At 50.7% G+C, this 51,214-nt stretch overlaps 3 protein-coding genes across 4 annotated transcripts; 2 read left to right on the forward strand and 1 right to left on the reverse strand.

Moving 5' to 3' along the window:
- The first annotated feature begins 8,851 nt into the window (after positions 1-8,851).
- On the forward strand, positions 8,852-19,035 carry SEC11A (SEC11 homolog A, signal peptidase complex subunit). Its single transcript, XM_078599759.1, has 6 exons — positions 8,852-9,018; positions 11,267-11,376; positions 14,568-14,717; positions 15,935-16,054; positions 16,777-16,834; positions 17,674-19,035. Exons 1-6 carry the CDS (start codon positions 8,902-8,904, stop codon positions 17,722-17,724), a joined length of 606 nt encoding a protein of 201 aa, XP_078455885.1. The 5' UTR covers positions 8,852-8,901; the 3' UTR covers positions 17,725-19,035.
- A 985-nt stretch (positions 19,036-20,020) lies between these two features.
- On the forward strand, positions 20,021-30,879 carry LOC144722138 (SH2 domain-containing adapter protein D-like). The gene is made up of 8 exons (XM_078600312.1): positions 20,021-20,884; positions 21,740-21,971; positions 23,272-23,464; positions 23,776-24,252; positions 25,165-25,251; positions 26,987-27,167; positions 29,913-30,032; positions 30,219-30,879. The coding sequence occupies exons 1-8, from the start codon at positions 20,772-20,774 to the stop codon at positions 30,472-30,474; spliced, it is 1,659 nt and encodes a 552-aa protein (XP_078456438.1). The 5' UTR covers positions 20,021-20,771; the 3' UTR covers positions 30,475-30,879.
- FSD1 (fibronectin type III and SPRY domain containing 1) lies at positions 30,870-48,866 on the reverse strand. Of its 2 annotated transcripts, none has more exons than XM_078599758.1 (13): positions 48,763-48,866; positions 46,522-46,617; positions 45,584-45,715; positions 44,582-44,683; positions 43,971-43,993; positions 42,441-42,562; positions 40,687-40,905; positions 40,252-40,350; positions 39,297-39,498; positions 36,135-36,193; positions 35,274-35,525; positions 34,848-34,936; positions 30,870-33,248 (listed from the first exon to the last, which is right to left on the reverse strand). In XM_078599758.1, the coding sequence occupies exons 1-13, from the start codon at positions 48,775-48,777 to the stop codon at positions 33,132-33,134; spliced, it is 1,527 nt and encodes a 508-aa protein (XP_078455884.1). In that variant the 5' UTR covers positions 48,778-48,866; the 3' UTR covers positions 30,870-33,131. The 2 variants fall into 2 exon arrangements, with proteins under 2 accessions (XP_078455884.1, XP_078455883.1); XM_078599757.1 differs by having other exon boundaries at positions 36,135-36,229.
- Between the last annotated feature and the right edge of the window lie 2,348 nt (positions 48,867-51,214).

Consider the following 51,214-nt stretch of genomic DNA (forward strand, 5'->3'; position numbering starts at 1 on the left):
CAAAAAAGCTCACCGCCATAACGCACACCGCCCCGTTCCCCTTATTCACATTCATCACCACCATTCACCCATGCGCTGCTCCATCACATCGCCTTCCCCCGATCGAACACGTACATTCCTCGCCCATACGACTTAGCAGGCCGGCTAAAATGTGCATGGCCATCTTTCACTATCCCTTCCCTATACCCGCCGGTCCCCTCGCTACCCCACCCCGGGTAGGGGCCACTTCCACTTCACACCTGCGGCCTTGTATCCCAGCCTAACCCGGTCTACTTCCATCACCCTTTCTAGCAACCTCCTCGCCCAGTAGCACACCTCCAACGGTGATATAGGGGACCCATCCAACTCTTTTCTGCGAGCTCCCCACAAGGCCTCCTTTGTCGCGCCTATTATGGCCCACGTTCGATCTCTGTCATCTCCCCGCACCTCCCTTAAGACTCCCCACATAATGTCCCGACTTATCACCTGCGATGGGTAAAACCAGGACAACAGCGGACTGCTCAGTCTCCACACCTCCTGTGCGAAGGGACACTTCACCATGACGTGCACCGCGTCCTCATCTGTGTTGCAGCCCCTCGGGCATTTGGGCGAACGTGCCATTCGGCGAGAAAACATGAAGCCCCTCGTCTCCAATCTATCCCACACCGCCAACCAGGACAGATCTCTCTGTTCTTTTGTGAGCGCCATTGATGAAGTGTTCCTCCACACTTGACGGTATATAGTCCTCTTCGCGCCCATCACCCCCTCGCAGGCCTCCCCTTCGTTTACTTTGGCCAATACCTCCTTGGAGTTCCACGGTCCCCCTCTCTGACTCAAATTGTACTCTTTTATGTAGTCACCCACCGCCGCATTCAGCCATCCTTGTGGCCAGGCCAAGGGCGTGCCCGCCGGTAATTGGGTCATCCCAAGCCCCCTCAGGAGCCACATCAGGCGATACCTTAAATAACAAGTGGCCTTCCCCCAGGGCTCTTCGGAAAAGAATAACCTCAAAGTGTTGCACACAAAAATTGAGGACAGCACACGTGCAATATTTGGGGCACCCTTCCCCCCGTTCTCGACGCGTTTACACATCACCACCCTCTTCACTCTATCCATCCCGCCTCCCCAAATGAATTGAAACAACAGCGATTCCAGGATTCTTGCCTCCCTCCTACCTGGCGGGTACACATATGCGAGGTAGTTGAGTGTTGGTAAAACCACCACCCTCACTACCAGAATCCTCCCTTCCATCGTGAGCCATCTCCCGGCCCACTTGCCTAACTGTCCCTTTACCTGCTTTATCCTCCCGTCCCAGTTTCGTTCCGCCGACCTCTCTCGGCAAAAGGACACTCCCAAGACCTTGACTTCCTCCGTCTTTATCCCCAACTCAGGCGGCCGGCCCTCAAATAGTCTCGGGTCCCCGAAGGCCATCAATTCGCTCTTCCTCGCGTTCACCTTCAAGCCGGAGGCCAGGCCGAAGCGGTTCGTCTCCTTCATGGCCCCCCACACTGATGCCACGTCCCTACAGAGCACGACTACGTCATCCATATATAGCGCCACCTTCCCCTGTTCCTTATTCCCGGGGATGGTCACTCCCTTAATCTCCTCATTGTTTCTCATTGCCTGTGCAAGGGGTTCCATACACATTACAAATAGAACCGTGGACATCGGGCACCCCTGTCTCACCCCTGACTCTACTGGAATTGTCCCCGAGAGCTCCCCATTTATCAGTAGTCTGGTCTTGAGCCCTTGGTAAAGACGCCTCACCCAATCGACCAAGGGTCCCCTCACTCCTATTTTTTCCAACACTGCGAACATATACTCGTGCGAGAGGCGGTCGAAAGCTTTCTCAAGATCCAGGCTAAGAAGCCCTAGGGGGCATCCCCTCTCTCCTTCTACCTCTATTGCCTCCCTTAATAAAATCAGGGAGTCCGAAATCCTTCTTCCTGGCACTGCACACGTCTGGTCGGGTTCGACTACTCCCTCCACCACCTTCCCCAGGCGCGTCGCAGCTATTTTTGCCATAATCTTGTAGTCCGAGTTCAGGAGCGTAACTGGACGCCAGTTTCCCAACTCTCTCCGGTCCCCCTTCTTATACATCAGTGTGATGAGCCCCTCACACATTTCTTCTGGCACCATTCCGCCCTCCAGCATTTCCCTATACATCTGCAGCATGTCCCCTTTCATTAAATCCCAGAATGTAATATAGAATTCTGCTGGAATTCCATCCAGTCCTGGCGTCCTATTCTTATTCTGCCTCCTCACTGCCTCCTCCACTTCCTCCATCTGGATCCTCCCTCCCAGTACCTCTGGGTTCTTAACCTCATGTCTTAGCTCCCCTAGTAGTGCCTCCCTTATTCCCTTATCCGTTCCCTTCCTCCCATACAACTCCCCATAGTACTCCTCCGCTATCTCTATCATACCCTCTGTCGTTGCCTGCCTGCCTCTGACCGGACTCACCAATTCCCTAAGTGTGTTGTCTCCTGCCTTGCATTTCTTAAAGAAGAAACTCGTACATTTCTCTCCCTGTTCCGTTGCCCTGACCCTTGCCCTGTATGCCATTTGTTTGACTCTTTTCTCCAATACCGAGGATAACCTTCCCTTCAATCTCCGTATATCCTCACCCACCGGGAATCCCAGCTCAAGTAACCTGTGCTTCTTCTCGATTCTAGCGTTCCACAGCTGCAGTTCCCTGTTTACACTCCTCCTTCTACTATGTGTCTGGAAGAGGGCCTTTATCCGGCCCTTCACCATGCTCCACCACTCCACCCTTGTGGCAAAGCATTCCTGCAGGGTCGTCCAGTCTTCGTACTTCCTTACAAAGTCTTCCACGACCCTTCTGTCTTCCAACAGGCTTACATTCATTTTCCAGGTTCCCTTCCCCATCTTCAGGCCACCTGGAATACCGAGCTTTGCCTTCACCAAATTGTGATCTGACAAGGGGAAGGGTTCCAGGTCTGCTCCATCCACCTTCACATTGGCAGACACAAAGATGAAATCTATTCGTGATTGTGTTCTACCGCCCTTATCCGACCACGTGTATCCCGGTCTCACCGGGTGTACCTTTCTGAAGGTGTCAGTCATTTTAAAATCCTCTATCAGCTCCTTCAACTTCGTAGAGGAAGGGTCGAGCCTCCTCCTCCCAGCCACCGATAATAGGTCTGCCAGGCACAACGAGCAGTTAAAATCACCCCCCATTATGACTTGCCGTCTCGTCACGAGTAGGGTCGCTACATTATTCCATAGGTCCACTCTTTCTGTGCACGTCGTGGGGGCGTACACATTTATTAGTCTCAGGTCTGCCTCTCCATAAGACACGTCCACATAATGGAGGCGGCCCGGGATCACCTCTTGGGACCCGACTATCTGTATACCCCTCCTGCCTAGGAGGGTAACCACCCCCGTGCATCGATTTTCATTACTCCCGGACCAAAAGTAGTAGCCATCCCAGCTCTCCAACAGCTCCTCCCGGCCCAGGGTGTATGGTAGGTGGCATTCCTGGAGGAAGACCACCTCCCACTTGGTAGCCTGTAGCAGTTGTATTATTGCTCCTCTTCTCCCCTTTCCCTTCAAGCTCCTCACATTTACGGACGCCACGGATAGTTCCATGTTGGGATGTGTCTCAGTCCGAAGCGGCCTTCTCCGCTCGCCCTCCATAACCGTCTTCATTCGCCAGTTCCCGCAATTTCATTTTGCCCCTTGTTCTCAAGGGTTTTCCCCTGCGCCGGCTCTCCACCCTTTCCTCCATCCCCTCCCTCGAGGCCTCTGTGTCCGGCGAGGAGTCCGAGGATTCCGTGCTGCCTGAAGGGGCACCTCTTTTTGGGGCTCTCCGTATCCTCTTTTTCCTTCCGATTGGTCCCTCCCATGTCTCACTACCGCCTTCCTCCTGCTGTCGTTCCCCTTTTTCTTCATCCTCCTCCACCGCCTCCGCCCAGTCTTCCACGGTCGTCTCGGAGATGCTGCCCATGCCGTCGCTCCCCTCCCCCGCCAGCCCCTCTTCCTGCTCGCTCGATGTCGATTCTGCTCTTTTTGCATGCCTCTCCCCTTTTCCCCCTCCGTCCGTTGCTGGTGGCTCCTGCTCAGCCACCTCCCCACGTCCTTCCCTTACCAGTTCCTTATCCGGGTCCAGTTTGGTCCCACCCCCTTCCTCATCCCTCGTTCCTCCTACCCTATACGCCCTAACCTTGTTGGCGTACGACTCCGGACAATTTTTGTACAGATGTTCTCGGCTACCACAGAGGTTACATTGTGCCGGAACACTGCATTCTTCTACCTCGTGGTCCAGTGCCTTGCATCTATAGCAGACTTTTGTCTTGCACACTGCGGCCAGGTGACCGCTGCCCCCACACCTCCTACACAGTTTAGGTTGTCCGGCATACACAACATATCCCCGGTTGCCACCTATGTTCAGGGCACTCGGGATGTGTCTCAAGGTCCCTCCCTCTGTTTTCAGCCGCACCCTCCATTGTCTTGCCCCTGTCCATATCCCCACCGAGTCCCTCACCTTTTTACAGCCCGACAGTACCGAGCAGTGCTGTCTTAGCCAGACCTCCACGTCGTGGTCATGTAGGGCTTCATTGTATAGGAAAATAGTCACCACCTTCGTGTCCAGCTCTGATAACAGTTGTAGCTTCATTGATATCAATGGCTTCTCCTCCGCCTTTTCCTCGAAGCGGGTCATAAATCTTTGTAGCAGGGGGCTTGAGTTGAAGCTTACATCAAACGCCCTCCCTCCCGGCAGAGTTATCAAACAGTACAAGTCTGTCGGCTCTATTTGTAGCAAGCCCATCATTATTGACCGTACAAAGGTTGCTCGGTCGATGGTCACTTCTTCCGCTACCTCGTCCTTCATCATTACTCTGATGCAATTATGTCGTTTGACATGAGGTGGTGTCAGACTCACCCCTGCCCCGCCTCGCCATTTCCCGTCTCGTTCCCGGGGCCTCCCAGCTCCCACCGGTCCAGCATCCACTGTCGCGTTCTCCCTCCGGGCCTCCCCCTGCCCCAGGGTTGCTGGCGTCTCCCTGGCTTCGTTCCCCACCCTCCGCTCGGGGGCACCCGCCTGTCTGCTTCCGGACGCCATACCTTTTTCTCCTCGGCTTCCCTCACCCACTCCATCAGCTCCCACCCTCCCATCCAGTTCCTCCATCCTCTCCTTCTGCCGTGCCTCCGCCGCGTTCCCCTCCATCCGTCTCCGTGCCTCCTCCACGCATCCCCCTGCTGCCAGCGGGTCGGTCTGGTTGCCCCAGTCCCCTCCAGCGGCACAGGTGGTGTCGGTGGCCCTCTGCTTTCGCCACGTCTTCTTCTTGTCTCGTGCAGTCACCGTCTGGCCGACTCTGTCGTCCCTGGCTCCCTCAGCAGTGCAGGTGGCATTCATTTCTCTTGGCGCTCTCCCTGCTTCCTCTTCATCTGCTGCGAGCATAAGCTGGGCGGCTCGGTCATCCCGGTCTCCTTCAGCAACTCGGGTGGCCCTCGTGGTCCTTGACTCTCGCCGTTTCCCCTCTTCATCTGTTGCGATTTCCGTCTCCATTCTCCAGCAGTCCCCGCTTCTTGGCAGCGTGGTCATCCCTGGCCACACGGTCAGGGCCCTCGCAGGCCTCGGGGCTGGTGGCTAGGTCTCACTTGAGATCCGGACGGGCTGGAAGGATCACCTCGATGCTCCTGGTGTCTCCCCTGGCAAGCCAGGGCAGTTTCCCCCTCATCGGGCAATTCGCCAGAATGGTGAGGCTCTGCTGTGTCTCCCGTTCTTATATAGAGCAGCAGCAGGGTGACGTCATCATTAACTCATTAATTCGTCAGGTGCAAAGGAGTAACTGACAAATTAGCCCGTGTTTTGCAAAAGCAAAACATTACAGTAAGATTTGGTACAGTACACAAAATTCAACAACTAGTAACGTGCACTAAAGACGAATTACCTAAATTATCAACAGAAGGTGTATATCGGATTAATTGTGTATCTGGCAAATGCTATATTGGACAGACAGGGCGTAACGTTAGTGTAAGACTAAAAGAACACCAGAGAAATATTAAACTATCGCAAACACAACTGTCGGCAGTGGCAGAACATGCATGCCAACAGGGACACTCAATTGATTTTGAGAATGTTGAAGTATTGTGTAAAACTAGTTACTACTGGCAAAGACTAATTAGAGAATCCATTGAAATTGAGAGAAACAGAAATAACTTTAATCGCTCAGACAGCTACAGGCTTAGTGCGGCCTGGAAGCGTATTATTAAATAAGATACATTACAATTCCTTATAAGGAAAACAAACACTAACTGATTACTAATGTAGCATAATCACAATAAAACACATGCCAAATGATTACTAATCTACAACTCGCATCGTAACAATAGCCTGATTACTAATCTAGTATATAATTACAATAACCCCCCCTCAAATCTTTGCACCTGATGAATTAATGAGTTAATGATGACGTCACCCTGCTGCTGCTCTATATAAGAACGGGAGACAGCAGAGCCTCACCATTCTGGCGAATTGCCCGATGATGCTGGATGCAATTACCAGCGAAACGTCGTACTCAAATTGTAAATGTTGTGGTTTCACGCTTCAACACACCGGTGGGCTAAAGCAGTGAACTATTTGTCTTTTGTCAACGTGACACTTTTTTACTGATTGGCCGTGTCGGGTGGTGGAGGGTTATGACACATTTATAAATAACGCGATCTAAACCCAAAAACGTTGATTATGAATAATATTGGTCGCGAAAGCCTACGTGTTAAACAAAGGGGCAATGTTAAACATGTAACTCAACACGACTCACATCTCATAACCTTTATCAACTGGTTATATTAATTCCAGAGTGGAAGGCAACCAAACGTTTGTGAGGGTGCTTCTAAAATCAAATCTTTATAACCATGTATGGCCCAGTTGTCGATCTAGTTATTTATTTTTCAATGTGGACATGGCTAATCGCACTTATCAGGATAATTGTGGAGTTTAAGTTTTGGATTTCATGACAGGATATTTTTCCCAAGTTTTCCCTCTTCTTTTTTAAAATCAGAAAACGAATACTTACCACCCGACATTTAATTACATGTATGCGAAAGGGATATGTACGTGGACTATTGCGATATCAATACTTGGACTTGGGTAAATGTTGAGGAAAATGAGTGTCGTATTTTCTAAGCAGTGCTACGAATTCATGATGGATAATTAAATACATTCCCAGCACTGCCACCTCCACTGTATAAGACTGTAATGATTACACGTCATTTTGGGACGCGCCGCACAGCATTCGCTCACTCTTGAAGCTACACCATCATCTGCATCGTCACTCAGGCTGAGCGGAGTGGTCCTGTGGTGCCACGGCCGCGGAGCAACTCCGTAAGTGCCGCGACTCCCCCCTGGCTCCTACACTGAGCACACACACGCAACGCACACAAGGGCCCCTAGATGGAAAGTCCCATGGTTTCTCGGTGCCGCCAAGACCCACTCCCTGCCGTCCTGCCTCCTCGAGCCACTCGCAGCATCCGTGTGATGCCAGCGACTCCAGTGAGTGCTGCTATGAGGCAGGGATAGGTCAAGTTTTCTCTCGTCCTTCTCCCTCCGACTCTCACCATGTCCGTGCGATGCCGTGAGTACAGCTTCGAGGTACGTGGTAGGACGTTTGAGTGACTGGGCACTTAGGCAGCAGTAGGCTAGGCTCTTCTCGCAAAATATTCCCCCAGGTAATGTGTATTTGCGCCGCAAATAAAAGTTAGCACAGAGCATCGGAGTGGTGTCGGTGATTTGTGTGTGGAATGACTGCGTGTGGAGCGACGCGTTGCGAGAGGAGTGAACGCGGAGCCGCAGCGTGTGCGCGCGTCTTACGATATAATCGCCCATAGGTGCGCATGCTTTCGCGCTTCCGCGTTAGCATTAGCTGTGGTGTGTGCGCGTGTTACAAGGAGGGAGCGGAAGGGATAGACGTTGCGCCCCACCTGCCCAGCGAGGGCGGTGGGATGGACGTCGGCCTCCACAGTCCCGGGACGACGCCAGGTGACCCTATCCTGAGCACGCCACCACGCCGAGCACAGTCCAAAACCGTGATGCTTGAGTTTCCCTAACCCTGACCCCTACCCCATATCCTCACTCCTACCCTGTATCCTGACTCCTCGCCCTACCCCATATCCTGACCCCTAACCCTACCCCATATCCTGACCTCTAACCCTACCCCGTATCCTGACCCCTAACCCTACCCCATTGCCTGACCCCTCACCCTACCCTGTATCCTGACCCCAAGCCCTACCCAGTAATCCTGACCCCTAGCCCTACCCCGTATCCTGACACCTAACCCTACCCGGTATCCTGACACCTAGCCCTACCCCGTATCCTGACCCATCACCCCACCCCATATCCTGACCCCGAGCCCTACCCGATATCCTAACCCTAGCCCTACTCCGTATCCTGACCCCTAGCCCTACCCCGTATCCTGACCCCTAGCCCTACCCCATATCCTGACCCCTAGCCCTACCCCGTATCCTGACCCATCACCCTACCCTGCATCCTGACCCCTAGCCCTACTCCGTATCCTAACCCATCACCCCACCCCCATATCCTGACCCCTAGCCCTACCCGGTATCCTGACCCCTAGCCCTACCCCGTATCCTGACCCATCACCCCACCCCATATCCTGACCCTAGCCCTATCCGTATCCTGACTCCTAGCCCTACTCCGTATCCTGACCCCTAACCCTATCCCGTATCCTGACCCCTAACCCTACCCCGTATCCTGACCCCTAATTCTACCCCGTATCTAACCCCTAACCCTACCCCCTACCTCGTATCCTGACCCCTAACCCTACCCCGTATCCTGACCCTTAACCCCGACCCACGCAAGGGGACGCAGCGTGGCTGTTGGTGACTGGATCACATGACGCGTGACGTCACCGCTATTCTCCACACCTCGCAGCCGCGGTCATGGCCGCCTCCTCTGCAACGTCGTCGCCCTCCTCGGCCCCCCGCGCCCTGGGGTCCCTGCGCGCCCTATGCGGCCTCCACGTGCTGGACGATGTGCGCAGGATGAACAAGCGGCAGGTGGGGTACACGGAGCAACACGGTGCGCAGAGAGCGCGAGGCGGTCCGGGCCTGGCGCCCAGGCCCTGGTGCCCGGAGCCTCGCTCTGTCCTGCGAGGCGCCGGGCCGGGGCCCCTCCTCACAGCGCTCCCCTCAGCTGTCCTCACAGCCTCCCTCACCCTGTAGCGCTCTTACTTCAGCTACCCCTCGCAGTTGCCCTCTGAGCTTCCCGTATAGTCGATCTCTGCTCTCAGCTCCCCGTCACAATCGCCTCCTCCACCCAGCTCCCCTCTTTCATCTGTTTAAACTCCCTCTCAGCGCCCTTCCCTCAACTTACCCTCTCAGCTTCCCTCTATCAGTTCCCCTCCCGTGTTGCTGCTCGTCGTATCCCTCGTGCTGCTGCGGTGCGTGTTGACTTCGTGGTCTGTAGGGCCCCTTCTGCGGTGGCGGCTGCTGTGTCCATATGGTTTTCGGCCCCGTAGCAACGTGTGTCGGGAATGTTATGAATAAAACAGACCGCGACGTCTTGTTATTATTTTAGTTTTATTGCTTTTTGCAAAACTGTATCTCATTTGCTAGGTCTAAAGAAAACCCTTGTAACAAAACACTTTATTTTACCAGGTCAGGCCCACCAGCTATATAGCTCTTTTTCAGGAGCGACCTGGCCATCACGAATGATAACGAAGTGGCTGATGGAAAATGTATAGCACCCAAATACTCTAAACGCATTTGATTCTAAATGTGGAGGAAAAAAACGGAGGACTCGTAGAAAAATCCACGCGACCACGGGGAGAACATGCAAACTCCAGATATACAGGCATCAGGGTCGGGATCGAACCCACTAACTCCTGTTTACCAGGCGAGGTCATTAACATCTCGCCACATTTTCCTCAACTCCGACCGAGCATTCAATCCACGTGGATCGGTAAAATGTGTCCCGCATTTTAAACTGCTAGAGTTCCGTGTCAACTGGAGCTTCCCACGTGAAGATTCAGATAGCGTTGATAGTTTTGCGTAGTAGTGAATGCAGATGCGGTCTGACACTTGGCCGGATATTTCGGTCATTAATGATTATTTACCATCAATAAAAAAAAATACACCAACTTGCAACGCGCGCAATCTCAAAAGTTGTGATGTGACTCGGAGGCGCGGGGCCCAGCTCGCTCAAAGGCAGAACAGCTGGGCTCTGGTGCCTATTTAAGGTGAGAAATAACTCAATGCTGCATTTATTGAAGGGGGATTGAAATCCAGATTAGATAGATCCCGTTTCAAGTTAACATTATTTTGTTTGACCAGGTGAGAACTCGAGAAACCAGGATAGTATCCTTTTTAAGATTGACAAGTCTCCAAAATAACAAAATAAAAACATTTTTATTAACTAGCCCAGCGGTTTTCAAACTGTGGTGCGTGCGTACCCCTGGGGTACGCGAACACTCGTCAGGGGATACGCGAGAAAAATTGTATAATGGCAGACAATTATATTTGTATTGTTTAAACACAAAGACTATTGTTTTAGCTCATTCTTTATTCATTAGTTTAAAAGTCGCAACGTTGGCGTGATGTTATATTCCACGCTTGGTATGCAGGAGCTTCGTGGGTTCGATCCCGATCCAGATGCCTGTTGTATATTTGGAGTTTGCATGTTTCTTTCCCAGTGGTCGCGTGGATTTTTCTCCGGGTTTTTCCCCCACATTTAGAATAGACATGCGTTTAGAGTATTTGGCAGCTATAAAGCTCCACGTGATAAGTCACTAAGTTGAACTATCCTTTGTGTCCAGATCGCTTTTGAAAATCAGCTAATAGCTCAGTCGGCCTTACCTTGTAAAATAAAACGATTTTTTAAAATGTTATTTGTTTACCTTTCCTATACACTCCTATAGTTTGTTTGTATTGTTGTCACTTTCTGACCTGGATATCTGTGAGAAAGAGCTTCATAGCTCGTCGAATTTCTAGAGGATATATTAAGATTACGATCTCAGAAGGGTGTATGCGGTAGGCAATATTATTTTGAAATGGGTACACAGATTGAAAGGTTTGAAAACCACTGAACTAGAGCAATGAAGCAAATAGCAATCGGTACAAGAACAACCTACAAATGGTATTCAGAATGTCCATAGCCCTGTGAATACTTGCGTTCAACTAGGCAGGAAGGTCTTTTGTAGAATTCTTGCACTCAAATGTCCGTTCTTTGACAATAGAAAGTTCGATGAGGTCGCCTAAGCTTGCGACGTGACGTTTCTCACACTGTGCGTGTTGACTGCGTGTGCAGCTTTACTACCAAGTACTCAACTTCGGCATGATCGTGTCGTCGGCGCTGATGATCTGGAAAGGCCTCATGGTGGTGACGAACAGCGAGAGTCCCATCGTCGTGGTGCTGAGGTACTGTCACATCATCGGCACCCGCCTCCAAGTCGGCGTAGGAATGTGTTCTCGCATTATAGTGTGGACATACCGTATTTTCCCACATATAGCCCGCAGACGCATATAACCCGCAGACGCATATACCCCGCAAAAATAGCGTTTTGTGTAAAAAATAATAATCAGATAGCCCGCACCTCCATATACCCCGCATGCATTCATATCTTTAACGTCGTTACCGCAGCTTAATTCCATCATATTAATACGAAGTTTACATTTGTAATACATTCCACTATTAATTGTTAACGTTAAAATCATAACGTGCACAAAGAAAACAAACTAACCGGAAACGAGTGAACTTAAAACAGTAAATAAGTAACAAAAGTAAATATCCAATAAATAAGTAACACATAACTGGTAGATAAGCAAGTACAGTTTTAGCACTGGTAGATTACGCACTGCGCAGACAATAGCAGAATTAACGCCGTTGCCTCGCCCCCACCCCCCCACTTGTCTCTCCCCCCAGCTGCCCCACCCCCCCAACCCCCCACCTCAACCACCCACCTCTCCTCAGAGGTCGCAATCGGGTACCTGATACCCGTACCCTACCCGATACCCGGCTACCCGTACCCGGCCGGGTACGGGTACCCGTTTGCGACCCTGGTGCGGCCGGGTACGGGTACGGGTAGGCCGTGAGTCACTGGTGAGTAGCCGTTTGTCACTCATTTCGGGTAGGGTACGGGTAGGGAACGGGTACCCGTACCCGGCCGGGTACGGGTCGCCGTTTGCGACCCTGGTGCGGACGGGTACGGGTAAGGAATCAAAACCCGTTTGCGACCTCTGCCTCTCCCTCATCCCAGCTCTCCCGTCGCCGTCGCAGATCTTGCTCTGCCCCACCCCCACCTCCCTCTCCCCCAGCTGCCCCACCCCCCAACCCTTCACCTCTCCCTCCCCCCAGTTATTCCGTCGCCGGTAAACAGTGCGTGCACTTCAAACATTGTCGTTTAATTGTACAAACAATTCATTTAAAACGTGATAACATGTGCAATTTTAGTGTTAATGGTTTATTCAGCAGTGCTTTAGTCAAAGGTAAGTGTTGCATAGTGGATAGTCCTACCATGAAAAAATGTAACGAGTTATGACATGTCACACGTGTAAAATATTTATGGGATAGCCCACACCTCCATATACCCCGCAGGGTCTTGTTTGTAAAAAGTGGTATAACCCGTGGGATATATGCGGGAAAATACGGTACTCGTCGTGTGTAAGAGTCAACTTAAGATGTGCATTCTCGTAGCCAAGCTGTTTCTCCTACCGTGGAGAAACAACCCCTTGTGACTCCGATCAAATCATTACGTTGCCATACATAGCAGGTGTTACCAAAAATATTTCCAAAATTCGAAACAAACACAAGATCCAGGTCCGATTCAGTACAGTACACAAAATCCGTGGTCTGATCCCATCCGTAAAGGATGTCATTCCTGACTTACAGTACCCTAGTGTCTACAAACTGAGTTGCACCTGTGGTGATTGTTATATCGGGGAAACGAAACGACATATTTCTAAACCGCATTCGTGAGCACAAGTCAGATTTGAAACACGGTAGGACAAATTCTTCGGCCGTAGCTGATCACTGTTACAACACTGCGGGTTCTCATGATATTGTGTTCTCCGATACCAAAGTACTCTGCAAGCCTCCTGGTTACTACCAAAGATTTGTCCATGAAGCCATCCAGATATTCAAACAGAGACATAACTTCAACCGAGAGGATGGATTCAAATTGAGCAATCATTGGAAGGATGTCATTAACCAAGTTAAACTTTAGCTGCCTTGCAGTTTACTGCCTTGCAGTTTACTGCAAGGCAGCTAGTTTATATTCATATCAATATTCCCAGTCTTTTACGTTCAGCTTTACACACTACCATCACTAAGAAATTTGACTCAAAGCCCTGCTTACTCTCATCACTTGGAAATTTGCCGCTCGTTGTTTCGAGTGTGCAAGCTTAGCTCTCTAGCAACTCTAATTTACTCCCCTGCAGAATAACAAAGGATGTCATTAATCGGCTTAACTTCGCTTTCTTATCAACCAGCTCAACTTCTGCCCCCTGCATCATCAAGCTTCAGTTTGAACTCCATGCGCACCTCCCAGCCCACACCCCGCCCCCACACTCACCCTCCCTAATATCCGCACCCCAATGTTGTGCCCGCCCAGGCTACCTCACTTCTCTTACACTTACCCTGATCTCAACTATGAATGAATCTGCTAATCCCCCGCCCCCCACCCGACTCCTTGGCTCCTCCCCCCCCTTACCCTATATAATCACGGTTCTCTAAACAGCTCTCTTTATTCACTACAGCAATTTTGCTGTGGCGGTTCCACCTGGAGACGGAGGCTTGTGTTGCTTCCGAAACGTCGTGATTTAATTTAGTTGTTTTCATTTTAATTTATTTTATTTTTTACCTACATAACTTTACCGAAAAAACCCAAAAAGTATGGATCCTTGCAGTCACAAAAACTTTTAATCTAGAATCCATTGTAGTGTTTGGATTAGGCAATATGGTATTTTTATGCCAATTTCCAGCCATTAACTCTACCTGACATGATCGTCAAGTTTCCAAAGGTATATATGTCAATGTATTCCTCAAATTCTGACCAATAAATTAAGTTGTGAAAAATCTTAAGCCACTGGTGAGGAGTAGCGTTATTTATCAGAACTAGATTAATACATTGGCAGGTATAAATAATATATTTGTACATGTTACAATCTTGTTGGGTAGTGGAGGGGTTGATAACATGGATTTTTGAAAAAAATCTACTCTCACGTGGCCTAACACAAACATGTATCGTGTTTTATAGTTTGTTATGACATTGAGCACGTGTGCGTGCGTGTGTGTGTATGCAGTGGGGAGCAGTAGTGTGGCGTTTAGTGCGCTGCGCTACCAACCCGGCGATCCGAGTTCAATTGCTGCTCACGGCCAACTTTGGTGACGAATATCTGAACTAGTCCTGGACCTTCTCTAGGTCGACTCAGCCTCAAATGAGTACCTGGTGTGGTGTGTAAACATTGCTGCTGGGGAGACGAAGGTGGCCAGGCGTGTTGCTGGCCACCCACCCCCTGTGTGTGCCGTTTCGACCTTCATAGGTGCTCACTATAACAGCACTTGCCCCAACACTCTATTAAGGCTATACTGGGGATCTTTGTCTTTGCAGTGGCAGCATGGAGCCGGCGTTTCACCGCGGAGACCTGCTCTTTCTCACAAACCACCAAGAGACGCCAATTCGCGTAGGGGAGATCGTGGTGTTCAAGGTGGAGGGACGAGAAATCCCCATCGTCCACCGCGTCATCAAAATCCACGAAAAGTACATACGCCATGCACGGAAAGAATGCTCACAACTCGGGTGGCTACTATCGGTTTCTTTGCGTTACTGGTAACCGCATGGGAAAAAATAACGGGAGAGGCCTGGTTCGCAATTTGCGGCACAGAAATAACTCTCTAGAACAGCGTTTCCCCAACCTGTTGTCCGCGGATCCCTGGTGGTGCCCGAGGCTACTACAGCGGGTCCACGGAGGAAACAAAAAATAATACGATCCTCATCAAGGAAATGTAGAATTCCAATGGATTTTGTTTCATGTTTTTAAAACCGACTTCTGTAATTTATTTTACAAGTATGCTTAAGTGGTATTTTTTTTTGTCTGTGGTGCCAGTGTGTGACGTAAACACATGAACGCACACGCAAGACAACCTAACATCTTTAATTTGACAACTCTTTAAAGCTGGTCTTCACACAAGTACCCAACAGGCTTCTGTCTATGCTTTGGTTCTGAGTACCCAGAACTCTCCGACAAGGCAGCGAAGTGCCTGATGTCTTTTGCCACAACATGTTTGTGGAAGTGAATTTGCCATGCTTGTTGCATTAAAATCAAAGTGTCGAAGTAGGCTGGATGTGGAATCACATTTAAGGCTAAAACTGTCATATCTCCAAACTGACATCCTGTCTTTGAAGTCAGTGGAACAACACCATCCATCTCATTTAGTAAGTTACTCAATATAAATACGTTTTTGAACTGAAGTGCATATTATTTATTTGTTGTTACGTTAGGTTTCCATATATAACGGAGTGTAAAACAACTAGTAGCGTGTGGTGGGCACGAAATGTTTGGAGGTTGAAAAGGAGTCTGTCACTCAAAGGTTGGGAACTGCTGCTCTCGAGCAATCAAAATAACGTGTTAAGATTTTAACTGAGAGTTGAAGGGAGCTGCCATATTGATGTAATGGTTAGTAGACTGGGCTTGCAATCCAGAGGTCACCAGTTAAATTCCATCTCCCGGCGCAGCAGTTTGTGCATTAACATTCCACTGTAATCTGTTACCGATTCTTGACTTTTAGAACCGGCAACGGAATCCAAAAATGGTCACCAGTTTACCAGTTATCAGTTACCTCTACGCACAGTGGAATGGTCGTCATTTACTTGAGTTTGGACCTTTGTGAATATCGTAAGATGTCTGAGGTTGAGTGGGGAGGGCAGAATGTGGAGTAATGTGCTTACCATCGGTTCCGTGATGTGTCCTGGTGCAGAGAGAATGGAGAGGTGAAGTTTCTAACGAAAGGAGACAACAACTCTGTGGATGACCGTGGCCTGTACAAGCCAGGCCAAAACTGGCTCGAACGCAAGGATGTGGTGGGCCGGGCACGCGGGTATGAATCTACAATTCCTTTGTGCCAACCCTCTAATGGCTCCCAAGATCAATTAAAAGATATCCATCATTGGTTTGAAAACCCTGCATGAACTTTACTCTGCCTGCCTTTCCCCTGTTATCTCACTCTGCTCCAATAACCAAAGCCTCTGCAAAGAACTGTGCTCAGTGGGAGGTCGCCTCTTAACAGCTGTTGCTTTTGTCAAAATTCTGCTTCCTTGGCCCAGAGCAGATGTTTTACTTGTTGGTAACACCTTAGGTGACATAAATGTAGTGGTTCCAATGTCTTTATGGCGTAAAAGCGAGTTTAAAAAATCCATTTGAATTGAGTGGGGTTATCAAGTAACCATGATTTTTGGACGTACACACATTTGTGCAACTAAATGTATCTATCGATGGTGGTATCAGTACATGCCATCTGCTTCACAAAGTACTCTGCAAGCCTCCTGGTTACTATGCACACTGCAGCAATCATTACACCATACTGGCAGGCTAATTCCCCAGGTCACTTACAAATGACTCATCCTGGTCTCTTGAGTTCCCACCTGGTTAGATAAATCATCTCGTGCACACCCTTGGATATGTACACTGTACAGCAAGCATTTCCAAGGATGAGCAATGTAGCACGAATAATCGTTGATATGTTCTCTAATACTCGAAAGCGTTTGTATCACAGCTGCTTGGTAATGCCAACCATATTTAGGAGGGCTCTCCGTTTTGCAGGTTTGTTCCCTACATTGGAATTGTGACAATTCTGATGAACGACTACCCCAAGTTTAAGGTAAGTTACCAGCTTTCACGTGCTTGTGTATTTCATAATGATGAGCATTGTGTTCATGTTAAATTCGACATAATGGCTTTGGCAATCAATATTATGATTGAAAATATATTTTTTTAGTCCGATTGCCACGTGAATAAAATGTGTGTCGTATACCCTCCACCCAACACAACCAATTAATAAAGATGTCATGTGCTCATGTATTACTGCTTCGGCACTGTACCGGTGTGTTGGAGAGAAATCTTCACACATTTAAAGATGGGGTACGACACTTAACTCATAGTTACAGGCAGCATCATCAGGCAATTGCCAGAATTGTGAAAATGTCCTCCAGCCTTCGGCCTTAAATGAGGGTGTGCGATGCCATCAGTTAGCACCCAAAAGGAAGCAGGATGTGGCAGGAAGTCATACCTATAGGTTCATTAAGTCACATAAATTGTAATTCAATTACGTGAGAAGGAATACAAATTTGAGTTACATATTTACATGGTGATACTGGTTACTTAGTTTGAATAAATGGTAAGTAAAATAATGCTGTTTTAGTTTCAACAATGTAAACAGGTTATTAAAATTGTCATGTGTTTACTTAATGATGCGTTTCCAAGTCACCTGTAGTCAGGTTCTATTTCTATTTCTCTCAATTTCAGTAGATTATCTAATTAGTCTGGGCCAAAATAAATTCATTTTGCATAGGACATCAACGTCATCAAATTAAATCGGATGTCCTTGTTAGCCGGCACATTCGGCGACTGCCGACACTTGTATTTGTGTTCCCGTGGTTTTCTTTTAGCCTTTGAACAATAATTTGTGATAATACTGCCATGTGCATTGTGTCCCACCAGTACGCGCTGCTCGCCTGCTTGGGTCTTTTCGTTCTCATACATCGTGAGTGACGGAGGAGGAGGGAGCTCGGTTCCCCGATACACGTCCACACGGCGGTGCGCTCTGCGTGTCGCCGTACTATCTACACGGAAACGCCGAGCAGCGCAGCCGCACGTCACGGGGGTCCCCGCCTCCCCCGCCTCCCTTAGCACCGCCAGTAGAGCCAACTGCACCAGCCTGTCATCAATAAACATCACAGTCGCTTAGCAACACCTAAGCACATCACACATGTACCACACTTAGGGGTTTACACAACAGCTTTTACAGCAGGCTAATAGTATCTTAAAGGTCACATGTAAAGTTTTTCCTCTCTATGGACTTATGCTTCAAGCCAGGATGGTTAATTTGTATGGTTCTCCTAAACACACGTTTGACTGGCTCTAAGCCTCCACAATCAACATCTGTCATTGGGAATCCATCTGCATTTATTTTGCCCATATCACAAACCCGCACTGATCAGTGTGGTGAAGTACAATCGTTTTTCGCCAGCATGTTTAATTTCTAAATAATCTTCATGGCCTGCTGTCGGAGCATACATTAGAATTACATTCAACTTACAATGCTGCAGGAGCCTAGGTGTGAGCTGGACAACTGTCCGCAGCACTCCTCAACATTGTATGGTTCTGAGAGAGACTCGGGTCCGTATTCTTAGTCACGGCTCGGCTCAGGTTTGGCTCTGGATTGGATCAAGTGATCCAGCTCAGAGCCGTGCTTAACATGAGTCAGCTCTGAGCTTGGTCCCAGCCACACCGGGGAATTCCGTGAGCCGATCCTGAGCAAAGCCATGGCTGAGCCGCTCGGGCATCTTTGGAAGTAACGGAGTGGCTCAAACCTGAGCTGAGCCGCGACTGTAAATACATCCCTAACAAACCCACTGTTCCATAATCATTTCCACCTGCGATGTACAAGGTTACACTTTGTTGGTAATCAGTTTAATCTGTTTTCTCACTTCTAAAAGTAAACTCAAGCAAGCAGTTAATTTGTGGTTATTGCAGGCCCCTTGGTACCTCAAAACTCGATACTCCAACTCAACATTCCACCCCCACCGCTCTGCCAATGTTGAAACCTTCTCTTGTGTACCATATTCTCATCCATCCTCTTCACCTTAACCCTCCACCTCCCTCGAGTGTCTGAGTCTCTCTTGCTACTCCTCTCCCATCATCCACCTGTGTTTTGCCATCCTGCAAGGCGACTTATCGTGGTGCCTCCTGCTGTCATCCGTGCCAATGACGGAGTCCCTGCTCGTGGCTGAGCTTCATATGCAGTGTCAGAATCCGTACCATATTTTGTAAATCTGTCGAATAAAGGTTTGGTTTAAAATATATACATCTAAATCACCACCACGAGGAGCCACTACGATGCTGTGTTTCATACGAAGGAAGGTGGCTTGACTGATTTACAAAGCAGACGCGTGGACAGACAGCTGCTGCACGCACGTCTTGCCGTGCCTCGCCACAAGAGCGTGCTGGATAAACTACACGCGGCACGTCTCCATGTGTAACATGCTAGACGTCCCAGTGCTGTCGGCGAGCAAACCCAGGCAGACAAGGCGGCGGGAGCGTTGTGTGAACCACAGCAGGAGCTTTACATGCTTGCGTGTTAATTGTCCCGTGTGAAGTCAAACACGAGCTGGCAAGCCAATTTAATACAGGAGCCTCGAGTTAAGAGTTATAAAATTTGACTACTCGGAAGTGTTTTGATACTTCGTCTACCACACGGCCATTTCGGAGTGCATAATTTCAACAGAATTGATTCAATGCAAGCACACTGGACTGGCTGACACTATTTGTCTTGCCAGCAGCTGTCTTACCAGCAGTCAGGCTCGCTTAAACCAATTCGTGAGTGGTTGCGCGAAAAAACACTTGCTTATAGGAAAGGACCCGCTTTATTACATGTGTCCGAGTTTGATGCAAGCCTAGAATACACTACAGAATAATCATGAGTGTCTTTGTGGAGAATGAGGAACCGAATAAGCAGACAAGCCTCAATGTATCCCTACACATTAATTATGTGCATCTGGAAGTTCGTGCGAATGACCGTGAATGTAACAAATGCTCGTATGTTTACGTGGGTAGATATGTGGTGGATGTTCATTGTGTTCTCCACGAAGACGAGTGGTTGCGCTGAGAAATGTGTGCATGGATGTACTGTATGCGCTCGTGGGACGCATCGGGCTCGTGCTTGTAAATACCACAGGGTCACCGGCATTGGGGGTTGTGGGAACTGCTTACAGCATCCACTCGCTCATAAACAATGCGGGATTTGGACATCGGTGAGATAAGCGGGCATTAAAACGAAAACCTTGCGCAAAGGAGCGTGGAGAGGGTCGCGCTTGGCATTACAGAGAGGAAGAGAAATGTAGAGTAGAGACCGCAGGTTAATGACATCTTCCAAACTTAGGAAAAGTGAGTGGGCTTTGGCCGGACGCGTCACGGCTGTAAGGTATGGTGGACGATGGTGAAGCATAACAGTGGCAGCCAGTGAGAAGGCCGTACACTGAAGAGATGGAGCGATGAAATGGGTTAAGATGGTTGGATTGTTGCGTCGCAAGGTTGTGAGGTGATGGTAGATTGGGGAGGCCTTCATCCAGCAGTGGATCATGACCGATGAATTTGTGGTAAATTTTCAGCGATTGGTGGAGGTATTGTTATCCTGAACACGGGGGTAAGTGGCTCACTGGGTGGGTGAGTGGTTGGTTGGCTGAGTCAGGTGGGTGAGTGATTGGATGAGAGGTGGGTGAGTGAGTGGAGACTGCGGGGTCCCCAGGTCCGAGCCTCCCTCTGCACGCAGTCACGTGGGGCGTGGCCGTGTGTAGCGGAGCGCAGGGGGATGCGAGAGGGAGCAGGCGCGTGCTGAACCCCATTATCAAATCCGCATCCCTCCCCGCGGATCTCATCAGGGACGGGGTGACGAGGAGTGAACTGAGAGTACAAGCCGCTACCTCCAGTCTTTGATCCCTTTTCGTTTATGATTCGAGCATCTGATCCCCGGGCCACCACCGCACGTCGTTTATTCTCCCCACGTCTCTGATTCCTGGGCGGGCGGACGGGCGGGCGCGATGTCTCGCTGGATCAGAGAGCACCTGGGAGGACTGGGCTTCGGCGGGACGCGGAGGCCACCACCCCCGGAGCCCCCACAGCCCGACTACAGCGCCGAGCCGGAGCTGTCCTGGTGAATTAAAGAGACGCAGCGACACACGCGTACACAGTGTCGGGGCAAGTGCTGTTAGCGAGCATCTATGAAGCTACACGAAGGGGATGGTCAGCATCGCGCCCGGCCGCCTTTGTCTCCCTATTTGCGATGTTTATACACCGAACCAGGTTTTCATTTGAGGCTAAGTCGACGTTGGTCGTGCGCGGAAATCGATGTCGGGTCGCAGGATTCATGGCGCATTGTGCTAACCACTGCGCCACCGCTCTCACGCATATTCATCTGTGTACACAGTCACATCTGTCATTGTAATTCAGCTCGTGCAAAGCGGTGGGACGCGCATCACGTGGGAGAGAGAGAGGAGGCGTTTGTTGACTGAAGGGTAGAGCAGAAGCGGAGGACCTGGATGTGTCGGAGAGTGGACAGCACGGGTGTCTGGGGGAAGGCAACTCCAGGCGGTCGGGGCAGCAGAGGAGCAGAAGCGAGCGACCTCCCAGGTTGACTGAGGGCGTCCAAAATTTACCTGCACATTTTAATCAATCGTGATTACACATAGAGCAAATACTTCTCGAGGGCTTCGGAGCTTGGGCCATTGTTGGCAGCGCAGCTGCCGGCTGCTTGCTCCCGGTGTCCCCCCGCGTTCGAACGCTGCGCGTAGCTTTGCAAATTGCGCATCGCTGCAAGAGGCGATCCACACGATTGACACCACCGCTCCGCAACTCGCTACATTCGTTTTGGCAACATTCATTTGGAGAGCCGTAACCAGGTGACGATAAGTAGGTTGCATCGAGACAGGACAGCAGATAAGCACCGCCTCAATTCTCGTTAACGACGGTAGCGGCCGGCTGGTGATGGCTGCTGCTGCTCTCTGTGCAGTGGAGTGGTGCTGGTCATGCCCGACCTGGAGCGCGCGTACAGGGCCCAGCGCGACCGCGACTTTGCCGACCCCTACACCACGACCGACCAGAGCGACGGCCTCGGAGAGAGTGGGTCCGCTAGGCCCGGCGAGAGAGAGACGTTAGAGGCCGTCAGGCCCTCGCCGCCGCCACCACCACCGAGCCTGACGTCCGCATCACCCAAACATCGGCTCATCCGTGTGGCCGGCAAGGTGAGTGGGGCTCGCTCAGCCTCACCGCCGCTGCACCAGTCTAAACAATCATCTGGAATGTGTACGTGAGCAGTTGTCATTCACTCTCAGGAGAAGAGGGAATGATTAACAGAGCGATTTTTTTTGCCGGTTTTTTTGCAGTTTTTCCCTGGATTTTTCTGTTTGCGCTTAGTCACTAAAAACATTCTTGTTCATGTTTTTTGTTTGTTGCGGTTGCACCCGATTCAAGAGCCGAATGGCTCACAGGGCTTTACCAAATAAACGAAACTGAAAACTGAAACCGATTTAGAGAAACATAGATACAGAGGCGCGGGAAGGCATCCAGAACCAGCGTTACCAATGATTACCCAAGTTCTGTGCTCCTTTATTGGGATGTTTGGCCAACTCCATTGACAAGTGTTTGTACGTAAGAGTTTAACAGAGACGCGTCACTACCTGCAGTCTTCTGGAGAAGAGGCTGTGCAACAACGCCAATGCTACATTACCACGGATTAAATATGCAGAGAGCGAACTCGTCCATCACACATCTATCCCTTCACATAAAACATAATATATTGTACACATCCCGTCAGCCGCACGGACTTCCTTTTGGGTGTGCATCTAGCAGCAGCATAGGTTCAACACAAGCAACATCTGGATGGGTTTTGACATTCAGTGCCTCATAAGCAGTCAGGCTAGCTCGAATCAGTGCTGGCAAACTGCCAGATGTTACAAGCAAGGATCTTGCTTTGATAGATATGGGATCTCGTTGAACACAAAGCTCTACAAACCCAACACGTAATATTGACCAGCGTCGTGGTGGAGAAGAGCCGCCCGTGTGGCCCAGCGAGGGCGCGAGAGCCAGGCTCTGCACTGGGCAGCGGGTCACCATGTGCTCACTGCGCCATTCGGCCCACAAGCTTGGTGCCAGTTTCTTCTGGGTACCCGCTACCCCCCCGATCATAGCCTGCAGCCACAGTTTGGTTCCACGACACAGGTCACCGCCCGTCCGTATTCGAGCAGGGTTTTTAAAAGTAACTTGTCCGAGCCGACTTTCATGGCAGGAAAACCGACTAATTGTTATATTCGCATTATTTGCAGTAATGCGGTTCTATGCTCTGACCTCTTGAGTAATCATCCTGTTAAGCAAATTAATCTTAAACTTCACCGCACTAAGCACGTGGTCCCAGCCATTGGGAGCTGGCACGGTGGCTGCTCGCGAAGCCCGTGCTCCATTGAGCTCCCAAGTCGCAGGCCCGACGATGCAGGACGTGACGGGCCCTTTAGATGTGACCGTGTACAAGGGGACTGGGGTGTACAGGTGGCATCACCAGAGGAGCGCGAGGACCCCGCAGAGGGACCGGCCCCCCCAACTCCGCCGTGCCTCCACATAGAGAGCGACAGCGGCTGCAGGAAAGGGCCCATCCTCCCTTCCCCCACGGCAGGTATGGCTTTCATCTCTCTCTCTCTGAGAAGTTATCACCTTTCCCAAGCAGCATGTGGAGGATTGCCCGAATGATTAAGGTACATCTGGGTTGTGTGTGAGACCCATTTATCAGAGCCCTACGCCTCGCCGCTTCATACGTTAATATTTACATTTAAACCATTTCCCGTGTACAGGCCCAAAGTTCCAACAAACAGAAGAACCCTTGCTTCGATTCAATGCATGATTGGAGTGTATTGTGAGAAATCGGACAAAATTACCCACGTTTATAACCTCGCTTGAAAATGTATTTTGGAGATGCACGCTCCACTGATTGCAGTGTTGTTGTTCTGGCATAGCAGTCAGATTAGGCAGTGATCTATGATCTATGCTGAGGTTAAGGATTGCCAATGCACGAGGTGGCGCTGCGGCCTCACAAGGCGGCGCCACCATGTGTCCTGATTTCAGATGTGGAGGCGAAGGAGGAGGAGGGGAGTGTCAGGCCGCTCCCCTTGCACCACCTGTACGACACGCCCTACGAGCCCCCATTTGCCCGGGGACTCCCCCAACCTGAGTCCCCGTCTGGCAACGAGAGGGTGAAGGCGCCACCAGGGGACCCCGCTCGACTTGCCGAAACAGCGCCGCCGGATCCGGACTGCGACCCACCTGCCTCCTCGAGCCCAACCCAGGCCCTGGCGCTCCTGCCCTCACACCCCTCCACACCGCGCGCGCCCCCCGCCCCCTCTTCCATTCCCTCGGAGCCCCCCTCGCAGCCCCCCGCCCGAGACAGTCGAATGCCCAAGGATGACGATCGGCCTCCGGAGGAGTACGACCAGCCCTGGGAGTGGAAGCGCGACTGCATCTCGCAGGCCTTCGCTGGTAATGCCAGGATTGTCACATTGGCGCGTTCTGGGCAGCGGTGACCGTACCGTGCCGAGGAGTCTGAGCCAGGAGCAAACCGGTCCACAGTTGTCTATGACTGCATCGCTGCTGCTGCTGGCAGTCCGTCACGTCTGCTCACATTTAATTCAGTTCTTCAGGAACTACTGGTGATTTTTATAATGCACAGAGGCTAGTCCGTTGTACACATTTCTCTCTGTTGTTTGAAACTTGGTGAATTTTATCCCAAAAAAACGCTCAAATGAACATTGCGTCGTGGGTGCTCATCTCCTGTTTGCAGCCCTGAGCCAGTGGTGGAAATTCCACAGGACAACCACTGTTGACTTCCCCCATTAAGTGGTACTCATTTATCGATCCCATAGGGATGATGGGATGAGTCAACTTCCAAGCAGGATTGAACTCTCAACCGTCTGGTGGCGAGCCACTGCGCCACCATATTCTTTCCCCAGGTGGCATGCATAATCCTGTCATGTGACCAATGGGCAGTGTCGTAATCGATGGGCAATGCGCGTGGAAGACAAGGCGGCGTGAGGACCGAATGCTGCAGGAATTTTTATAATTTCGCTTGTTTAGCCTGGAAACTCTCACCGAGTCTTACAACTATTTTCAGGAGGGTCCTGGCAAGTTTACGGTGTAATCTTTCTAATTTGGCCTTGACGCCAGGAACATACAGTAGCCTACCCTTGCAAATCACATCAAAGGACATTTACCGTCCACTGTGAAGCAGACGGTGTGCGGTAGTGTTGTTACGGTTCGCACGCACGCCAGTATTAACCAGGGCAGCCGCCAGAGTTGAACGTGAACCTCCGCGACAAAGCGGCAAATGCGGTACTGCGTGGGGTAGCGTCGGCCCTTGCGCCAACTCGGCACTGTCTGTGGCGCCCTCCACAGCGGACGTGAGCTGCACAGACGAGCTGCCATGGCCTCCGCCAGTCGGGCAGCTGGACGGGGAAGCGGGGCCCAGCATCGTGCCTGGCGGTGCGTGAGAGCGCGTGCCCCCACAGACACATCGCCCAGCCCACCCCGACAGCCGCGCACCACAAACACGTGAAGGTTTCGCCGAGTCTTGACACTCTTCCCAGGAGGGTCCTGCCAAGTGTTTGTCGCAGCATTGGGGCGGGGGGGCGATGTTGCTTCTCTACACGACCCCAATTTAGTAATATGCAGGGAGTTTTTCAGCACTGAGATTTTTGGCCGATGCCCGTCCCGGTGTGTGAGGGGGTTTAGCTATAACAGGAAACCAGAGAACCCGGAGGAGACTCATACAGAACATACTCCACACAGAAAGGCGCCCGAATCGGGAATCAAACTCAGGTCCTTGCTGCAAGGCAGCGCGAGTGGAGTCCACACTTTAGGACTGCAGAGCAAAGGCCTAAAGACCCACAACGTTAAGCGGCCAGCAACAAACAGCACCATTACATCTGTAATCGTCAAGAGTTGAAGCGTTACTTAAATCTAGCGTAGTTATGGCAGTAAGAGCCTGGGGGGAAAGAGACGATGATGGGAGAGGAAATTCCACAGTTGAGCAGGGCGACGAAAGAAGCAGAGAGAGAAGTGTGGTGACCTGTTTACAGCTTGTTTAACCAGATGTGAACCCAGAGATCAGGATGAGACGTGAGGCATGCATCATTTGCCAGATGGAGGGGGGCGATGATCGCTGATGCTGCTGTGTGAGCACAACTGAGAAATTTTTGTATAATTTTGAAATTTACCAAATTGGGACCTTGACTGCAGCACACGATGGTCTCCTCTTGAGAATGATGTCACGGGATACTGAGCATCCACTCTGAAGCAAGCGGCGCAGAGTATTTTTACGGTTACTACACAACTGCAGTACTAGTCAGGGTGACCACGGGATTCCAACCGTGATGCCACTGGGTCACGTCACTTCCCACTCACCCACGAAACCAGCACACCTGCAATGTCTTGGGTGGGTGAGTTGTGACCGATGAGTTGCATTTAAATTCTCTACTTTCCCTGTACCTTCCTGAGAGCAGCCAATCTCGTACCAAAGACTTGCTACGCAAGCATGGAGCATTCTCCTGGGCACACATAGCCGCACGCCGCTTGTCGCAACTGATTGAAACCACTCGTTGACACTCACCATCTGCAGTTGTTACAGCCATAGGTGCATTCCACGTGACCTGGCGGCGCCCATGGCCATCTCTCGGAGAGTGTGCTTGATTGTGGGTGATGTTCATTGTATGAATGCATTCTGCACAAGGTATAGAGTGACAACATACGCGTGCCATTACTTGTGTGCTGTGTAAGTGTACAGTATGTACATGTGATCTTGTGTGTGCATATTTGCTGTGTTTGGAGCGGTAGTTTAGGGGTAAGCGTGCTGCGCGACGAACCCGGCTTCCTGAGTTTGATTCCCGCTCACGGCCACCAACACCAGTAACGAATATCTGAACCAGTCCTGGGCCTCCCCTAGGTCGACTCAACCTCAAATGAGTACCCGTGTGATGTGTAAACACTTCCACTGGGAAGGCAAAGGCGGCTGGGCGTGGTGCTGGCCACCCACTCCCTCGTGTGCCGTGCTGGGCTACATAGGTGCTCGCTAACAGCACTTGCCCCAACAGTCTGTTTAGGCTATAGTGGGGATCTTTGTGCCTGGGTCACCTGGCACCCAGCACCCTCACCAGGCCGCTCCATCTCAAGGGACTTGTACATGTGGAATATTTACGTCAAACGACGATGACCTCACCGTAAAATTCCACCAGTCTGGCTCCTCCTGTCCAGGTCCGGAGTCATCCGGCGATGGGCGAGACAGCCTTTGCTCGAGCCTGGCACATCGTGACACAGATGCAGAGCCCGTGGGGACGGCCGCGGAGGAGCCACAGGCGAACAGTGGGGACGGACGTGGCCGACCGCGCCATGGGGCAGCAGCTGTGAGTTGCAGCCACTGGAGCCATGCACTTTTAAATCTAGATTGAACTGCTTTTTGTTTAGTTTGTTGTCAAACCCCTCGCACCTCCGATTAGCGCGGTTGGCTATGTACGGTGCGAAAGAAGTTCAACATTGTACTACATAGATTCAGCACCAGCAGCTGCAGAGCATGCGCCGAGCAAGCGATGGCCAGAGAGAGCACGGAGGCAGAACCCGGCGGCTTGGCGGGGGAGCTCACATCCTGGTTGGGGGTTACCCCAGTCCATCGGCCCTCTCTGCGAGGTTGATAAAATGAATTTAACACGTAGGCTTTCGCGACCAATATTATTCAATATAGGTTTTTGGGTCAGATCGCATTATTTATAAATGTGTCGTAACCCTCCACCACCCGACACGACCAAACAGTAAAAAATGTGTCACGTATTTCAAAGGAAAAAATAATTCACTTCTTTAGCCCACCGGTGTGCTGTAGAGAGAATCAACAGCATTTAAAAATTTGAGTACGACGTTTCGCTGATAATTACAATCAGCTTCATCGGGCAAGAATGGTGAAGCTCTCCTATTGCTTCCGGTCTTAAATAGAGCAGCATCAGGGTGACGTCATCATTCAATTCAATCTGGTGCAGTGATTCGAGGCAAAGAGGGGGAGGGTATTGTAATTATATAGATTGGTAATCATTCAATTGTTATTCATTGGTATTTGTTTCCCTTATAAGGAATTGTAATTGTATTTATTTAATAATATGCTTCCAGGCCGCACTAAGCCTGTAGCTGTCAGAGCGATTGAAGTTATTTCTGTTTCTCTCAATTTCAATGGATTCTCTAATTAGTCTTGGCCAGTAATAATTAGTTTTACACAACACTTCAACGTTATCAAAATCAATTGAGTGTCTTTGTTGACAAGCATGCTCTGCCACTGCCGACAGTTGTGTTTGAGATAATTTAATGTTTCTTTGGTGTTCTTTTAATCTTACGCTGATGTTATATCCCGTCTGTCCAATATAGCATTTGCCACATAAACAATTAATCCGATATACACCTTCTGTTGATAATTTAGGCAATTCGTCTTTAGTGCCAGATACCAGTTTTTGAATTTTGTGCACTGTACCAAATCTTACTTTAATGTTTTGCTTTTGCAAAACCCGGGCTAATTTGTCAGTTACTCCTGAGATTTATGGTATTTTTATTGTTTGAACAATCTTATCGTTTTCAGCAGTGTTGCTTTGCGTTTGTGATTTGGCCTTCAGTGCTCTGTTAATTTGAGCATTATTGTAGCCATTCTGTCTTAGTGCTTCTTGAACATGTTTCATCTCTCTCACTACTCTCACCATCTGACACTGTTTTAGCCCGATGTATGAGTGTTTTGATAAGACAATTTCTGAGCTGGGTGATGATGTGAATCTGCATTCAGATTGGCATCAGATTGAATTGAATTGAATGATAACGTCACCCTGATGCTGCTCTATTTAAGACCGGAAGCAACAGGAGAGCTTCACCATTCTTGCCCGATGAAGCAGATTGTAATTATCAGCGAAACGTCGTACTCAAATTTCAAAATGCTGTTGATTCTCTCTTCAGCACACCGGTGGGCTAAAGAAGTGAACTATTTTGTCCTTTGAAAAACGTGACACATTTTTTTACCGTTTGGCCGTGTTGGGTGGTGGAGGGTTACGACATATTTATAAATAACGCGATCTGACCCAAAAACCTATATTTTGATAAAATGAGTTTACGCTGTGCATAAGTCAACAGTGGTTGACCTATGAAAAACCTGCCCTTGACATAGGAAGGTAGAATTTCTACTCCTGACCTAGGGAAGGCCCGGGACAGGTTCAGATAATCGTCACTGGTGTTGGCTGTGAGCGAGAATCGAACGCCGGGTTCGTGGCACAGCGCGCTAACTGCTACACTAGCGCTCCCCACACACACATACACGCTAATACACATACACCCAAACATAGAAGTGCTTACACATGGTCTAAGATACAATCAGACACATATCTACACACAGCAAAGGGTTGCCGGCTCTCCAAGTTGACCCGGACTACCACCACAACCAATACAAGCACATCCATCACCACAACCAACAACACCATCACACCCAACACCACCGAAACCAACACCACTTCCATCGCCACCGAACACAGAATTGCCGTCTACGTTAGGGTGGCAGGAACTGATTATTTATGCCAAGATCTGGTGCCGGTCTTGTGCTGAAAACTCGTCACAGTGGAATGTACAGGCCTGATAATAGTCCCAGGCTGACTGGGGGATGTGTCTGGGTTGGACGAGCGTGGTGGGGGAAGGGGGCGACCCCACCTCTTGCACCTGGACCCTGAGAGATCCAGAGACTCGGGCAGGTGGACATGCGTCTTGCTCACGCTTACTCCAGCGCACAAACCGGCTCCACCGAAGGCAGTAAATTTGTGGTACCGATTTCTTTACACGACCAAGAAGAGTGGATTACTAGACAACCCCACTCACGTCAAACGGGTCTCACGCGATGCAGTCATTGGCCACATTAGGGAATTGGAACCTCTAGTTACGCTACCGGAGGTGCAACCGACAAGTGAGATATATCGTCTGGGCTCTTGGACTAAGTGATGAAGTCATGGAGTGTGGGTTGGTGGTCGTGGAGGTGATGAGGTGGCGATTGCAGTGATGGTCACTGCAACGGGTAGCGATGACGACGGTGGTGAAGGTGGTGTTGGTGGGTGTTGCGATTGTTCCCCGCACCCTGTCAGCAGCTGGTTCCATGGAGACATCGGCCGCGTGGAAGCCGAGCAGATCCTGCAGCAGCACCGCACATCCAGCTTCCTGGTGCGGCCCAGCGAGAGCGACCCCCGTGAACTCTCTCTCTCGCTCCGGTGACGAGGCCCTCCCCCTTCCATCGCACGGCACCACCACACGCAGCAACCTTGGCAGCAACCCTGGCACCGTCCGCTTATTTATCTTCAAACTTGTATCGTCGCGTGCGAGGTTCACGATCAGAGTGATGAAACGGTGGCCGCCTCGCGCACCCTTACACTCCACCCACCCCCTGGTGTTCCCAGGAGCGCCGCGGGGTTTGTGCACATGTGCGTGTCGTGGGACCAGGGCGGCCATGTGGTGCTCGGAGGACACTCTCCGCCCTTCGCCTCGGTCCCGGAGGCCGTCCTCTTTTACCGCAGACGGCGTCTGCCGGTGCGGGGCGCCGAGCAGCTCTCCCTGCGGCACCCCGTGCCACCCTCCTCCTCCCTCTCTGCCATGTCGCTCACCCAGCCTGCGCCTCGTCGCCCTCTGAGCGACGACGGCCTCTCGCTCTCCTAGAGGCCAGAGCGGTGATCCGAGTCTGCAATTCCGTGCCAATCGCTGCCGAGAGCAGAGGCGCCTGCCACACGGCTCGCTCACCTCCCCTGGGGGACGCAGAGCACCCAGAGCGTAACCGGGAACAGATGCAACATCACCAGAGGCACAGGCACGGCCCTGCCACTAGCACACGTCCTACTCTACGGCCAGCGTCTGTACTCAGAGTGTGTGGAAGGGAGTGGAGTGAGGGAGAGGTAGGCAGGAGTGAGCGTATTCTTGTCATGATCTGGGATTGAATCTGGAGCAAGTGGAGGGACCGAGTGTTGGGGTGATGTCTCTCAACATGAACCCACACAACCATCAATGTGTTTGTGTTTAACGCCGACTCGGGTGAATAAAGCACAGAGGGAACCATGTGCCGTCCTATGCGGTGATTACAGCTCCACGTTTATTCATGGGGGGCTGCACGGAGCAACAGCAAACACGAGGGAACCGCGTCTCATTCCCTTCTGCCATCAGGGTAGCGTGTCGTGCCCGCAGCAGCCGAGCCCGTGATACGGGCCACAGGACAAGCAGTGACTGCCACGGCGGAGGCATTCACCACACTCGCACAACCGCAATTCGCAGCTTCATCCCCCCCCCCCCCCCTCAGTTACAACGAATCAACATCAAAGCAGATGTAATGAGATGGGCATCTTGGGGTACCCACTGCCGTGCCAGGATGTACCCACGGTGCCTGTAAGTAATCGGGTTGATTTGCTGCCGTATTCTGCGGACGCTGTAAATCGCACGGTCTCGCAATCGCCAATCGCTTCAAACATAGCTGGCAAGATCAACAGCGGCTCCCTCTGCCACCGGGGGTCACGGCCGCCCCCAACGGGTGCCCCGAGAACCCCCGCGTATCGTGGCACCACCCACACTACACAGATCGCTCCCATTGCCGTTCAAATCAGGTTTGTATCATTTCCGGGTTACAACCGGTTAACATTGGTAAAACAGCTGTTAATGCCGGTTTGCCACAGATTGAAATGTCTACAGCAATTGGTTTTAAACTGAGAATTGACAGGAGCTGCCGCAGCAGAGTCACAGCAGCACTGGACTGGCAATCCAGAGGTCACCGGTTTGAGTCCATCTCCCGGAGTAGCGCTGAAACAGCGCGGTGAGTTTCATTCAGAACAGTCGTTAACGTTTAACTGAAGTCGGTCACCGTTTCTAACTTTGGGAACCGGTAACCGATTCTGAAAAGAGTTTTCAGTTTAGTGGTTGTTGGTTAAATCTCATCTCCTAAAACCACAGCATTACATAGACTCACACAGAACCATAGAATCGCACAGCGACCTATAGAATTGCCCTAACAGTCTCCCACCATCTGTTCCTAGATCTTCCCCCTGGTCACCGAACCCGTGGCGACTACTCCGATGCCAGTCTTAGCCATCGGCTCTAATATTCACTGGGTTATGGACGGATGCATTATGCAAACTTGACATCACCTTCATCAGAAATTAAGGTGCCCATACAATGGACCAAACAGTAAACCTGCAGCCTTATACACACACAGCGGCACACCGGTGTGACACGGTTACAGACACAGCGGCGTAATGCTGTGATGCGGCGAGCTACCAGCGACACAGGTGTCACACATGCATTTACGTTGATTATGTTGAGTTAAGGAGCTAAGATAAGAGGCCTACGGCAAGCAAATCAGATCTGTAAATCACGAGAAAAAGCCAACGTAACAGAATATTAGTGCAGGCTGCCGGGAAACCGCGAGTTTCAGACAACACCACAGACATATGTACATACTGCTCAGCCTCTGTGCATTATGCACAAACCATCAGCAGTTCCTCAAGAACTGCATTGTGGTCCTCTAGTCTTAGGTGACCATCGCAATAGCTTTATCAAATTTATTTTTAGTGCTTCAGGAACGGATGGTTTTACATACGCAGAGAGTGTGTGTGTATTTACATGTTTCTCTGTGTGCTATTTGAAATCCACGCCGGCTAAGATGAAGCCATCGCTTCAGGATTAACAGTGACATTGCCAGGCATTGCCCACAGCACCGTGCCCCGGGCATCGGAGGTAGGCCGGAGGTTTAAGTCATCGAAGGCTGGCAGACATACAAATCGTCCGTCAGACTCGGGTATGAAGGGCACGACGCCTCCTAGAACCGGAGCGAAGAAGGGTATGGCCGCAGGGTTGACGCGTCTGCGAGTCTGGATGGAGGCGGCGGTCATCGGCCGGCCGGACAGCTCCGTGGGCACAGTCGGCACATGCAGGTGGCGCTTTCTCGCATTTTCCGACGTTGCAAGTCCGCGGCTGTCACAAGCTCGAGTCGCTACGGTTGTTGTGGCGCAGGGGTTGCGTGACCAACGTCATTCGGTTGCTCTGGATTCGGTTACGAGTCAAGCGGTCGTCTTGTTCAATCGACGTGTTTAATAAGAGAGTGCTCGTTTAAAGTTAGTGGACCATGCGGTTCGCAAGAGACTAAGTTGGTGAGCGAGTGAGTAGAGCGAGTGAGTAGAGTGTGTGACTACTCCGGTACGAATCGATTGTGTGTGTGTGAAGCGCACAATTTGGTAGCGTTGCGGGGCCATGCCATCGCTGGACGAGTAGTACCACATCGAGCCAGCCTGGAGCACTGCCAGCCGGCCGTGCGGGCAGTGAGGCCCGTGCTGTGGTCAGGTGGTGAGGCTGGAGGTAGAACTGCCACTGCCGTTGTCTTGGTTTTTCTGCAGCGACTGGACGTGGGAGGGCACCTGCAGCCCAGTGCGGACTGACAGCGAGCCGCACCAAACCTGCACGCGCATCAGGCACAAATGACTCGGTCCAATAATTAAACTCGTGAGCGCATCCGGTACTGGTGCCATCGCTCTTACAGCACAAGGCAATCATCGTGAAGGAAGGTGCCACTACGTTTCAAACGCAGTATGTGTGTGGGGGGGGGGGTGATGCTGCCTTGCATAAATGCCCATCGAATCATTTGTGGCCAAGTATTCAAACGTGGACCACGACGCCGGCACACATTGGCCAACTCTTTTCGAATGACGTCACAGGATCCTTAACGTCCACTGTGAAGAAAATGGCGCGGATTTCACGGCAGTATTAATCAGGTCATCCTGCTGAATTCGAACTGTGAACCTTTGCAACAAGCGGTGAACGTGCTACAGCTGGGACGTGTCGCAGACCCCTCATTCTGGACGTTCTAGCTGTACCGTGACCGCTTCCGCGAACGCAGAAACCAAAAGATGCCGATCACCCTGAACGGCATTGAACCGTGGTCACTGCCAGTCTCAGGTTCACAGAACAACTCTTCTGGGTGGCCTCAGAAGAGGTTACCCCATGCTCATGTATGCAGATGCCTGCACATAACAAGCAGGTAATTCGCCCCCCTTCATAAATCTGTCACTCCACATATAAATATAAGTATTTTTTTTACACAACCCATCAGCCACATGGCCTTCTGGGAGCGCACAATTTTGGCAACATTGGTTGAACGGCAGAAATCTCTGGACCTGCTTCGACATTCAGTCTCTTATCTGCGGAGTCAAGCTTGCTTGGGTAGGTGAGTGGGCGAGTAAGGCGGTGAATGGCTGAGTTAGCAGTAGTGTAACGGTTTGCGCGCTGCGCTACGAACCTGCCGACCCGAGTTCAATTCCTGCTCGTGGCCAACAGTGACAATTATCTGAACCAGTCCTGGGCCTTCCCGAGGTCGACTCAGCTTCAAATGAGTACCTGGTCCGATGTGTAAACATTGCCACTAGGGAGACAAAGGCGACCGGGCATGGTGCTGACCACCCACCCCCTCATGGGCCGTACCGGCCTTCATAGGTGCTCACTAACAATACTTGTCATAACGGTCTTCGTGTTGTGACCTGCAGTATGGTCGTGGTTGAACAGTGTGGATGAGCTGACACAGCGTCTGGTTGACCGAGTCCTCAACATGGGAGGAGGAATCAACAAGGGAAGTTCACGGGTACAGCGACCATGGTAGTAGTGACACAAGAGTGATAGGTACGTGACTGACTGCCCGCCGGCGAGCGAGGGGAGGGAGTCATTAAATACAGTGGTAATGTTCATAGTGGTAATAGCGATTGTTTTATGGACAGACTGACCCCCACCATATGAATGTGGAAATTCCACCCCTGGCTCACTGCTGTAATCAGGTGATGAGTGCCACTCTTGACACTTTGAACAATGGCCCAAAGTAAACGAAGCTTTTAACAGGGAAGAGGAGCCCAGCTTCCTCGATGCCTCCTCAGCCAGGTGAGCAATGCAGCCACTCCATGACAGCTCGGATGATGAGACTGCTGCTGCTGCTGCAACCCTCGGCTGCCTACGTGGAGGATGATTTGTGGAGGATGATTGGCGCAGGCGGTGGCAGCCGTCGTACTCACGGAGAAGGCCGGCAGCACGGGCTGAGAGAAGCGAACACGGAATGTGTGCAGCAGCTGCTTAGACTCGGCGTTATAAAAAGACACGAGCCCTGCACACGCACATGAGCGCAGACACACACAAATGTGAGTGAGGCTGCGAGTGGAGGTCGCAGGGTGTGCAGCAGTAAGGACTGATGAGTTGGACGTGACAACAAAACTTTAACATTTATGGGCCTAAAAAACTGAGATGGGGGAAACACTGTAAACGGGACACGAAATCACGGGGTTTTCCTTTAATTAGGCGCCGCTTTTTTCCACACCTCTTTGGTACCGTCACCCGCAGCGGAAAACCGCTCTGTTCACAGACTCTGCTGCGTGTGTGGGATTGGGATTTGTTCTCGGGAGAACTATGAGCCGCTGCCGCCAGCGCGAGCGTAAGCAAGGTACCGTTGTCGTAGTCGCAGTAGATCCCGATGTGCGTTGGGGCCGGGCCCTCCAGGCTGCGAGCTTTGTTGTTGTGTTTGGCGGCCACGCTCAGCTGCAGCCACGTGTTCACGTACAAGGCCCAGGATGCGGCCGTGCGACCCAGCTGCTCGAAGCGGCCCAGGCCTCGGTTGGCCACACCGGCCCCGTAGGCCTTGCTCTCCCGTGACACTACCACCTCCCAATAGTGCTGGCCGCAGTCGATGGCCGAATCCCCTGGACACAAAACATTTGCAAACAAATGGGCAACGGTGTGGCACGGTGGCAACACTCGTGCCTCGCAGGAAGAAAGGGTTGGGTTCAATTCCCAACTTGGGTGCCTTTCTGTACCGAGTTCCCCCCTCATTCTGCATGTGTTTCCCCCGGGTCCTCAAGTCTCCTGCCACAGCTAAAAAGTTAGTAAAACACAATATAACTGATATTGCATTAACATCCCAATTCTAATAACTGACCCACTAATCACTAAATTTAACAATCCTAACCCTCACAAAAAATGTTTAACTAAGCAGAAAGAGATTCCCCCTTCACACATGTACCTCCACAAAAACAATGTTACTTGCACATCTCATCAGCCATACATCCTTCATTCTGGGTATGCATTTTATCAACAGCAGCGTTCGTTCATAACACAAGCAAACTCTGGACCGGTTTCTACATTCAGTATGTCATCAGCAGTCAGGCTTGGTTGAATCAATGCTGGCAAACTGCCAGATGTTCCAGACATGGGGCCTCTGTAAGAAATGGATCCTAAGAGTTTGAGCAAATCTATTCTGCACAAGATGAGATGATGCTCGGTGACGCGGTGAAGAGTTCTCCGCTCCGTACCCAATACAGTGTACGACTCTCCTGAGAAGCGGTCGCGGCTCGCGCGGCTGGGCGAGGGTCTGCACGACGGGCGTTTGGGTGACGCAGTGATGCCCCTGCAGCGAGCACGCACAAAACACACACAAACACACCCATATCTGCACGTACCCATACACACGTGCCAGCTCATGCCATTCAAGCTCCATGCAACTCTCGTGCTTTTGTAGGAAAGCCATGGCAAGGTGATTTCACGTTTGTTTTGTTCATCGAGGTGAGAACGCAAGAGAGCAGGACGAGTCTCATTTGCAAGAGTGACCTGGGTCACCACGATGACAAAAGCAATATCGTAAAAACTAAGTATAACAATGAAACAAATATAAATCAGAGCCATTTTTTATTTTATTTATATACCATCAAGTAACCAGCAACAAGCAGCAGTAGCAAAGTTGCAACAGAGAAGCGTGAACATGTTCCTTCAATTGAGCAAGGTACTTATGGGAACTTGGGGGAAAAAGACAATGGGGGGGGGGGGGGGGGGATTCCACAGTTGAGCAGTGCAAAATCCATGGTGGTGTTAACAGTAACATTGCATTCGTCTATCAGCGGCACCGTGCCTGATCATAAACGCCTCGAGACAACTAAACCCCACCTCCTGTTCCTTACAGGAACTCGCACACACCCCATCTCGGCCCTTTCAAGCCCCATTCACTTCTCACACTCGCGAACTGCAGTAAACCACGGCCAGGTGGAATGTCACTTAAGCATGGGAAACACGACAGCACTTACCAGGAGGTGTGGGAGGCAGCAGGAAGCACAACGGGTAGATAGCAACATGGGGGTGGGGGGCACACACGCACATCAGGGTGAGCGGATCGCGCATCTGGCAGCACATGCACACACGGCAGAGCAAAGCGCACACACATGAGCTGTGACATGGGGAGGCCAGGCAGGGTGCTGGTCATTCACCCCCTTGTGCACCATGCGGAGCTTCATAGGTATTCCATAACAGTACTTGCCCCAATAGTATTTTAAGGCTATCTTTGTCTTTTGTGCGCATAGGGGATGGTGGTGCAACGGTTAGTGCACTGCGCTATGAACCCAGGAACTCGAGTTCGATTCCCACCCAACGCCAACATCAGTATGGTGTAAACATCACTGCTGGTGAGGCAAAGCCAGCCGGGCGTGGTGTTGCGTACCCAGCCCCTCATGTGGTGTACCGGCCTTCATAGGTGCTCGCTTACAGCACTTGCCCCAACAAACTATTAAGGCTATACGGGGGATCTTTGTCTTTGATGAGACTGAGACGCGTCTCTATTGCATACGCTGGTGGTGTTACCCACACTATCCCCTTGTGTGCTGCGTTGGCCTTCTTGTTGTGCTGACTAGCCACTCTTGCCCTAACAGTCTGTCATGGTTACATGGTGATCTAAAGACTCATCCCCACACAGATGGAACAAGAATAAGCATAGTTTGTATTGAGCATCATTCTATGTAGCTGCATCTCACAGCACAGCACAGCACAATATAATTAAGATTTGTTTTCAGCCAATTAATGAGTGCTAATACGTGTGGAAGGAAACTGGAGCACCCAGAGAAAACTAACACGGGTGAAGGGGCAACACATCTCACACAGATGGGACAGATATAGATTAGTCCCTGCTTGCTATACTGTCCTCTTCTGGCGAGTCAGGGTACAACTCCTCGACACCAATGGAAAAGGAGGGGGGGTTTCACGACATGCGTGCGATCCATCAACAAAGACATGGGCTCAGCGTGGCACGCTGTGGGGTGAGCGGTGAGACGGGGGGCTCGGGGAGACAAAAGCGTGCAATGCTTGATGTCTGAACTCAGAACATACGCACGCACACATGCACTCGCATCATGTTAAGCACACGCAAACACATGCATGAGTTTGCAGTTAAAACATGAAAAGCATTGGAAATGGATGGCTGGAACAATGTCATGATGCTATAAAGGTTGGGCCACAATGATTTATAATCAGTGGTCTGCTGCTGCTCTCACGAGCACCGAGACGTTGGTGCTTGAGCCGCTCGCTTTGCTGCTGCGCCTCATGGCCAACGTCTCGCAGGCGTTCATGTGTTTCATGATCGCACCTTTATCAGCATCTTAATTTGTCCTGGAGAAATCCGATGAGCTATGAAGCTCTTTTTCAGAGATGTGCCCAGGAGAGCCTCACCGAGTCTTTGTAACTGTTCTTCAGGAGGGTCGTGCCAGGTTTTCGCAGTTGGGGATGATTGCTGTGTAGATTCCAATTGAGAACATTTGCGGTGTAATTTTTCAAATTTGGGAAATTTACACCTTGGAGCCAGCAGACAATGCGCTACTCTTGTGAATGGCATATCTGTAAACCCATACAGTTTACCTGTATTCTTGTACAGGGAAATTGAGTGTTCATGTCCATATGGCGAACAGCTGTTTTGATACAGGCAAAAAACTATTTTTTTCGTCTGTTTGTGTTTCTCCCTTGTGATGGAATTTGTAAAATGAACGTTGAGATTTATAAGGGCACGGGGTGACCAATAAGGTCTGAGTTGGTCTGTAATAAGGTAGGCACTGATAAGGGGTTGACAGGTTTGGAATGGTGTCACGGGATCTTTGATATCCGCTGTGAAGCAGGCAGCATGTGGTATCCTTATGGTTAATACACCACAGTATTAATCAGGGCTCCCGCTGGATTCAAACCATGAACCTCTGAAACAGCGGCAAAAGCGCTGCCGCTGAGCCGCGTCACGGTAAATTAATCGTTTTCTGAGAGGGTTCTGTAAAGAATGAGCATTGCTATAAATTGACATTTCTCAATATATAGGGGAATCTGACAACAGCATTTGCAATAGAGACATGTCTCAGTCTCATCAAAGTCAATTCTGAGGCTGAGTCGATCTACGGGAGGCACATAACCAGTTCAGATAATCATCACTGGTGTTGGCCGTAAGCAGGAACCGAACTCAGGTCACCGGGTTCGAAGCGCAGCGTGCTAACCACTGCGCCACCGCTCCCAACATTGGGAGAGACGCAGAAGATGGGGAAAGAGACAGTCGCAAGCCCCCGTGTCGCCATGGTGACAAGGGGGTCTCTCGTGTCGCCACGGTGATGCCAGATTCTCTACCATGATGGCGGGATCTCGCCGAGCAAAGGAGGCCATGTGTGCGGGGCGTGGGTCACCTAATCGGAGAGCCAGCAGGGGAGGCCGACGCAGACCCTGGACGGCCCTTCCCCTCCTTGGCCTTTATCTTGAGGTCATGACTCTTGACCTCGTGAGCCTTGGCATCGAGGGCCTTGCCGCCCGTCGAGTCCCACTCAACACTCTGGTTGTCCACGCGCAAGTTCGAGTGCGAGCTCGCAGCATCCAATGAAAAGTTAAGCGCTGCAAACATGCGCATACACCCACCATGAATGGCAACATCACCAACATAGCAACATCACCAATATGAACATCCACATCACCAAGATGAACAAGTCAACGTGACCAGCGCCGCTGATGCCACCATTGCACCTCCTCGCTAAAAATGCCTTATGCCCTCCGCCAGACATATCCCGAAGCTGCTGCAGTTGACACACAGCAACCTGAGAGATCTGTCCTGACAGCCTCCAACCATTGGCTCTTAGACTCCCACAAAGACCTACAGACTCGCAGAGACGCATAGACTCACACAGAGACCCATAGACTCATACAGAGACCCATAGAGTCAGAGACCCATAGACTCATACAGAGACCCATATATATGCCACTATCTCCCACCCTCTGCTCTTTAGCTTTCTCTTTTCCTTGATCACCGGACTTTTGAAGACAACTGCGATGTTGAACTGGTCTCGGCAATCAACCCTCCTCACTCCTGCCTAATCATACTTAGGACAATCATCTTACCTCAAAGTTGCTTTGCCTATCCTCCAATCTGCCCAATCATATCGACATAACTCAGCTTCCACGTTCTCTTCAGGACTTCTTCGTGGCTTCTCCTGTCTTGCCACGGAATATGCACCCATGCTAAACCGCCGCGTGGAGCGCGCTAGCGCCCCATTGTAACCTCCTCGCATAAAACACAGGCCGATGTGGCCTTGTGCGGAGGGGACTGCCACCACAACCGCGAGCATTCACGGACAGCCCCGGCACCCTAACCTGGCGTGGGCAGCGACAGCGGCTCGCAGAAGTCCCCGCACACAGCCTTGTTGCAGGCCCGCACGCGCACGGTTAGGTAGCTTTGCTCAAACACCAGCCCTGGCGCACGTACGAGTAGGAGGAATAGGAAAAGAGAGATAGAGAGAGAGAGAGACAGGGGGAGGAGAGAGAGGGCGGAGGGAGAGAGAGGGGGATAAAGGGAGAGAGAAGAGAAGAGGGAGAGAGAGTAGGAGGAGGGAACGCCTGTGTAAGAGGCAGCTGCGAGTCTCTCCATAGGGCAACCAGTGGGTGAGCGTTCATGGGTTAACAGTGAGTGTGTAGACGAGTGTGCATTGGTACCAGTGATCGTGTGTATGTGGGTACCAGTGATGGTGTGTATCTGTGACAGTATGTGAGTACCAGTGATGGTGTGTATGTATGAGAGTATGTGGGTACCAGTGATCGTGTACTCCAGTTCCGTGAGGTCCTCCACCGTGGTCCAGGCTGGGGGGTTTGGCCCCCGGGGCGGGGGGGGCCCTGCCCGCTCCGCAGCGACAAACTGCAGCACAAAGCGCTCAACCTGGCCTGAGTCCTGCTGGGGCGGCTGCCACCTCAGCCTCACCGAGTTGTCCAACACAACACAGCCGGCGACGTCAAACTCTGGCATGCCCGGTACTGAAATGCGCACATACACGTACACACACACACGCACGCATCGTTTAGCACAGGCAAGCTGCAAAATTCACGGAATCAACTTTTTCCATGAATTGTGAGACCGGCATCCTCACCACATATGAGAATTACACACGCAGGCTTTCTTACTTGGTATTATTTGTGGTTCAACTATTTTAGGAATTTCGTAGGAGGGGCCAATGTTGCTGTGTATGGTCCCAAGTGAGTGATTTGCAGGTAATATTTTTGCATTGGGACGTTTCACTATTACCAGTTACATTGCATATTTTTTTTGGCAACGAGAAGAAACCAGAGAACCCAGAGGAAACTCACAGAACAGGGGAAGAACATACAAACTCCACACATAAAGTTTCCGGAGGTGGGAATCAAACCCAGATCTTTCCTGCTAAGGCATGGGTGGTAACACTGCACCACCCTGCTACCAAGGAAGTCTAACTTCATAAACTATTCAGTTTCATTGCTGTATCCAGAACTATGCACCGGAGACAGCTACAGTGCGTTACTCAGTCCAGTAACAGACACAGGAGCAGATTCTGGTTACACCTCCCCGATTCCAGCGGCTACAGCATGACCCCCAGCGTTCAAAACGTTCATCACAGCATGCATCTTCCATATGCGTCACACAAAGATTCCCTGTATAGCCTACAACAGACTGATTGGGAAAGCGCTGTTAGCAAGCACCTATGAAGGCCGACACGGCACACCACGCCCGGCTGCCTTTGTATCCCCAGTGCCGATTTTTACACACTGCACTCGGTACTCATTTGAGGCTGAGTCAACCTAGGGGAGGCTTAGGACCGGTTCAGTTAATCGTCACTGGTGTTGGCCGTAAGCGGGAATCGAACTCGGATCGCCGGGTTCATAAGCAGTGCACTAACTGCTACACTACCACTCCCCACAATAAAGATCCCCCATATAGCCTTAACAGACTGTAGGGTCAAGTGCTTTTAGCGAGCACCTATGAAGGCCGCAACGGTACACAAGGGGGTGGGTGGCCAGCACCACGCCCGACCGCCTTTGTCTCCCCAGTGGCGATGTTTACACATCGCACCGGGTACTCATTTGAGGCTGAGTCGACCTAGGGGAGGCTCGGGACTCCCCACAATACACACTTAAACGCACACACATCAACACACACCTAAACCCACACATGTCAACATGCGCATACATCAAAAACAATATTCATTTTACATGAACTGGCAGCGACATCACCACAATGCTTGCACCAAGACTAAATTCAATTTCAGTCTGTCACTTGAAGTGAGGAAGACTTGTTGCTGGCAGGTCATGGGACAGACACAGTTGGTTTTAGTTGACTGAGATGACTGGTATATGCACCATCTGTGCTTCCCAGTGTGCACCTCGATGCTTTTGTCTGCCAGGCGGCCCGCTCATTGTTGCAAGCATCGGTCCTCCAAACTATCACCCATGCAGACGCAAGCACTCATGCACACAGATGCATGCACACAGATGTGTGCACAGCAGCACCCTCATCATTCCCACCGCCCAGTGCCCACCAGGCAGAAACGTGAGACCCTTGAGACGATCCCTCTCTGGGGAGAAGTCCACCATCAGGTGATTCATGCTGTCCGAGACTTTAGCCTTGAGGGACAGACGGAAGGCGGGCGCCATCGTCACCCTGGCAGCAAGGACACACGCAGCAGCACTTCACTTCAACTTGACAATGATGTTGGTGAGGACTTTGTTTTTGATAAAGCCGACCTCATTTAATCAGATCACTGACATCGCACCTCATCTCAAACATTGAAAGGGGCATCTCCAGTAGCAGTTGCCCCTCTGGGCGCAAGGTGACTCAGAATCCAGCCTGCAAAGAGGCATCAGTCTACCAGTCGGGGGTGATGATTGCTTCCTGTGTGTGATGCTAATTGTGTAATTTGTGGTGTAATGTTTCGAATTTGCCAAATCTTCACTGCGACACTTGCATACAATGAATGGCCAACTCATGCGGATGTCGCCAGGAAATGTTTAATGTTCAGTGTGAAGCAGGCGGCATGTGGTATTACTACGACTGTTACACTGGCAGTATTAACCAGGGTGACCACTGGGCTCCTGCAATTAGTGGTGAACGCATGACCGCTGGGCCACGTCACCTCCCCGAGATGCAAAACATTGCCCACAGATCACGCAAGTCAAATATACTCAATTGGTATTACATGCTGCAGAAATGATCGCCCCCCTACCGCCAGACCAATGCCCACTTGCAGGCAAGTGTTCAGTCACCTTGTACCACACAGGGACAGTTGGCACTGGGGGTTGCCTTATTATTTGGTATGAGTCTTGCGAGACCTATAAGCAATGGCATATAATAGACTATTAAAAGACTACATGCTACATTAAAGCAAAGTTTAATTGGAACCAGATGTAATTTAGCATTTATACCGAGTCAGCATTTCTGCCATTGTCAAGCCTGGTGGTGCTAAACGGTCACGCTGCTTGCGCTCCGAGTGCACACTTGGGCAGTGGTTCCCACCCTGCAGTCTGCGCAAGTGTCACAGATGCTCCAATTTACTGCCACAGAACACGGGAACATAAACTGGGCATTGCACAGCTATTCAGATTCTATCCATGACCAATCAACATAGCCACTGGCTCTTGACTGAATATGCCGATTGCTGATGATTACTGAGGGTAGTTTTCATTTGTCATTTTTTTGGGGGGGTTAGGTCACAATGATCTAATCAAAATTGTGTAGTTAAGGACCATCCACCTCACACAGCCAAACAAATTAAATTATAGTGTGTGCAAGCATTTAATGTGCAAACTGTGATAATTTCAGCTCACTCACCCGTGAGTTGAAGATCAACTCTCATAACCAAATTCAGCAATTAGATATGAGGTTTTAATAAAAAACTAAAGCTATTGGTGCAGCGGTCCACGATCACTGTCAGAGAGCCAACTGCGGTCGGTGGATCCAGGAATGTTCTACAACCCGCCGCGCGAGAGGCAACCGCGTGTGAATGGAAAGCGTGGCCTCATACGGAGCGGATGAGCCCGGGTTAGTGCAGCAATCAATGTGGGTACGGTACCTATCCTTGATCTGCTTGGCAGCCTTGTGCGGCGCAGGAAGAGAGAGAGAGGAGAGGATGTTAGCCACATGCAAACCGGCCCAGGGCACGCAGGCAGGGCCCCGCAGGGCCCCACAGGGCCCTGCAGGGGCAAGCAGCACGGTTAGTGGATGCCAGCGCACTGGCCACCGTTACCACACGCGACGGTGCTCCCCAACGCACAGCTGTGGCCGACAAGAACCATTTTCGTAAGCACCAAATCCACAGGTGACAACAGGAGCCAAACTCACCACGAGGCCGAGCAAAAGAGTTAGGAAGTTACGGCAGAAATCGGTCACATGCCACACATGGGGGGTGGGCACACAGCACTTGTCATGATAGTGTCATGATACACCGTGTCATGATACCCACAGCGAGATGATACACAGTGTCACGGAATGCGCAGTGTCACCGTGCGCGCAGTGTCACGGTACACACAGCATGCATTGCGTTACCTCACATTCACGTTGGACTGGCGTAGTAACTCTGCACGTTGGCATTGCACGCACAACATTAATCCCTGCTGATACCAGCAGCCTGCCACTGTAGCAGACCCACGGCTGCACCCACGCTCGCGCCACCTGCAGCCGTACCTGACAGAACTTGTCATCGTCAGCAACGTTCAGGGTTTCACTAGCAAAGTCCATGAGCTCTGCAGACCCCTCCAGGGCCTTGACACATGCTGCTAGTTGACCCTGCACAAGTGCGCGCACAAACACACACACACACGCGCGTGTACACGCTCGTGAACAAACGTCCCCTCTCACACTGGAACTCGCTGCGTGCATCTCTTGCGTGCCCGTGTGCCACTTGCTCTGCCCTCCTCCTCGTCCCAGTTACCACACAATCAACAAGCAGACGAGGCGCCTGCTTCTGTCCCTTGTCGGTCTCCCTGCACAAAAGATACTCTTCAATTTTCTACACATCCCCTCAACCACACGGCCTCCTTCTGGTAATGCATAATTCCAGCAGCATTGGTTCAACACAAGCAAACTCTGGACTGGTTTTGTTATTCAGTGTCTTATCAGCAGTCAGGCTTGCTCAAACCAAAGCTGGTAAACTGCCAGTTATTTATAGGCAAATATCTTCTCTGTTAAATATGGATCATATTCTTTGGGTCTTTCGGTAAAGCCACATAGATAGAAAAAAATTATAAAAATAACAACAATATCACGACGTTTCGATCGCAACACAAGCAATCGTCATCAGGTGAAAAAAATATAGCGGGAGAGCTGCTGAGGCAGGAAAAAATATATGGCGGGAGAGCTGCTAAGGCAGGATGTTTATAAAGGTTTAAGATGGGTGTAGCCCAAGGGTAAATGGGCGGGGCTAGAGATGAGATTTGCATGTAAATGTGAAATCGGAGAGAGCTCGGCAAGAACCACCGCCACATCGAGGAAAACGAGAACGGTAGCTGTGTTAGCGAATGTACCTCAAAGATAAGGATCCTAGTTCAACGCAAAACTTTTTAATGGAATACTTAAATTCTCCAGAATGATGCCAATTATATTATTATTCTGCAACACACTCTCATCTCACCTCGTCTCACCTTCTCCTCCCCTGTGCCACACACGCTCGTTGACACGTGCACTCACCTGCAGCTCGTGCGTCTTGTACAGCTGCTCCTGCTTGATCTTGGCCGCCATGTTGGCCTTGACCTCGGCGAGCAGCGTGAACAGTGACTCAAACTCCTCCTCCAGCTCCGTGAGAACGCGGCCAGAGTTCTCCTGTGGGGGGTGAGCACGGGGGGGGGACACGCGGCACGGGGGGGTGGGGGACACACGGCTCCGTGAGAATGGGGCCAGAGTTCTCCTGTGGGGGGTGAGCACGTGGGGGACACACGGCTCCGTGAGAATGGGGCCAGAGTTCTCCTGTGGGGGGTGAGCACGGGGGGGACACACAGCACAGGGGGGACACACAGCACAGGGGGGACACGCGGCACGGGGAGGGGGGGCATGCTGCACGGGGGGGTGGCCACCATGTTACAGAATATATTGACAACGATGCACAAACATACATGATTAATAGACGAAAAACATGTCCTGTAATAAGTTGTCTCGGACAAATTACTGGAAGTGCAGTGAAAGGGAGGAGAGTGGCAACTCGGTTAGACCTCCCCATACACGCGGCCATGTGTGCATGGACAGTATATGGTTTACTTATTTTTCAAACACAGACTGAGAACGGGCCCAAAACGTCCAGTGATCAGCAACAAACAGCAGTCAAAGTTGTAATAAATAAGGGTTGGAAAGTTTCTTGAATTGAGCAAGGTTATTAGTGACTTGAATACCTTTCCTATACTTTGCACTTTCGGCTTTTGTAATGTTTGTTATTGTAACCCTAGTGACCCGCCCCTACTGGACCATCTGTGATAAAGAGCTTTGTAGCTCATCAGATTTCTCCAGGATAAATAAAGATTATGATTCTCATAACAGCTTGGGAATCGATATAACAGGAGGGACTTGTGTCTCTGTGTCATCGTCGACAAGTTTGTTCGTGTCTCAGCCTCTCCACACTCACACTGTACACTGACCTCCAGACCACGCAGAGCTAACTTGATAGACTCCATGAAGTTCTGGATCTCCTCGTTCTTGGTAGCCAGAGTTGTAATAATCCTATGCAACGCATCCTGCAGACCCAGGGGCAGCACAGCACGAGTTTGAACGGGTGAGGGAGGGACGGGGCGGAGGTTCGAGGGAGGAAACCTGGGCCCCTTGACTGCATCGCTTCCTCAGGTGTCGTTAAAGCGACTTGTACGGTAGAGCCAAACTCACTACTTACACACAGCATGCATTGCATTACACCAGTCACCAGTGCTGCCCAACGCGTTGCCTGAAGAAGAGTTGCACCAGAAATGTGTGCAAAGCGTGGAGAGACGTCTGCTTGTAATTGAATTAAAAGACAGAGGAGCACGTAGATTATTGAATGTATGCGGGTTAATGACATCATCCAAGCTATGTGTATTAAGACAGGGTAAGTTGGTTTGGCCAGGACACGTTGCTAAAAGGGACAGAGGCTGATGGTCAAGAATAATAATGTGGTAGCTGCCAAGGAATAAACCGCGTCTGGGAGGACGTGCACTGCCGAATATATGGAGCAATAAAAAACGTTCATTTGCAGTTGCTGTACGTATGTTGAACTTCTTTCGCACCGTAGGTAGCCAACTGTGTGAATCGGAGGTGCTGGATGGATTGTTGCATCGCAGGATCGTAGGAGGCTGCGGGGGTTGGGGAGGGCTTCATCCGGCAGTGGATTGACCATGACTGATGAGGAATTTGAAAAACATCTGCAGTTTTAAAGTACAAATATTGTATCTGGCGTCTCATAACCTGTGTCAATAATTTCGCTGCTGTTCTCACGTTTACTCTTATTTTCTCGGATCAATCTGCGCAGAACATGACGCGTTATGAATCTCGGATTGTTAAATCATCCGTCGGGGTGCGAGGAGGAAGTGATTTCTGTGCATTAAAAAAACGCCGTGCACAAGCCCCTCGAGTTGGAGCATCTCGAGTACAAGGTGTGCCCCAAGGGTGTCCGGTGAAGCAGCAGCCACAGCAAACACGACACGCGCAGCACAAGTCAGGATGCGAGCCTGGCAGCAGCTGCGGGGTGGGTGGCGTGCACAATGGAAGATAGGGAAGCAACTGGGACGTAAAGAAGAGAACAGGTCAGGTGAGGATTGCAGATATGGAGAGAAGTATTTGGGGGGGGGGGAGCGGGTGATTGCCTAGACCAGCAATGGAATGGTCTTCACGAGTCCAGTGACTAAGGCCAGATTGTGCCATATTATTAGGGCGGCGGTTCTATAGCTCTCTGTGCAAGTCTAAAGGTATTTGTGCGAGTCTATGGTTCTCTGTGTGTGAGTCTAAGAGCAGATGGTGGGAGGCTGCCAGGGCAGATCTCGGAGGTCGCCGTGCAGCAGGGTGGACGGCGTTTGCGATGCGTTGGTCGCAGCTAGCTGCTTTGGTCGCGATGAGTTCATGATCCACTTAAACATTGAGACACCGTGCGAGTGGGGATTGCGGAAGAGGAGGCCATGCAGCCCTGCGGCTAGACACGAGCGCCGTGGGGGGTCGCACCGAGCCCGGCCCCGGTTTGCGATGCCCGTGAGAGCGCCTCTCACGGGCGGGCTGCCCCCGGTTCGTGTCAATAGACGACACAGCACGGGACGGACGCGTGGGACCCGAGACAGCATCGCCGAGTCTCACGACTCTTTGTTCAGGAGGGTCCTGCCAAGTTTGTCGCAGTACAGTACTGTCTCGTAGGGGGCGATGTCGCTGCAGCTGCTGTTGTTGTTGCTGCTGCTGCACCAGTTGAACCCATTTGCAAAGTGGGGATGGGGACTGGGCCAATGCGGCTGACACTGCGCATCTTAACACCATCATTGTGGCCTCGTGTGTGGGGATTGGAACAAGACAATGAGCGAGGAGACAGCGGCCTCCTTCCTACTGCACGAATCTCTAAACGAGAGCGAGACCCGAGCCAGTGGCTGCTTGAATGACAATAACTCACGATCACAGCGGGCGGGGAGGGAGCTGCGCAGCCGATATGAAAGATAGGCGAGGTGCGAGGTGTGAGTCGGATATGAGAGAAACGTGAGAGTGAAGATATGAGAGAGATAGAGGCGAGATGAGCGGCAGATGAGACGGGATGTGAGCGGGCAATGCGGGGGGTGATTGGAGACGTGAGAGGGAGACAGAGGAGGTGGAGGTTGATGGAGACGAGGTGGGTGGAGATGAGAGACAGAGAGGGGACGAGGTGTGAGGAGCCGCACCTTCTGGGCCTCCATGTTCGCCTCCTCCTGCAGCGTCTGGGATGTGCGTGACGTAATCTCGCACTGTCACGGTGACGTCACCGCGGCATCGAGTGACATTGCGTCATCGCTTTGAGATAAAAAAAACTATAAGCATGTTTTCCTTTTACCGGGTAAGGTCCACTATTTTTCAGTCGAGTGATAACTCAACGAAGTTGCTTATCATGTGGAAATGTATAGCGGCCAAATACTCTAAACGCGTGATGTTAATTTTAAATGTGGAGGGGAAAAACCGGAGGACCCGAAGAAAAAACTCCATGCGACCACGTGGAGAGAGAGGCACGCAGGCTCCAAATAGACAGCAGCAGGCGTCAGGGTCGGAATCGAACCCACGACCCCATGCATACCAGGCGAGGTGGTTAACGTCGACAAGCCACTGAGATACACTCGCAACGTGGCGGGGAGGTGCCACTTCTCGATCTGCAAACAAGCGCACGCCTTCTGCTGTCACGCGCTTCAAGTGAATCATTTTATAACATTGACCAGATGCCACCACGGTCACCAGCGCACTTGAGCTCGCAATCTAGAGGTCGCCCCCGCTCGATTCCGCCTCTCCAGCGCGGCGGTTGAAATGGGACAAGTTTCTCAAATTTACACCACCTCTTATCCACTCGATTTCCAAAACACACTGCACACACTATGGGAACCTCATTTGCCAGTAATAATATGATAATTGGTTGTTTACCCTTCTATCTGGCAACAAAACTGACACCTTTTTACAAGGAGTCATGTTTGCATAGACCGCAATACCTGCAGTCATAGTACAAACAAAAGACATAACTCTGATAATGTGCACTGTCCTTGAAGTTGATTGGTCCACACCCGAGACAGCTTTCCTTAGAGCCTAGTCTCACATGGGTTGGACCAGATAATGTGCAGTCCTTGAAGTTGATTGGTCCACACCCGATACAGCTTTCCTTAGAGCCTAGTCTCACATGGGTTGGACCAGATGGTCATCTGGGTTGGACCAGATGGTCATCTGGTCCAACCCATGTGAGACTAGGCTCTAAGGAAAGCTGTCTCGGGTGTGGACCAATCAACTTCAAGGACAGTGCACATTATCAGAGTTATGTTTTTTGTTTGTACTATGACTGCAGGTATTGCGGTCTATGCAAACATGACTCCTTGTAAAAAGGTGTCAGTTTTGTTGCCAGATAGAAGGGTAAACAACCAATTATCACACTGCACACAGTAAAGCAGAGATGAAGACGGGCACGACAGCCAGTGCGACGCGTATCAGGCCCCGGGGTCATGGCGACACGTGGACTGCTTTGCCAGCGCCAAAACGAAACTATACAAATAAACTTTGTATTTTACCAGGTAAAGTCCACCGAGCCATGCACCTCTTTTTCAAGTGACCTGACTATCACAAATGATAGCTCAATGAAATGGCTTATCATGTGGATATTTATAGCAAGCCAAATTCTCTAAACGCATGTTGATTCTAAATGTGGTGGGAAAAACCGGAGGACCCGGAGAAAAAAATCCACGCGACCACGGGGAGAAATAGGCACGCAATCTCAAAATAAACAGGCGTCAGAATGGGACCCACGACCTCCTGTATACCAAGTGAGGTAGTTAACATTTCACCACCGCGAGAGGTTCGGAGGAGACACGCCAGTACTACACAAAATTCAGGATTCCGCATTTCAGTGCCGAACCAACCTCGAAAATCAACATCTAATTCTGATTTAGCCATATGGAAGGATAACCCTTGTATATTCTTTTTTTATTTTGTTGTGCTGTGCTCTGATGTTATTTGCAAGATGCATTTCTGGGATTTTACCCCAACAGGCACGAAAGCCGAATGACCAAAGGACAAGCAGCAGCAGCACACTCCAGAGCACGGTCTTTCCAGAGCACCCTTGCAGAGTTCGTTATGTCCCAAGTGTGTCATATCGTCAGTTAGGTTTTCATTTAAAAGTCGGAATAAATAAAACCATTCCGATACATTTGTCCTTTGCACATTTGCTGAGCAAAGGGCAAATGTGTAAAGTGTCCATTAACATACAGGACTTTGGCCAAGCGCAGGGGTCGGAAACCTGCGGCTCCAGAACCCGTAGGCGGCTTTAAAGATTACTTCATGAAGTTAAGAAGTCTCATTCACATGCATTGTGGCTGTTGAAAGAGGTTTTTTTTTTACGGAATTCGAAAATTGCTTTTATTTTAGTTGCCGACCACTATCCTAACGTGTTTTTGAATAGTTTGCATTTTAAAATGGAGTTTGGAACAAAAAAAGAGCCAAGCTTTGTTGATGCCTCCCACACAAAATCACTGGACGGATGACACTTGTCACGCTCAAAGACGTTCAAGGCTTGAGGCCCAAACACGAGGAACACACCAACAGGTCACCTGCAGATCGCCCTTCGCGTTAAGTCATGCCGATGACCACACAGATTCCCAGCGATAGATC

Source organism: Lampetra planeri, chromosome 13 (assembly GCF_965212315.1).
Source record: "Lampetra planeri chromosome 13, kcLamPlan1.2.h2, whole genome shotgun sequence".
NCBI classification, from domain to species: Eukaryota; Metazoa; Chordata; class Hyperoartia; order Petromyzontiformes; family Petromyzontidae; genus Lampetra; species Lampetra planeri.

Bases quoted from the DNA above. Each gene is read 5' to 3' on its own strand.
- SEC11A (XM_078599759.1), top strand. From the start codon at position 8,902: ATGGCCGCCTCCTCTGCAACGTCGTCGCCCTCCTCGGCCCCCCGCGCC. The intron at 9,019-11,266 runs GTGGGGTACACG...CTGCGTGTGCAG, and splicing joins GCAGGATGAACAAGCGGCAG to CTTTACTACCAAGTACTCAA. The intron at 16,835-17,673 runs GTAAGTTACCAG...GTGTCCCACCAG, and splicing joins ACGACTACCCCAAGTTTAAG to TACGCGCTGCTCGCCTGCTT.
- LOC144722138 (XM_078600312.1), top strand. From the start codon at position 20,772: ATGTCTCGCTGGATCAGAGAGCACCTGGGAGGACTGGGCTTCGGCGGG. The intron at 23,465-23,775 runs AATGATTAAGGT...GCTGAGGTTAAG, and splicing joins AGCATGTGGAGGATTGCCCG to GATTGCCAATGCACGAGGTG. The intron at 30,033-30,218 runs GTGACGAGGCCC...TGGTGTTCCCAG, and splicing joins GAACTCTCTCTCTCGCTCCG to GAGCGCCGCGGGGTTTGTGC.
- FSD1 (XM_078599757.1), bottom strand. The intron at 40,906-42,440 runs GTGGGCACTGGG...TGCGCATTTCAG, and splicing joins GGGTCTCACGTTTCTGCCTG to TACCGGGCATGCCAGAGTTT. The intron at 40,351-40,686 runs GTACCCACATAC...TACGTGCGCCAG, and splicing joins ACTGGAGTACACGATCACTG to GGCTGGTGTTTGAGCAAAGC.